Here is a 72,089-nt window from a genome sequence, read left to right on the forward strand (position 1 = left end):
GATTTCTCTTGGTAATATGACATTTTACCATGGAAAAGTTGAGCCACCCATGTTAAATGGGCATCCATCTCATACTTATCACAATACTCCTCCTTGGATGACCATTTAGGATTATGCCTCGTTAAAATTTTACTAAAAAAAAATTTAATGGGAAAAAACTTTAGTGAAGGAAAAAGAGTACAATATCTTTTGTGATGGAGACTGCTTCATTAAAAACCTTGTCAAGAAAAACACAATAGGGAGAAAAATCTGACCAAGGAAAAAAGAGTATAGTCTCCTCCTTTTGCCGACATTATTTTATATCTCAAAATCGGTGCATCCCAATCTGATGTACCAATCTTTCGAAGGAGGATTTTGGAAGTGACTTTGTAAATAAATATGCCAGATTATCGCTTGAGCAGATCTGTTGGATATCAATTGTTCCTTGATTTGGAAGGTAATGAGTGAAGAAGAATTTGGGAGAAATATGCTTTGTTCTATCACCTTTGATATATCCACCCTTAAGTTGAGCAATGCATGCTGTATTATCTTTAACAGTTGGAGCTATTTTATGATCAATCAGTCCACATGATGACCGAATATATTGGATCAAACTCTTGAGCCAAAAATACTCGCGACTTGCTTCATGTATCGCTAGTATTTCAGCATGATTAGAGGATGTTGCTGCTATCGTCTGTTTCATGGACCTCCATGATATAGCTGTATCACCATATGTGAATAGATATCCTGTTTGAGATCTCCCTTTATATGGATCAGACAAGAATCCTGCATCTGCATCTACATAGCCAACTAGTTGTGACTTGGATTCATATGGATAAAATAAACCCATATGAAATGTTCCAATAAGATGTCGAAAAATTTGTTTGACTCCATTCTAATATCTTCTGATTGGAGAAAGACTGTACGTCGCTAGTAAATTCACCACAAATCATATGTCAGGTCGTGTATTATTATCAAGATACATTAGTGCTCCAATGGCACTAAGATATGGTATTTCAGGACCAAGAATACCTTCATTTTCTTCTTTAGGACATAATTGATCCTTTTCCACATCCAAAGACCTTACGATCATTGAGATCATTGAGGTACTTAATGGATGTGACTTATCCATATAAAATCTCTTCAAGATCTTTTCTGTGTATGTTGTTTGATGAATAAAGATCTTTTTTTTTTGTATGTTCGATCTGTAGGCCGAGACAAAATTTAGTCTTTTAAAGATCTTTTATCTCAAACTATTCTTTTAGAACTTTTATAATTATTGGAATATCTTCAGGGGTTCCAATGATATTTAAATCATCAACGTACACAACAATTATAATGAATCTAGATGCAAATTTCTTTATGAAAACACATGGACAAATATCATCATTCTTGAATCCGTTTTTAGCCAGACACTCAGTAAGACGATTATACCACATTCATCCAGATTGTTTTAAACCATATAAAGAACTTTGCAATTTGACTGAGTATAATCCCTTCAGGAACTTTCATATAGATATCACAATCTAATGATCCGTATAAGTGATGAGCGGATAATTTATACGCTTTTTGGCATTGTTTTTAGTATGATTTCAGTATAATTTAGTTAGTTTTCATTATATTTTTATTAGTTTTTAATTAAAAATCACATTTCTGGACTTTACTATGAGTTTTTATGTTTTTCTATGATTTCAGATAATTTCTGGCTGATATTGAAGGACTTGAGCAAAAATCTGATTCAGGCTGAAAAAGGACTGCTGATGCTGTTGGATTCTGACCTCTCTGCACTCGGAATGGATTTTCTGGAGCTACAGAACTCCAAATGGTGTACTCTCAATTGCGTTGGAAAGTAGACATCCAGAGCTTTCCAGCAATATATAATAGTCCATACTTTGAATAAGGATTGACGATGTAAACTGGCGTTCAACGCCAGTTCCATGGTGCATTCTGGAGTCAAACGCCAGAAACAGGTTGCAAAGTGGAGTTCAACGCCAGAAACAGGCTACAAACTGGCGTTCAACTCCAAGAGAAGCCTCTACACGTGTAAAGCTCAATGCTCAGTCCAAGCACACACCAAGTGGGCCCCAGAAGTAGATTTCTACATCATTTACTTATTTCTGTAAACCCTAGTAACTAGTTTAGTATAAATAGGACTTTTTACTATTGTATTTACATCTTTAGTTTCATCTTTAGATCATGTTTGGGGGCTGGCCATTCGGCCATGTCTGAACCTTCATCACTTATGTATTTTCAACGGTAGAGTTTCTACACACCATAGATTAAGGTGTGGAGCTCTGCTGTTCCTCAAAGATTAATGCAAAGTACTACTGTTTTTCTATTCAATTCAACTTATTCCGCTTCTAAGATATTCATTCGCACTTCAATATGATGGATGTGATGATCGTGACAGTCATCATCATTCCCAACTTATGAACGCGTACCTGACAACCACTTCCGTTCTACCTTAGATTGAATGGGTATCTCTTGGATATCTAATATAGGGGACCGAGTCCGAGTTATTAGTGTCTTCGTGGTATAAGTTAGAACCCATGGATGGCCATTCCTGAGATCCGGAAAGTCTAAACCTTGTCTGTGGTATTCCGAGTAAGATCTGGGAAGGGATGGCTGTGACGAGCTTAAAACTCGCGAGTGCTGGGCGTAGTGACAGACGCAAAAGGATCAATGGATCCTATTCCAGTATGATCGAGAACCGACAGATGAATAACCGTGCCGTGACAGAGCATCTTGGACCATTTTCACTGAGAGGACGTGAAGTAGCCATTGACAACGGTGATGCCGAACATACAGCTTGCCATGGAAAGGAGTAGGATTGATTGGATGAAGACAGCAAGAAAGCAGAGATCAGAGGAACGAAAGCATCTCTATACGCTTATCTGAAATTCTCACCAATGAATTACATAAGTACCACTATCGTATTTTATATTTTGTTTATTTTCATCCACTATAATTTCTTAATACAATTTAATCCGCCTGACTGAGATTTATAAGGTGACCATAGCTTGCTTCAAGCCGACAATCTCCGTGGGATCGACCCTTACTCACGTAAGGTTTATTACTTGGACGACACAGTGCACTTGCTGGTTAGTTGTACGAAGTTGTGAAACAGATATAAGATCATGAACGTGCGTATTGAGTTATTAGCGCTGTTACCAAGGAATGAAATCATCACGATTTCGCACACCAAGTTTTTGGCGCCGTTGCCGGGGAATGGAATGATCACGATTTCGCACACCAAGTTTTTGGCGCCGTTGCCGGGGATTGTTCGAGTTTGGACAACTGACGGTTCATCTTGTTGCTCAGATTAGGTAACTTTATTTTAATTTTAACCTTTTGATTTTATTATTCTTATTTTCGAAAAAAATAAAAAAATTCTTCTTTTTCGTTTTTCCCAAATAATTTTCGAAAAATACAAAAAAATTTTACAAATCCATAAAATCAAAAATATTTTTGTGTTTCTTGTTTGAGTCTAGAGTCAATTTTTAAGTTTGGTGTCTTGCATGTGTTTCTTTTCTTTTCAAGAATTTTCGAAAATTCATCATATGTTCTTCATGATCTTCAAGTTGTTCCTGGCCAGTCTTCTTGTTTGATCTTCATATTTTCTTATTTTGTGTCTTTCCTAGTTTTTCATATGCATTTTTAATTTGTTAGTGTCTAATTATTGAAAATTTCTAAGTTTGGTGTCTTGCATGTTTTTCTTTTCTTAAAAATTTTCAAAAATAAGTCTTGATGTTCATCTTGATCTTCAAAGTGTTCTTGGTGTTCATCTTGACATTCATAGTGTTCTTGCATGCATCACATGTTTTGATCCAAAATTTTCATGCATTGTGTCAATTTTATGTTTTTCTCTCTCATCATAAAAAATTCAAAAAATAAAAAATATATCTTTCCCTTTTTCTTCTCATCAAATTTGAAAATTTGAGTTGACTTTTTCAAAAATTTTTAAAATTTAGTTGTTTCTTATGAGTCAAATCAAATTTTCAATTTGAAAATCCTATCTTTTTCAAAATCTTTTTCAAAAATCAAATCTTTTTCATTTTTTCTTATTTTCAAAAATTATAAAAATATTTTTCAAAAATCTTTTTCTTAATTCTATCTCATAATTTTCAAAAATATTACTAACAATTAATGTGATTGATTAAAAAATGTAAAGTTTGTTACTTGCCTAATAAGAAAAGTTCAATCTTTAAATTTTAAAATCAAATCTTTTTGTTTCTTGTTAGTCAAGTAATCAACTTTAATTTTCAAAATCAAATCTTTTTAAATTTCTTTTTCAAACCTTTTTCAAAATAATTTTCAATCATATCTTTTTCAAAATCAAATTTAAAATCTTTTTTTAACTTCTTTTCTAACTTCCTATCTTTTCAAAATTTGACTTTCAAATTTTTTTCAATCAATCTTATCTTTTTGTTTCAATCATATCTTTTTCAATTTTAATCATATCTTTTTCAAAAACAAATTTCAAATCTTTTCTAATCAATCATATCTTTTTGTTTTAATCATATCTTTTTCAAAACTACCTAACTAACTTTACCTCTCTAATTTTCGAAAATCCTCCCCTCTTTTTCAAAATTCCTTTTAATTAACTAATTGTTTTAAATTTTAATTTAATTTAATTTCAAACTTTAATTTTCGAAATTTAACTTTAAACTTTAATTTTTATTTTAATTAATTTTCGAAATTCTCTCACCTCTCATCTCCTTCTATTTATTTATTCATCTACTAACACTTCTCTTTCACCAAAAAATTCGAACACCATCTCCCTCTTTGTGTTCGAGTTTTTCCTCTTCTCTTCCTTACATTACATTCTTTTCTTCTTCTACTCACATAAAGGAACCTCTCTATTGTGGCAAAGAGGATCCCTATTATTTTCTGTTTTCTTCTTTTTCATATGAGCAGGAACAAGGATAAGAACATTCTTGTTGAAGCTAATCCTGAATCTAAAAGAACTCTGAAGAGGAAGCTAAGGGAAGCTAAAGCACAACTCTCTGGAGAAAATCTGACAAAAATTTTTGAAAAAGAAGAAGATATGGCAAAAAATAATAACAATGAAAGGAGGATGCTTGGTGACTTCATTGCACCTAATTCTAATTTACATGGAAGAAGCATCTCAATTCTTGCCATTGAAGCAAACAACTTTGAGCTGAAACCTCAATTAGTTTCTCTGATGCAGCAGAACTGCAAGTTTCATGGACTTCCATCTGAAGATCCTTTTCAGTTCTTAACTGAATTCTTGTAGATCTGTGATACTGTTAAGACCAATGGGGTTGATCCTGAGGTCTACAGGCTTATGCTTTTCCCGTTTGCTGTAAGAGACAGAGCTAGAGTGTGGTTGGACTCTTAACCCAAAGATAGCCTGAACTCTTGGGATAAGCTGGTCACGACTTTCTTAGCCAAGTTCTTTCCTCTTCAAAAGCTTAGTAAGCTTAGAGTGGATGTTCAAACCTTCAGACAGAAAGAAGGTGAATCCCTCTATGAAGCTTGGGAGAGATATAAGCAACTGACCAAAAAGTGTCCTTCTGACATGCTTTCAGAATGGACCATCCTGGATATATTCTATGATAGTCTGTCTGAATTAGCTAAGATGTTATTGGATACTTCTGCAGGTGGATCCATTCACCTAAAGAAAACGCCTGCAGAAGCTCAAGAACTCATTGACATGGTTGCTAATAACCAGTTCATGTACACTTCTGAGAGGAATCCTGTGAGTAATGGGACGCCTCAGAAGAAGGGAGTTCTTGAAATTGATACTCTGAATGCCATATTGGCTCAGAATAAAATATTGACTCAGCAAGTCAATATGATCTCTCAAAGTCTGAATGGATTGAAGGAATCATCCAACAGTACTAAAGAGGCATCTTATGAAGAAGAAGCTTATGATCCTGAGAACCCTGCAATAGTAGAGGTGAATTACATGGGTGAACCCTATGGAAACACCTATAATCCCTCATGGAGAAATCACCCAAATCTCTCATGGAAGGATCAACAAAAGCCTCAACAAGGCTTTAATAATGGTGGAAGAAACAGGTTTAGCAATAGCAAGCCCTTTCCATCATCCACTCAGCAAAAGACAGAGAGTTCTGAGCATAATCTATCTAGCTTGACAAATATAGTCTCTGATCTATCTAAGGCCACTCTAAGTTTCATGAATGAAACAAGGTCCTCCATTAGAAATTTGGAAGCACAAGTGGGCCAGCTGAGTAAAAGAGTCACTGAAACTCCTCCTAGTACTCTCCCAAGCAATACAGAAGAAAATCCAAAAGGAGAGTGCAAGGCCATTGAAATGACCATCATGGCCGAAACCACAAAAGAGGAGGAGGACGTGAATCCCAGTAAGAAAGACCTCCTGGGACGTCCAGAGATCAATAAAGAGTTTCCCTCTGAGGAACCAAAGGAATCTGAGGCTCATCTAGAGACCATAGAGATTCCATTGAACCTCCTTATGCCATTCATGAGCTCTGATGAGTATTCTTCTTCTGAAGAGAATGAAGATGTTACTGAAGAGCAAATTGCCAAGTACCTTGGTGCTATCATGAAGCTGAATGCTAAATTATTTGGTAATGAGACTTGGGAAGATGAACCTCCCTTGCTCACCAATGAACTGAGTGATCTGGATCAACTGAGATTGCCTCAGAAGAAATAGGATCCTGGAAAGTTCTTAATACCTTGTACCATAGGCACCATGACCTTTGAGAAGGCTCTATGTGACCTTGGGTCAGGGATAAACCTCATGCCCCTCTCTGTAATGGAGAAATTGGGAATCTTTGAGGTGCAAGCTGCCATAATCTCACTAGAGATGGCAGACAACTCAAGAAAACAGGCTTATAGACTAGTAGAGGACATGTTAGTAAAGGTTGAAGACCTTTACATCCCTGCTGATTTCATAATCCTAGACACTGGGAAGGAAGAGGATAAATCCATCATCCTTGGAAGACCCTTCCTAGCCACAGCAAGAGCTGTGATTGATGTGGACAGAGGAGAGTTGGTCCTTCAACTGAATGAGGACTACCTTGTGTTTAAAACTCAAGGTCCTCCTTCTGTAACCATGGAGAGGAAGCATGAAAAGCTTCTCTCAGTACAGAGTCAAACAAAGCCCCCACAATCAAACTCTAAGTTTGGTGTTGGGAGGTCTCAGCCAAACTCTAAGTTTGGTGTTGAATCCCCACATCCAAACTCTAAGTTTGGCGTTGGGAATCTATAAAATTAACCTGATCACCTGTGTGGCTCAGTGAGAGCCCACCAATAATAAGGAACACGTTAGCAGTTCCCCGACAACGGCGCCATTTTAACGTCGGGATTTTTGCCAGTAAAGAAGTTCATAAAAACAGTCGCGTTGTAGATATAGTCTCTAAATCGACAAAAATCCCTTCGTACAAACGTTTTGGGTGTCACAAGTAACAAACCCCTTTAAAAATTGTTAACCGAGTATTTAAACCTCGGGTCGTCTTCTCAAGGAACTGCGAGGAAGTATGTTCTTATTATTGGCTATAAAGGTTTTAATCGGGGTTTAGAAGGTGAGAAGCAAGTGATTTAAATGACAAGTAAAGTAGATGGCAATTAAAATAAATAAATATTGTAAAGTAACTTTTGGCAAGGTAAGAGAAATTGGAAGTCCAACTTAGTTATCTCTCTCAACAATAATGAAAGTTGAATCTAAATTCCACTTAGTTAACCTTTACTAAAGTAAAGGAAAGTCAAGGGACTAATTAGTTTGACCTTCAAATCCTATTTATTTCCTAAGAAAAAGTTGGGATTATTGAAGTTCAGTTCAATTAGCAAGATAACGATTATCAATTATGCTGAGTTGGTAACTGTTGGGTTACTGATTTCTTAACCAAGACCAAAAAGGGAAAAAGTAAATTGCTGGAATAAAATATCTTCAGATCGGAAACAATGATAACATAAATTAAAAAGAGCAATCATAAACTGAAAATACCTCAAATATCATTAATTCAAATAATAATCTGTAACATGGAATAATTTATAAATTCAATTATAAAAGTAATTAATCAACTCAAGTGCTGGAATAAATAAATAAAAGTGAAAAAAGAAAGCTTAAAACAAAGAAACATAAAACCTGGATCGAGAGTCACTCTTACAAACTAAGAGAAGTCCTAAATCCTAAGAGAGAGAGGAGAAGATCTCCCTCTCAAACTAAATCTAAAACATGAAGAGTAAAAATTGGCGAGCTCTCTTTTGAATGGATGCATTCCCACACTTTATAGCCTCTAGTCTGTGTGTTCTGTACCTGGATCTGGGCCAAAAGGGCTTCAGAAATCGCTGGGGGCGTATTCTGTAAATTCTGATACGTGGCCTCTGTCACGCGGTCGCGTCATCTGGAGTTTTTCTTGTGGCGCGGTCGCGTCGGTCACGCGTCCGCATCGAATGCGCTATGCTCAAGTCGCGCAGCCGCGTCAGTCATGCGGCCGCGTCGTTACTTCTTCGCTCCTGGCACGCAATCGCGTCGTCCATGCGATCGCATGGATGCCAGTTTCTTCAAAACTCCGTTTCGTACTTTCCTTCCATTTTAGTACGTTTTCTTTTCCATCCTTTAAGTCATTCTGTCTTAGAAAATCTGAAACTACTCAACACACTAATCACGACATCGAATGGAAGTAAGGGTAATTAAAATAATTAATTTTTAAAGCTTAGGAAACATGTTTTTCACATACATCACATAATAAGGAAGGGAAAGTAAAACCATGCAATTAATGTGAATAAGTGGGTGAAGGATTGAATAAATCATTCAAACTAAGCACAAAATAACTCATGAAATATGGGTTTATCAACCTCCCCACACTTAAATAATAGCATGTCCTCATGCTAAATCCAAGATAAAGAATAAGGTAAGGTTAAAGTGGTGGAATGTTATGCAATGCAACCTATTCTAAATGCATCTACCTAAATGAGTCATGCAATTCCAATTTATCTACTCATATATAAAGCTTACATGTAGTCAAATTAATTCACATTCTCAAGGAGTCATATATATATATATAGCCAACCCTTAAATAATAAAGCATTTTAGCAAATAAGATGGGAAACAAAAATATTGTACAAACTTGCAAAACAATTAGTAAATTAAGCACATATATATGTTGATGAGTTATTGAACCCTCACTGGATTTTGTGTTTACCCTCTAGTCACTCAGTGTTTATTGGGTTTATTCACTCTACTTTTCTTTTTATTCTTACTTTCTATAACTTTGTTCTTCATCTAACCAATCAACAATTATAGAGTACAGTCATACCAAAAGTCATGAGGTCTTTAATTAAGGTTGTAATGGGGCCAAGGTAAAGGTACGGATATATGTATAAGGTTAAGTGAGTTAATAAGTGAATCCTTAATTAGACTAAGATCTCACCTAACATACATATTTAGTAGAACAAGCTTCTTTACCAATTTTCCCATATTATCCCACTTGTTGTTACATACTCATGGTTCAATTTTATTTTTATCCCATGTGCATTGCTTTTATTTTGCATTGGGGAATTCTTTTGTATCCCCTTTTATTAAATGCTGAAAAATAACTTTTTTTTTGCACATGGTAATTGAATCACTTTGATTTCTCATGAGCATGCTTCCCAAATTTTTTTTTTCTTTTAACTTTTCTACCTTTTGTTTCTATCATCCATGTTCCCAATAGGTTCTCCACATTTTAATCTATTCATAATTTTCTATCTTAAGCTAACCAAGGATTCAACTTGAAATTTTATTTTGTTTTTCTACTTAAGGCTAGTAGTGTGGCTAAATAGTATAAAAAGGGGTTTTAAAGGCTCAAGGGGGCTAACAAGGGTGATGTGAAAGGTAGGTTATTTTGGGGTAAGTGAGCTAAAATCAAATGATGGCCTCAATCATTCTTTTGGTATGTATCTATATTCTATATTCTATATTCTATAATTGGACATATAGATTAAAGCAAAGTAAAGAACAACAGAATAAAAAGAAGCAAAACACACAGGAATGAAATTATGGTTTGAATACAACCATACAATTAAGCTCAAGACTCACAGGCTGTGTGTTCTCTAACTCAAGCATCATATATCATTCATATATGTTATGCAGGTTTAGTTAAAAATTTCCATTATTCTCAAAAAAAAATTATTTAGGGTAGCCTTTAAAGTTTTAATGTTCTTCCTTGATGAAATGTTGTCAACTTAACTATATGATGTAATGCTATATATACAAGGTTTATGGATTTAAATCTGTTATGTTCAATTTCCTAGCTTACTTCCTTTTTATATTTTTCAATTTAACTATGCTATCTTATGCTAAAAAGGGTAAACTATACTAATTAATCCACTAATAAGTCAGAATTGCAAACTAAACTAAATAACTAAAAATATGAACTAAAAATGCAAAATGTAGAAATAGAGTAAAAATACATAAAAGTAGCAATGTATAAGTACTCAGAAAATAACAGTAAAAAAGAAAAATACAGAAAAATATCCAAAATAAAAGAAAAAAGAGATGTAGTGGTTCACCAAAATAAAACGCCAGAGATGGCGACCTCCCCACACTTAAAATGAAGCATCGTCCCTGATGCTCAGTCAAGCCGGGTGTGAAGGGGTGTCATCACTGGTAGGGATGGTAGCTGGAGGCTCTGTGGTGATGGTGAGCTGAGCGTCTGGCTGCTGTAGAGGCGGTGCTGACTGGATCGGGATCTCCGGATCTGCAGCCTCGATCTGATGCGTAACCTCCTGATGTGGTGCAGTCTGCTCTGTGCCTGCCTGCTGATGGGTCTCCTCCTGGGGCTCATCCTCCTCCTCCTCTGAAGGCTCTGATGGTGTGTCGGGCTCGGAGGGGATGTCACCACCCTGTCGGATCATCAGCTTTAGATGCGAATAGCGTCGCTGGCTGCGACGCTCCAATCTCTCATACCGGCGCCGGTTACGGCGCTCCATCTGATCAAGCTGTCGGAATAGGCGATACACGAGGCGGTATACGGGCTCAGAGGCAGGTGGAGGTGCAGTGGTGGCAGCAGGGGCAGCCGTGGATGAAGAGGGTCCAGCAGACAGTGGGGCTGTCTCATCAGTAGCAGTGAAGGGTGGTGGTCTGTAGCCCAAAACTAGGAAGTTCCTGCTGTGAAGAATGATCTTCCTGCAGTCCGCCGCTGGTGGTCTCTCATCGGCATCCTCCCATGGCACGTCAGCTCGACGGCCTAGTTGTGTAACCAGATACGGAAAAGGGAGGGTGCCTCGGACGTGGACCCTGGCCATATAATGCCGGATAAAGCGTGGTAGATAAAGGTTCTTACCCTCCATCACACACCATAGGAGGGTAATCATAGCAGCTGGGATCTCCGTCTCATGAGTACTCGGCATCACATAGTTGCTCAAGATCTGGTGCCATAACCGAGCCTCATCATTTAAGTACGCCCTCTTGATCCCTCTAGGCATGGTGGTGTCCTGACCCATCTCCCAAGGAACCGTCGGGTCGAGAGCTATCCGTGCCTTCACAGCATCCCAATCAAACTGCATCAGGCGCATGTCCTCCTCAGCCTTTTGATAACCATCAGGCTGATCGGACTTGGCTGGGAGCTGGAGAATGTCCTCTATGGCCTCCTCAGTGACCAGAATCTGCTTTCCTCTCAGGTTCACTGCATCGAAGGTGGTGATGTAGTAGTTGCAGTAGAATTCCCTGACCCAAGATGCATTGACCTCTGTCAGTGCTCTCTCCAGAAAGAACCAGCCTCTTTGCTTGATTTGCTCAGTGGTGTACTGTTGGAGTGCTTCTGGAATCCTCAGAGTTCTCTCTAGGTATAGATTCCTGGAGTTTGCAAATGCCGGATACTTCAGCTCACAGTATCGGTTTGCAAATTTTATTGAATCATTTGCAGGGAGCAGCTGGTCAGCTTTTTTCTGCTGTGTAAAGTTCTTCTCCCGTCATGAGGAATCATGCATTAGGTCAATGATGGACTGGGAGGAATCTCCTCTCTTGCACTTGCCAGTAGCCTTGCCTTTTCCTTTCCTTTGTGGGGCAGACATCCTGAAAAATGGAAAACCAGGATATGGATAAAAATAGGGAAGCAAATAGGTAATTTAAACAAAAAAAACTCAAAGCGGCAAAGGAGAATGGGAAATAGGTAAATGAGTTAAGTAATGGCGTATTAAGGATTGTATAGTAGTTTAAAAGTTGAAAGGAAGAATTTACAATCCAAAATGTATCAGAATTCAAGTTAAATAGAAAAATTGTCATTATGCCATGGTTAGAAAGTTAGAGGAAAGTGAAAAATCAGAAAAGAGATTTTAAAAGGTTAATATGGTTAGAATTTGAAAAAGAAGTTAGTAAATAAAATTAGTGAGTCAGTAACATGCAGGTTAAAGTAAGTGGCATAAAGAAAATAGTCCATGTAACAAGGATTCACAATTATGACTAGAAATAACTCATAACCGAACAAGGAAAACAGGGTGATGTTGATTCAAATAGATATAAAGAAAGCAAGAATTGGAATCAGAATATCACAAATGCAGTTTATAAACCAGGAAATCAAAGAGGATAAGAAAGTCTGCCATAGCATTCATGAAACGGTTTGGTTAAGGCAGAGGACAACAGAGTTCAGATTGCCAAACCAAAACATGAATGAAAACAACAATAAAAAAAATTTGGGCAGCATTCTGGCTAAAATTGGATTATCCCAGAAAATAAACAGCAAACAAGGCAGTTCATATTAAATAAAAAACTTGCTGCAGTTACCTATAATTAATAGAAACATGAAAATTCAGAGTAACAAGCAGCAAATGCAGGAAATCACAGCATATGAATAAGGTCACAGGAACAGCAGAATTGCAGTTTTGATAAAACAGAAGCATGAACAGTGCAAGTAAACAGACCTAAATCCACTAACCACAGCCTAATCTACCTAACAACCTAAAATCCACTACAACATGCATATCTAGCTATCCTAAACATGAACATAAACGGAGAAAAAATAAGAAAAACTACGAACGGATAAAAGGGCTTGCGTGCTGCGGAACCTGGAAAGCGAAAGAAGTAGAACGGGGCAGAAAAGCGGCTGGGTGGTGACGGCGGCGGCGTCCAGCGCGGTGGCGGGCACGGCGGCGCAGAGGGGGGTGGCAGTGGCAATTCGGTTAGGGGAAAAAGGGAAAGTGATGGGGGTAGGGAAGGGGGGGTTGTGGTTGGATGGTGGCGGCGGTGTGTGGTGGCGCGAGGGGGGGAGGGGTGGCGGAGGGGGAGGGAGGAAGAAGAAAGAGGAAGAAAGAAGAGGGGGTTGGGTGCGGCTGGGGGCGGGCGGCGGCGGTGGTTTCCGGCGGTGGTTGGTGCAGCGGTAATGGTGGCTGGGTGGTGGTTTATGAGGGTTAGAGAGAGAGAGGGAGGGGAAGGAAGGGGGGTTCAGGGGGGCGGCGCGATAATAGGGTTCGCGTGATCTGGGAGGGTTATATTTTGAAATCCACGCGGCCGCGTGGGGCACGCGGTCACGTGGTGGGGGTGAAAATGGGGGTGACGCGATCAAGTAGGTCGCGCGATCGCGTGAGAGGGGTAGGAGAGGGGATGACGCGATCGCGTGGGTCGCGCGATCGCGTCGCTGGAATTTGTGCTAGACGCACGACTCCAGCGTCGTTTCGGCGCAACTCTCTGTCTCCTCCTAGTGTGTTGTGCAATCCATGCGACGCGATCGCGTCGCTCACGCGGTCGCGTGGGATTGTTTTTGTACAAGGGACGCGATCGCATGGGGCATGCGATCGCGTGGGCCAATTTGTGCAAAACGCACAAGGGCCGCACGATTCCAGCCTAACTTTCTGGACGTTGGATTTTGACACCGATCTCTAGGTCACGCGGCCGCGTGGGTGATGCGGTCGCGTGGATAGTGTTTTCGCAATATGACGCGATCGCATGAGGCATGCGGTCGCATCGTGCATCCCCTTTTTTTTATGTAAGATAAATGCAGAATGCAATGATTAATATGAATGCTATGCATGATTCCAGGTTCAATAAAGTAAAATGAAAAGAAAATAAAAATGAAAGCAATTAACAAGAATTAAATTGAAAAAGAAGCGACCATACCATGGTGGGTTGTCTCCCACCTAGCACTTTTAGTTAAAGTCCTTAAGTTGGACATTGGAGGAGCTTCCTGCTATGGCGGCTTATGTTTAAATTCGTCCAAAAATCTCCACCAGTGCTTGGAATGCCAATAGCCTCCGGGGTCCCAAACTAGGCATGTAAAGCTTCTGAATAGCTTCAAACAGATTGTTAGGCTCCCGGGGTGACGAATGTCAGAATAGATTTCAGGATCCCAAGCTTTGCTATTAAATCTGCCTCCGTCTTGATCTATATGTTTCCATCCGGGCGGTTTAAATTGTAGAATCTCACCATGGTGACCAAACGTTCTCCGCGATCCATGCAATTAAGCATGATACCAATCCGTGTACTTCGAGGTGAAGCGTGGAACCTTATTGAACCTTGTGTACCAGCTCTGAGTACGAGCCATTTCCCTCTTACTCTTAAAGCCGCAAAGAGCTCTAAGCTGGCCATCTGTTTTAAGCAAACCATATTCAAGTGAATAAGTAAAGTTATAGGTTAAGGATTGTACCCACTTGAAGCTTGTATTAGGTGGTAATGGCCTTGGGATAGGTGTTTCCGGTGGTTCTGTAAGTTCTACTCCCTTGTGCTCTTCTGTGAATTCCTCCACTTCCTTGCAAGGTTCTACAATTGTATCTGTATCCTGGTCAAAGTCTTCTATGTCTTCCTCATCACTTGAGTCATAGATTGGAGGTTGAGAGAAATCTACCTCCGCATCGTCTTCATATTCACTTGGGGAAGATTCTTCGACCTCAGAGAATTCACTTGCGGATGCCAGTTCATTACTAAGAGAATTTGACTTGTGACTATCATCATCAAGGGAATTTGTGTCCTGGGTTATTTCGTCTGATTCTTCATAAACAAGTTGCCTTGGAGATTGTACAATATCCTCCTTAGCATCAACTGTAGCGTCCTTGACGTAGTTCTCCTCAGTTCTGGATTCCCATGGAGGTTCAGCGTCTCCTAGATCTTCAACCAACTCTTCTTCTTGAACAATGACAGCTTCTTCTACTTGTTCTAGTACAAATTCATTCTCTGTCTTGTCCACTGGAGTTTCTGGTATCTCCTTCATGCTACGCTCTTCGTTAGACTGTTCACATGGGGTTGTGGCTGATCCTTGTGTATTTGAGCGTCTAGAAACCCATTGAATTACTACTTGCTCCAGTTGTCGAATGGTTATTTGAAGTTTATTTACTGTTTCCTTTAGGCAAACCTCTGCTTCTCGGGTTGCCGGATTTGGACATGATACATAGAAAAGTGGCGGTGATTGGGAGTGATTGGATTGGTACTGGGGTAAGGAAGGATCATATGGTGGCGAATGGTGAAGAGAAGCTTGTGAGTGTGGTGGTTCGAGGTTATGTTGAAAGGATGGTTTATATGCACGGGGTGGGGCTTGTTGGTAGTTACAAGGTTGTCCACCATATCTTTCAGCTGGGTATGCACGGTAGAATGGTCTTTGTCCAGGATATCTCGGAGGGTGTTGTTGCCTAAAGGATTGATTAGATCCTCTTGGATCCATCCATCCTTGATTGGTCTGACCTTGATGCATATTCCTGCTGTAACTTCTATTTCCTTCAACAAAGTTAGAACCAAACTCAAAGCGAGAGGGATGAGAATTCATGGTAGCAAATGAAAAATAAAAAGGAAAAACAGAAATAAATAAACAAGTAAAAGGAAAATATTTACAATAACCAATAATAAGGCACACGTTAGCAGTTCCCCGGCAACGGCGCCATTTTGACGTCGGGATTTTTGCCAGTAAAGAAGTTCATAAAAACAGTCGCGTTGTAGATATAGTCTCTAAACCGACAGAAATCCCTTCGTACAAACGTTTTGGGTGTCACGAGTAACAAACCCCTTTAAAAATTGTTAACCGAGTATTTAAACCTCGGGTCGTCTTCTCAAGGAACTGCGAGAAAGTATGTTCTTATTATTGGCTATAAAGGTTGTAATCGGGGTTTAGAAGGTGAGAAGCAAGTGATTTAAATGACAAGTAAAGTAGATGGCAATTAAAATAAATAAATACTGTAAAGCAACTTTTGGCAAGGTAAGAGAAATTGGAAATCCAACTTAGTTATCTCTCTCAACAATAATGAAAGTTGAATCTAAATTCCACTTAGTTAACCTTTACTAAAGTAAAGGAAAGTCAAGGGACTAATTAGTTTGACCTTCGAATCCTATTTATTTCCTAAGAAAAAGTTGGGATTATTGAAGTTCAGTTCAATTAGCAAGATAACAATTATCAATTATGATGAGTTGGTAACTGTTGGGTTACTGACTTCTTAACCAAGACCAAAAAGGGAAAAAGTAAATTGCTGGAATAAAATATCTTCAGATCGGAAACAATGATAACATAAATTAAAAAGAGCAACCATAAACTGAAAATACCTCAAATATCATTAATTCAAATAATAATCTGTAACATGGAATAATTCATAAATTCAATTATAAAAGTAATTAATCAACTCAAGTGCTGGAATAAATAAATAAAAGTGAAAAAGGGAAGCTTAAAACAAAGAAACATAAAACCTGGATCGAGAGTCACTCTTACAAACTAAGAGAATTCCTAAATCCTAAGAGAGAGAGAGGGGAGAAGATCTCCCTCTCAAACTAAATCTAAATCATGAAGAGTAAAAATTGGCGAGCTCTCTTTTGAATGGATGTATTCCCACACTTTATAGCCTCTAGTCTGTGTGTTCTGTACCTGGATCTGGGCCAAAAGGGCTTCAGAAATCGCTAGGGGCGTATTCTGTAAATTCTGATACGTGGCCTCTGTCACGCGTCCGCGTGGGTCATGCGGTCGCGTCATCTGGAGTTTTCCTTGTGGCGCGGTCGCGTCGGTCACGCGTCCGCATCGAATGCGCTATGCTCAAGTCTCGCGGCCGCGTCAGTCATGCGGCCGCGTCGCTACTTCTTTGCTCCTGGCACGCGATCGCGCCGTCCATGCGATCGCGTGGATGCCAGTTTCTTCAAAACTCCGTTTCGAACTTTCCTTCCATTTTTGTACATTTCCTTTTCCATCCTTTAAGTCATTCTGCCTTAGAAAATCTGAAACTACTCAACACACTAATCACGGCATCGAATGGAAGTAAGGGTAATTAAAATAATTAATTTTTAAAGCTTAGGAAACATGTTTTTCACATACATCACATAATAAGGAAGGGAAAGTAAAACCATGCAATTAATGTGAATAAGTGGGTGAAGGATTGAATAAATCATTCAAACTAAGCACAAAATAACTCATGAAATATGGGTTTATCAATGGCGTTTACATGCCTAATTGGAACAGGGATGATTAAAGTCCTTGGCCCCACTGGATCCGTGGACCCCACAGGATCTCCTCAGGATCTGTGGACCCCACAGGATCCCCACCTACTTCTTCTCTCCTCTTCACACCTTTTCATAACTCTCTTCCCCAAATACCCCTCACCAATCAACTCAATCACTCTTTCCCATCACCTCTTCACCACTCACATCCATCCTCTCTTCCCCAAAAACCCCACATACCTTTAAATTAAAAATAATTTCCCTCCCAAACCCAACCCTAAATGGCCGAACCTTAACCCCTCCCCACTCCTATATAAACCCCTCATTCCTTCTTCATTTTCACACAACACAACCCTCTCTTCTTCCCCTTTGCCGAATCCACCTTCTCCCTCCATCTCCTCTATTTTTCTTCTTCTTCTACTTCTTTCTCTTTTCTTTTGCTCGAGGACGAGCAACCGTTTTAAGTTTGGTGTGGTAAAAGCATTGCTTTTTGTTTTTCCATAACCATTTATGGCACCTAAGGCCAGAGAAACCTCTAGAAAGAGGAAAGGGAAGGCAATTGCTTCCACCTCTGAGTCATGGGAGATGGAGAGATTCATCTCTAAGGTTCATCAAGACAACTTCTATGAAGTTGTGGTCAAGAAAAAAGTGACCCCTGAGGTTCCTTTCAAACTCAAAAAGAATGAGTATCCGGAGATCCGACTTGAAATCCAAAGAAGAGGTTGGGAAGTTCTAACCAACCCCATTCAACAAGTCGGGATCTTAATGGTTCAAGAGTTCTATGCAAACGCATGGGTTACTAGGAACCATGATCAAAGTGTGAACCTGAACCCAAAGAATTGGCTCAGCATGGTTTGGGAGAAATACTTAGATTTCAGTTCGGAAAATGTAAGGCTGGCGTTCAACTTGCCAATGATGGAAGAAAACGCACGCCCCTACACTAGAAGAGTCAACTTTGATCAAAGGTTGGACCAAGTCCTCATGGACATATGTGTGGAAGGAGCTCAATGGAAAATTGACTCAAGGGGCAAGCCGGTTCAACTAAGAAGGCTTGACCTCAAACCAGTGGCTAGAGGATGGTTGGAGTTCATTCAACGCTCAATCATTCCTACTAGCAACCGGTCTGAAGTTACTATAGACAGGGCCATCATGATCCATAGTATCATGATTGGGGAGGAAGTGGAAGTTCATGAGATTATACCTCAAGAACTCTACAAGGTGGCTGACAAGTCCTTCACTTTGGCAAGGTTAGCCTTTCCTCACCTCATTTGTCACCTCTGCAATTCTGCTGGAATTGACATAGAGGGGGACATCCTCATTGAAGAGGATAAGCACATCACTAAGAGAAAGATGGAGCAAACAAGAGAGCATGGACCTCAACATGAGCATGAGGAAATTCCTCACCATGAAATCCCTGGGATGCCTCAAGGGATGCACTTTCCTCCACAATACTATTGGGAACAAATCAACACTTCCCTAGGAGAATTAAGTTCCAACATGGGACAACTAAGGATGGAGCACCAAGAACACTCCATCATCCTCCATGAAATTAGAGAAGATCAAAGAGCTATGAGGGAGGAGCAAGAAAGACAAGGAAGAGACATAGAGGAGCTCAAAAGCACCATTGGTTCTTCAAGAAGAGGAAGACGCCACCCTCACTAAGGTGGACTCATTCCTTAATCTCCTTGTTTATTTTCTGTTTTTAGTTTTATGCTTTATGTTTGTCTATGTTTGTGTCTTATTACATGATCATTAGTAGTTAAGTGTCTATGCCCTAAAGTTATGAATGTCCTATGAATCCATCACCTCTCTTAAATAAAAAATATTTTAATTACAAAAGAACAAGAAGTACATGGTTTCGAATTCATCCTTGAAACTAATTTAATTATTTTGATGTGGTGACAATACTTTTTGTTTTCTGAATGAATGCTTGAACAGTGCATATGTCTTTTGAAGTTGTTGTTTAAGAATGTTAAATATGTTGGCTCTTGAAAGAATGATGAACAGGAGAAATGTTATTTGATAATATGAAAAATCATAAAAATGATTCTTGAAGCAAGAAAAAGCAGTGAATACAGAAAGCTTGCGGAAAAAAAAATGGCGAAAAAAATTCGTGAAAGAAAAAGAAAAGCAAGCAGAAAAAGCCAAAAGCTCTTAAAACCAAGAGGCAAGAGCAAAAAGCCAGTAGCCCTTAAAACCAAAAGGCAAGGGTAATAAAAAGGATCCAAGGCTTTGAGCATCAGTGGATAGGAGGGCCTAAAGGAATAAAATCCTGGCTTAAGCGGCTAAACCAAGCTGTACCTAACCATGTGCTTGTGGCGTGAAGGTGTCAAGTAAAAACTTGAGACTGAGCGGTTAAAGTCAAGGTCCAAAGCAAAAGAAGAGTGTGCTTAAGAACCCTGGACACCTCTAATTGGGGACTTTAGCAAAGCTGAGTCATAATCTGAAAAGGTTCACCCAGTTATGTGTCTGTGGCATTTATGTATCCGGTGGTAATACTGAAAAACAAAGTGCTTAGGGCCACGGCCAAGACTCATAAAGTAGCTGTGTTCAAGAATCAACATACTGAACTAGGAGAATCAATAACACTATCTGAATTCTGAGTTCCTATAGATGCCAATCATTCTGAACCTCAATGGATAAAGTGAGATGCCAAAACTATTCAAGAGGCAAAAAGCTACTAAGTCCCGCTCATCTGATTGGAGCTATGTTTCATTGATATTTTGGAATTTATAGTATATTCTCTTCTTTTTATCCTATTTGATTTTCAGTTGCTTGGGGACAAGCAACAATTTAAGTTTGGTGTTGTGATGAGCGGATAATTTATACGCTTTTTGGCATTATTTTTAGTATGATTTCAGTATAATTTAGTTAGTTTTCATTATATTTTTATTAGTTTTTAATTAAAAATCACATTTCTGGACTTTACTATGAGTTTTTGTGTTTTTCTGTGATTTCAGGTAATTTCTGGCTGAAATTGAAGGACTTGAGCAAAAATCTTATTCAGGCTGAAAAAGGACTGCTGATGCTGTTGGATTCTGACCTCTCTGCACTCGGAATGAATTTTCTGGAGCTACAGAACTCCAAATAGCACGCTCTCAATTGCGTTGGAAAGTAGACATCCAAGGCTTTCCAGCAATATATAATACTCCATACTTTGAATAAGGATTGACGATGTAAACTAGCGTTCAACGCCAGTTCCATGCTGCATTCTGGAGTCAAACGCCAGAAACAGGTTGCAAAGTGGGGTTCAATGCCAGAAACAGGCTACAAACTGGCGTTCAACTCCAAGAGAAGCCTCTACACGTGTAAATCTCAATGCTCAGCCCAAGCACACACCAAGTGGGCCCCAAAAGTGGATTTCTACATCATTTACTTATTTCTGTAAACCCTAGTAACTAGTTTAGTATAAATAGGACTTTTTACTATTGTATTTACATCTTTAGTTTCATCTTTAGATCACGTTTGGGGGCTGGCCATTCGGCCATGCCTAAACCTTCATCACTTATGTATTTTCAACGGTAGAGTTTCTACACACCAAAGATTAAGGTGTGGAGCTCTGCTGTTCCTCAAAGATTAATGCAAAGTACTACTATTTTTCTATTCAATTCAACTTATTCCGCTTCTAAGATATTCATTCGCACTTCAATATGATGGATGTGATGATCGTGACAGTCATCATCATTCCCAACTTATGAACGCGTGCCTGACAACCACTTCCGTTCTACCTTAGATTGAATGAGTATCTCTTGGATATCTAATATAGGGGACCGAGTCCGAGTTATTAGTGTCTTCGTGGTATAAGTTAGAACCCATGGATGGCCATTCCTGAGATCCGGAAAGTCTAAACCTTGTCTGTGGTATTCTGAGTAGGATCTGGGAAGGGATGGCTGTGACGAGCTTAAAACTCGCGAGTGCTGGGCGTAGTGACAGACGCAAAAGGATCAATGGATCCTATTCCAGTATGATCGAGAACCGACAGATGAATAGCCGTGCCGTGACAGAGCATCTTGGACCATTTTCACTGAGAGAACGGGAAGTAGCCATTGACAACGGTGATGCCGAACATACAGCTTGCCATGGAAAGGAGTAGGATTGATTGGATGAAGACAGTAGGAAAGCAGAGATCAGAGGAACGAAAGCATCTCTATACGCTTATTTGAAATTCTCACCAATGAATTACATAAGTACCACTATCCTATTTTATATTTTATTTATTTTCATCCACTATAATTTCTTAATACAATTTAATCCGCCTGACTGAGATTTACAAGGTGACCATAGCTTGCTTCAAGGTGACAATCTCCGTGGGATCGACCCTTACTCACGTAAGGTTTATTACTTGGACGACCCAGTGCACTTGCTGGTTAGTTGTACGAAGTTGTGAAACAGATATAAGATCATGAACGTGCATATTGAGTTTTTAGCGCCGTTAACAAGGAATGGAATGATCACGATTTCGCACACCAAGTTTTTGGCGCCGTTGCCGGGGAATGGAATGATCACGATTTCGCACACCAATAAGTAGGTTGTTATCATATCCATTAAATACATATGTAGTTTATGGTATGCAGATAAACTGACCAAATAACGCAATATTATTGCATCCACTATAGAGGAATATATTTCTTCATAATCTATACCGGGATATTGTGAAAAACTTGATAACGGAAAATCTGTATCGCTATAAATCCCCTTCGACAAGTTTACCGAATTGTCGTCAAGTACTCACAGTAGAGTGAGGTCGAATCCCACAGGGATGGATTGGTTGAGCAACTTTAACCAGAGGAGTGTTCTAGTTGAACTAAACAGAATTGAGTTGAGATTTGCAGAAATTAAATGGTTGGAAACGTGAATAGCAAGAAATGTAAATGGCAGAATGTAAATGGCAGAAAGTAAATTGCAGAAAAGTAAATTTGCAGAAAACTAAATGGGAATGGGGGGATTGAACATCAAAGTAAATAACATTATATAGAGAATGGTAAGATCAGAAATGGGAAAATCATTGTGTTCAGGAGATGTTGCACTCTCCAAATCAAGTTTATTCTCAACTCTTACTCAATCCATGCAACTCATTGATCTCTTGGCAATCTTAGGTGATTGAATCCCAATTCCTTGGCAATTCAATCTCTCTAAGCTTGAACAATTACCCAATTCCTTGATCTAATTGCTCAAGAAAAGAGATGAAGTATGATCACTGATTATACCACATGTTCTTCTAGATCAAAGCATCGGTAGGATTATATGTCACTATATCCATTCAACCCCCAATCCAGTCCAACATGAGAAAGCGTTTCTAGCATGATTTCTTCATTCTTCTTTCAAGAAAACCAAAGAGAATGGAAAGAAGGAGAACAATAAGAACTATAATTGATCCATTGAATTATAACAGAGCTCCCTAACCCAATGAAGATGGGTTTAGTTGTTCATAGCTCTGAGAATGGAAAATGGAAATGTAAATTGCATTGCAAGTAAAACTGAATTACAGAGAAAAGTAAAATTGGGGTGTTTATAATCCTGGATCCCCCAGGTCCCAATTCTCCTTTTCTAGTTTAAAACTACCTCTATATATACTACTTCTCTGATCTTCAGTTAAGTCTGCAAGTCTTTGGATGTAGGCCCTTGAGCTTAGTTGAAGCAGTTACAATCTCAGTGGGCTTTGCTCAGCTTGCTGGAAAAGTTTGACTTGGGTGGCTTTCACGTTAGTTAGGCCATTAGTGTGGTTAACGTTAAGTATAAATTCCTGGTTCAAAGACGTTAGTGACACTAACTTGGTCACTAACGTCCCCAACCCCTTTGAGTCACGTTAACCTCACCGTTAGTGGAACTAATGTGGCCACTAACGTAGCCTTTCCTAACCCTTGATCACGTTAATGGTGTTAACTTCACCATTAACGTCCAAGACACCCTTTCTTCCACGTTAATGGCCCACGTTAGTGGTATTAACATGGCCATTAACGTGGGCAAACCTTGGCTTCGAACATGTTAGTGGTGCTAACTTCACCACTAATGTTGCAAACTCCCCCTTTATCCATGTTAGTGCCCACTTTAGTGGCACTAACATGGGATTCCTTGGCCATTCCTCACGTTAGTGGTGTTAACTTCACCACTAACGTCTTGAGCTCTTCCTTCTTCCACATTAGTTCCCACGTTAGTGGCACTAACGTGGGTTTATTTGGCCTTCGAACACGTTACTGGTGCTAACTTCACCACTAACGTTGCAAGCTGTCCTTTCTTCCACATTAATGGCCACGTTAGTGGCACTAACGTGGCTCTTCTCTGCTTCTTCTTACCTGAAATCAATCAAACAAATTGCATTAAAGCCTTGCTCTAATCATGAGATAATGCATTACTCATTACATCATCAGTCCTTGCCTTATTCTCATGAAAATGTTTAGAATTCACAATGTTTAATTGAATCAAGATATGAATGCATACTCAACCAAATACTTGCTTATTGCCTAAGAAATTGCATAAAACTATCCTAAAACAAACTAAAAATGGCTTGTGAAACTAGCCAAGATGCCCTGGCATCACAACACCAAACTTAAATCTTGCTAGTCCTTAAGCAAGTGATGAAATCATAAGAAGAATGAATGAGAATATAAGAGATACAAGTCCTTATTCAGAGAATTCAAATCCTTGGTTCATGGGGTTTCATGCATGACAACTTAGGTTCATGTTCTTGCTGGTTTCTAGGTTGTCACATGCTCTTGAATTCTCACTCTATTGCCTTCAATAAGACTCTTATTCTTGGTCCTTAACTTAGCTCTGTTTTTGTTTTCTTTCTTCCTTAGAGCTTATTGCTTTCTTCAGCTAAGTGTTTTGTGTTGAGACAACTCTTTAGGATAAGCTTTCAGCCAACACTTCCGAACCAGTTGGTTCAAGGTGCTAGGTGTTAAAACACCCCTAAGGACTTAATCACTCAAGTCTCTCCTCAGCACATACACACCACAGGCACATGGCTTATTATTTCATTCCTGAGACCTTGGTGTCCAGCACCACTTTAGGTTACTAAATATTTTGTAACTAGGTTGCTTTTGATGGTGGACTTTCAGTTGACAATCCCGGGTTAGTTAACCTAAGTTATCAAGTGATGAAGCACTCCTCAGAACTTACTCATCCAAGCATATCCTTGTACAAAAATACCACAGACACATGCCTCAAGGTTCATGCTATTGGTGCCTAGCTTTATTTCTTTCTCTTTTCAGTTTCTTTTTCTTTCTAGGATCTTATTGATTATCTAAGTCTCATAGAATGCACTTCAAGCTCACAATTCAAGAGATATCTTAGCCTTGTATCTTATTGATGAACCAACTTAACTAGCAAACACCACCACAAACACTAGGACTTTATTCTACAACATTAGACTTCACTCTTGTTTTTCAAAACATTTTCTTATAATTTCTTTTATTGAACTCAAGGACACAGCACACAATTTAAAGAATGATGTAGTGGCCTAAACAACTAAGCTAGCAAGCAAAAAAGATAACTAAGAAACTAAATGCAGAATTGAAATTCAAAAGCTACTTATGGAAGCATGTTCTATTTCATACATAATTTTCCTTATTCAAAACTAAAGAAAGAAACTCCACCCTGTTTCACTCTTTGATGTGCTTTTCTTTTTGTCCTCTTGTTTCTGGGTTTTGTCGGCCAGTTGAAGGGTTATGTTTGTGGATTTCAACTCATTGATTTGCAGCTTCCTCATGAGAGATAGGGGCATTAAATTTATGCTCGCTCCAAAATCACAAAACCCTCTGTCAATCATTGTATCCCCTACAGCACAAGGGATGTGGAAACTCCTTGGGTCCTTCTTCTTTGCAGGTAAATCTTTTTGGATAAGGACACTGCACTCTTTAGTCATCACTACTATCTGCCACCCTTCAAGGGATTCTTCTTGGTTAGCAACTCCTTCATGCATTTTATATATGAAGGCATCTGTTGGAGGGCTTCAATGAAGGGAATGTTGATATGAAGAGACTTAAATGTGTCTAGAAACCTAGAATACCTCTTCTCTTTCTCACCACCCCTGAGCCTTTGAGGGAATGATGCTTTTGGCACATATGGCTTCAAGGTTTCCTCCTCCATTGGATCCTTCCCTTGTGCAGGGCTAATGCCTTGTTCTATCTCTTTCACTTTCTCCTTTGGAAATCCTTGGTTGTGCTCTGTTGGCATGCTGGTTTCTTCCTCTAAGGTCTCTTTATTTCTTAGAGTGACTGCCTTACATTCTTCCCATCTCACATTCTTTGTTTCTCCTCTTGGATTCTTCTCAGTATCACTTGGGAAGCTATCTGTGGACTTAGAAATTTGATGAGAAAGAAATCCTACTTGGGATTCAAGCTTCTTGATGGTATCTCCCTGGTTCTTCATATTAGACCTTACTTCATCCTTGAATGCTTTGTTGTCTTGAAACTCCTTGCAAAGATTTTCAAGCAAGGCTTCAATCCGGGAGATTCTATTCTCAGATGGTGATGGTAGGTTAGAATTTGGAGGTTGAGGATGGCTATTTTGTGCTTGATATGGAGGCTAAAAAAAGTTGTTGTGTGGAGGTTGATATGGTCTTTGGTTGAAGTGTTGGTAAGTGGAGTTGTTGTAATGGTTGAAGTTTTGGGGCATATGATCTTAGGTTTAGTTTTCCTGGTTTCCCCACCCAAAGTTTGGGTGGTTCTTCCAACTAGGATTATAGGTTTTGGAGTGTGGATCATAGGGTTGTCTTGATGAGTTTCCAACATAATTGGCTTGTCTCCAATCACCTCCTTCCTCTGCATTCACCCTTCTTGAGTTGGTAGTTGAGTATTGACTGCTGCAATTTGGTTCCTCTCCATCTGCTTGGTGAGGTCTGCCAATTACTTGGTAATCAACTTGTTTTGAGTTAGCAATGCATCCATGTGACTCAACTCCATCACTCCTCTATTGGTGCTCTGATCTGAGGCATAGAAGTACTCGTTATTAGCTACTGTTTCAATGATATCTATGGCCTTTTCTATGGTCTTTTTAGTATTGAGAGAGCCTCTTGAAGAGTGGTCCAGGGCCTTCTTTGCTTCTCTAGAAAGACCTTCATAGAAAATGTGCAGCTGCACCCATTCGTTGAACATATCAGGGGGACATCTCCTTATTAGCTCTTTGTATCTCTCCCACGCTTCATACAAAGTTTCTCCATCCAACTGCCTGAAGGTTTGCACCTCTATTCTCAACTTGATTATCCTTTGTGGAGGGTAAAACTTTGTTAGAAACTTGTTGACAACATCCTCCCAGGTGGTAAGACTCTCCTTAGGAAATGACTCAAGCCACTTAGATGCTTTGTCCCTAAGAGAAAATGGAAACAAAAGCAATCTATATGTGTCAGGATGAACACCATTGGCCTTCACAGTATCACATATTCTCAAGAATGTGGTTAGATGTTGGTTGGGGTCTTCTTAGCCACTTCCTCCAAATGAGCAATTGTTTTGAACCAGGGTGATGAGTTGTAGTTTTAGCTCAAAGTTGTTGGCATGAATAGTTGGTTTTAGGATGCTACTTCCACAATTCCCTGGGTTTGGGTTGATGAAAGAGTCTAGAACTCTTCTCTCTTGCCCAACATGGTTACCAGCACCCTCTCTAACATGATTGTGTACTTCCTCCTCCATAGTAACATCTAGATCTTCTTCCAACTCTTCCTCACCGACTATTCCTTTACCTCTTGCTTCCCTCCTTAGTCTAAGGAAGGTCCTCTCAGGTTCACTATCAAAAGAAGTTGAAGCTCCTCCTCTTCTACCTGTCATACATACAGCAAAACAAACAAGCAAAAGGCAAGTGAAGGAATCACTCTTGTTAAGACTTATGGCTAGAGTGATTGGTGCAATTTGTCAAACAGTTAGTGGATTAGTGTGCAGGAATGTAAATAAACAACGAAAACAAGTGAAACCTCTAAGAATGAAAGTAAACAAACTGAAATAAAGACTAATCAACAGAAGAAAAGAAAAGTGTTCAATCTAGTTATCCTCTGATTTAATCATTGTCAATGCAAAATCAATCACTGGCAACGGCGCCATAAACTTGATAACGGAAAATCTGTATTGCTACAAATTCCCTTCGGCAAGTATAAACTCACAGTAGAGTGAGGTCGAATCCCATAGGGATTGATTGGTTGAGCAACTTTAACCAGAGGAGTGTTCTAGTTGAACTAAACAGAATTGAGTTGAGATCTGTAGAAATTAAATGGAGGGAAACGTAAATAGCAAGAAATGTAAATGACGGAAGGTAAATGACGGAATGTAAATAGCAGAAAGTAAATTGCAAAAAAGTAAATGGGAATGGGGTGATTGAACATCAAAGTAAATAACAGAATATAGAGAATGGTAAGATCAGAAATGGAAAAATCATTGGGTTCAGGAGATGTTGCACTCTCCGGATCAAGTTCATTCTCATCTCTTCCTCAATCCATGCAACTCATTGATCTCTTAGCAATCTTAGGTGATTGAATCCCAATTTCTTGGCAATTCAATCTCTCTAAACTTGAACAATTGCCCAATTCCTTGATCTAATTGCTCATGGAAAGAGATGAAGTACGATCACTGATTATACCACATGTTCTTCTAGATCAAAGCATCGGTAAGATTATATGTCACTATATCCATCCAACCCCCAATCCAGTCCAACATGAGAAAGAGTTTCTAGCATGATTTCCTCATTCCTCTTCCAAGGTTCAGAGGAAATTCAAGTATGAGCAATTTCTCTTCCGAGACAATTGCTCAATTGGATGAAGAGCGAAAGCTTTCAAGCAAATAAAAGAGAATATAAAGAGGAAGAAGAATAAGAATTATAATTGATTCATTGAATTACAACAGAGTTCCCTAACCCAATGAAGAGGGGTTTAGTTGTTCATAGCTCTGGAAATAAAAAATAGAAATGTAAATTGCATTGCAAGTAAAACTGATTTACAGAGAAAAGTGAATTTGGGTATTTACAATCCTGGATCCCCCAGGTCCTAATTCCCCTTTTTCTAGTTTAAAACTACCCTTATATATACTACTTTTCTAATCTTCAGTTAAGTCTACAAGTCTCTGGATGTGAGCCCTTGAGCTCAGTTGAAGTTACAATTTCAGTGGGCTTTGCTCAGCTTGCTAGAAGAGTTTGAGTTGGGTGGCTTTCACGTTAGTCAGGTCGTTAGTGTGGTTAACGTTAAGTATAAATTCCTGGTTCGAAGACGTTAGTGACACTAACTTGGTCACTAACGTCCCCAACACCTTTGAGTCACATTAACCCCACCGTTAGTGGCACTAACGTGGCTACTAACGTAGCCTTTCCTAACCCTTGATCACGTTAATGGTGTTAACTTCACCATTAACGTCCAAGACACCCTTTCCTCCACGTTAATGGCCCATGTTAGTGGCATCAACGTGGCCATTAACGTGGGCAAACCTTGACTTCGAACACGTTAGTGGTGCTAACTTCACCACTAACGTTGCAAACTCCCCCTTTATCCATGTTAGTGCCCACGTTAGTGGCCACTAACATGGGCTTCCTTGGCCATTCCTTACGTTAATGGTGTTAACTTCACCACTAATATCTTGAGCTCTTCCTTCTTCCTCATTAGTGGCACTAACCTGGGCTTATTTGGCCTTCGAACACGTTAGTGGTGCTAACTTCACCACTAACGTTGCAAGCTATCCTTTCTTCCACATTAATGGCACTAACGTGGCCACTAACGTGGCCACTAACGTGGCTCTTCTCTGCTTCTCCTTACCTGAAATTAATCAAACAAATTACATCAAAGCCTTGCTCTAATCATGAGATAATGCATTACTTATTACATCCATCAATCCTTGCCTTATTCTCATGAAAATGTTTAGAATTCACAATGCATAATCAACCAAATACTTGCTTATTGCCTAAGAAATTGCATAAAACTATCCTAAAACAAACTAAAAATGACTTGTGAAACTAGCCAAGATGCCCCGGTATCAAAACTTTGTGCCATTTGTTTCGACGTGAATTTGTTTCGGTGGCCATTAGTCCGACTGGAATTTCAATTCGAATTGGAGCATTTTTAGCTGGTATATAGGATTTAGTTATCCTTTTCGTATCAGAAAATGCATCAGGCAATTCATTTGCTATTTTTTACAAATGTATAATCTTTTGAACTTCTAGTTCATATTGCCCTGATCGTGGATCTAAATACATCAAGGATGATATATTCCAATTAAGTTCTTTTTCAGAAAGCTTATTCTCTCTCCTTAATGTTAGAAATTTTGATTCATTAAAATGACAATCTGCAAATCGGGCTTTAAATATATCTCCAATTTGTATCTCAAGATGCATCCTATAGATGGAGAATCATATCTAACATATATCCCTAATTTTCTTTGGGGTCCCATTTTGGTGCGAGAAGGTGGTGCAATGGGAACATATATCGTACACCCGAATATTCTTAAATGAGAAATATTTAGCTGTTGGCCAAAAGCTAATTGCATAAGAGATAACTGATGGTAACTTGTTGGTGTCAAATGAATAAGTGTTACGGCATATAAAATAGCATGTTTTCAAGCCGAGGTTGGGAGATTTGTTCTTATAAGTAAGGGGTCTAGCAATTAATTGAAGACATTTAATAAGTAATTCTGCTAACCCATTTTGTGTGTGAACATGAGCTGTTGGATGTTCAATGCTTATTCCATTAGCCATACAATAAGTATCAAAGGCTTGAGAAGTAAATTCACCAGCATTATCAAGACGAATTATTTTGATTGGATTTTCTGAAAACTGTGCTTTTACTTGAATAATTTGAGCAAGTAATCTCACAAATGCCAGGTTGCGAGAAGACAATAAGTACACATGTGACCATCTTGAAGATGCGTCTATTAGGTCTATAAAATATCTAAAAGATCCACATGGTGCATAAATAGGTCCACATATATCGCCATGAATCCTTTTTAGAAATTCGGGAGACTCAAATCCAATCTTTACTACTGATGGCCTTAAAATTAGCTTTCCTTGAGAACATGCAGCACAACAAAATTCACTAAATTTAAGAATCTTCTGGTTCTTTAGTGAATATCCATGAAAATTTTCAATAATTTTTCGCATTATAGTTGTTTCCGGATGACCCAATTGGTCATGCCAAATTATAAAGTCATTTGGGCTAATAAACTTCTGGTTTACAATAGCATGTGATTCAATTGCACTAATTTTAGTATAATATAACCCATATGAAAGTGGGGGTAACTTTTCTAATATAACCTTTTTATTTGAATTATGAGTTGTGATATATAAGTACTCATGATTTTCCTCATTCATTGCTTCAATATGATATCCATTTCGGCAAATATCTTTAAAACTTAATAAGTTCCTTAGAGACTTAGTAGACAATAGTGTATTATTTATTATGAATTTTATTCTTCTGAAAAATAAAATTATAGCTCTTTTGGAGCCTTCTATCACATTGTCTGAGCCAATAATAGTATTAACATATTCTTCTTTTGGCACAAGATGAGTAAAATATATATTACTTTTGAGAATAGTATACGAACTTACACTATCTGCAAGGCAAATATTTTCATTATATATTCTTGTCATTTTTTTCAAAGACAAATAATAATAATAAAATGAGTAAAAGTATATGTGCATTAAAATTATATTTCTAATTGAAATTATTTTCTAAACAACATTTAAGTAATTTTGAAATTCATAAACATAAACATTAATATTTTATTAAATATTATTTATATACATTATACTTAAAATTTAAATTCATAGAAAATAAAAATTAACAAAAAATTTTTTATATTATTTATTTACATAAATATTTAATAAATTCTTATATTAAATTTTTTTTATCATTGATCAAATGATCAATATTTTCTTCGAAATTTTAAAAAAAATCAGGTACTTATCACAACAAACATCACCACTGAAAAACTACTTTTGCCCGCAACATGTTTAGGGAAAATTATGAATACAGTCCCTTTCAACATTTCAACATTAGTGATGATAGCACAACCAAGTTACAATGGGACACTTGTGTGGCGGCTTCATAACATATTAAGAATTTAATTTGTAAAAATAATTTTCATAAGCACTCAATAACGATCATATTTTATACTATTTACTTATAAATCATAGTCCTTGTCATTTGAACCTTCGAAGAACAAGCTAAGCTTTGCACCCGTTTCCTTTGAACATTATTAACGACAAACATGAGATAGACACTTCCGTTTTTAATCATTTTTTATTATTCTAAAAATCCTTGAGATGAATAAGTATTTTTGTAAAAAAAATATTTAATTATTTTGTAATATAATTTATTAAAAATTTATTTGTCATATATATTAAACTTTTTTATTAAAACAACCGAAGAATTAAAATATTTATTTGTCTCACAGAAGTAATTTTAAAATATTTAAAATAATAAAAATTTATTAAGAATAAAAAAATTTTTAGAATCAATTTTATTATTGATTATTATTTTAATTTATCAATCATCATCCTCCAATCAAATTTACATTTGGAGTAGCAATTAAACAGTGTAATTAGATAATATACATAAATTGAACCTATTTTTGTTTTACATGTAAAATAATAAAGTCAATAGCAGTACATGTAAGAATAATCGCAATAATATAACTAATTTAATAAAATAATCCTACTTAGAGATCCGAATCCTTGACAAAGAGGGATGTGTAATTTTTTTTATTCTAGAAGGACGTGTAGTTTATTGATTTATTCATAAATCAATCGGTGACATCAACAGGTACAACTTTACAAGCGCCATTTGAAGAGATTTGGTTCTTCTAAGAATAGAACTATTTGCTTGGTTTGTACTAGGAGGAAGGGTCAACACGAAGGAACGGCTGAGTAGATTTGGCATTATTAATCATCATGACAATATTTGTGTTTTGTGTAAAAAGGACATAGAATATGTACATCATTTATTTTTTGTTTGTGAGTTTACGTGACAGGTGTGGTGTGCTTGGTTGACGTTTACTGATAGAGCATGGGTCATCCCGGAAACCGTTAAGGAGTTCTTTGAAAGTTGGACTGGAGTAACAGGTGGCAAGTCTGAGCAAAAGAAATGGCTGGTAGGATTTTGTGCCGTTGTTTGGAATATCTGGTTGGAGCGGAATAGCAGAGTCTTCCAGAGAGTAGAGACAAGTGTTGAAGGAGTGAAGATTCTGTCCTTCTTAAGTTACAAAGAATGGTGTGGAGTTGATCCGTTTGGTTGTTGATGGCAATGCCGGAGATGACAACGGAATTCAACTTTTTATTCATGTTTATGTTTTGTCATTTTGTTCCTTCTGCTCCACCTTATTGTGTTGAGCTACCTATGTTCAAAAAAAAAAATTCAATAAGCGTTGCAACGACTTATATATGGGTTATGTTAAGTAATCAATAATTTTCTTGAACAATATGAATAATTATTAATTAAATTAAAATATATTACATCTTTAAATTATTCACCTAAATTTTAATATTAGAATAATCATCTGCACACTTAGTGAAATGAACATCCAATATATTCATTGTTCACATTGTTTGTATCAATATTTCAATTTGGAGAGCAATATGACTCCTCTAAAAAAGAATGAGTTTGACTCGAAAATTATTTAGCGTTTATGTCGAAGTGTACGAGATGCTTGAATTGTGACAAATAATAAAAAATTACAATAAAACAGATAAATCTTTAAAATTAAAATTGAAAGAAAGCAAAATGCTTAAAGAACAAAAGTAAAAAGAAAATATATAAAGCAAATAATGAAAAGAAACGAAAAAAATAAATAAATAAAATAAAAGCAAATAAAAGTGGACTTCTAAGGGTGTGTTTGTGAAACACGTTGGAGAGGATAAAAGTGCGTTTCAATGCTTTGAACGCTGTTCTTTGATGTTTGGCCATTTTTCTTCTTTGAACGCCAACTGCATCCCAAAAACTCGTTCACTAGAAGCAAGAAATTATAACTTCTGCGTTTACTCAACGTACGTTTAAGTTTGTTGCTAGTTATTATTGGTTTTTCCATAATTTTTTTTAAATAAATACTGAGAATATTAAAACAATTATTCTAATTTTTGTGCACTGTTTACTATTTTAATTTTTTATAATATGTATTATTGTTCCAATTAGAAATGATAAATTAAATAAAAAATTAATTATAAATAATAATAAAAATAAAATTATTAAAAGAGAATACTAAAATATGTTATTTTAAATATTTTTTAATTTAATAAATAAATAATAATTTTATTATAAAAAAATACTTAAAAAGTTGTCAATTTTTATGTTATTTTTAATTTTATAAATAAATATTAATTTTATTATAATAATAAAAAATTATAATATACTAAAATAGAGTACTATAAAAAAATATTATATAAAAAATACTAAAAAAATATAAAAAAAGATTAAATATACTTAAAAAATAATATTATAATTTAATATTATAATTTTTTTAGTAATTAATTAATTATTTATTTAGAAGTGATTTTAACTAATATTATCCAAACAATATTTATTTTATCAAAATCAATTTTAATAAAAATTACCAAACATAAATCATGTTAGCACAAACTCACTTCTACCTAAAATCAATTTACAAAATCACTTCTATTCAAACTCCAGTTTGCCCAACATAAATCCAAACACACACTAACACTTACTTGCACTTGTGCTCCATGATCTTCTGTTGCATCGCTGGGATTGGAAATTTGGCGAGACTTATATGTGATGATATGGTGTTTTCGATTGGAACATGGTCTTCTGTTGCATCGCTTGGATTGGAAATTTGGCGAGACTTATATGTAATGATATGGTGTTTTCGATTGAAGTTTCAGAACTCTTATGAATTTTTCTTATCAATCTTACTTCCTCCTTTTTTTTCACCCATGATCTTGCCATGATCATGAAACATCTTGACTCCCAAGTTTTGACACTCACGTCTTCTTTAGTCTTTAAGTCACACGTTTTTTTAGCTTACTTCTCAAATCTTGTACTTATATTCTCCACTCAACTTGAAAATCGAGTAGCAAGTGTTACTGTCAATAACTACCTTTCGACTTCGACGTTTTTTACATCATCTTTCTTCAACTTCAGTTTATATGTCTCTATTTCTGTAGTTAAAACATTGTTTTTGTAATCAAAATTATTGGCAGTCGAAACACTCTTTTCAAAAAAATTAATTTTTTATACTCACATACATAAAATACAATAATTTATTTAATGACAAAATTTTTTATGTGCACGTACCATTTTTATAATCAACGATGGAGTCATACAATGTGGCACATGATTTTATCACGTGCCAGACTCGTCGTTAAATCCATATATAGTTAATGGTTAAAATTCGAAGTTTTTAGACAATAATTTATATTTTATACTTTTAATATAAGGTCAGATACAATAAAATCGTTTTACTTAGGTGGTCTATTAAATTATAACACTAGCAGCAGAAACCTAGAACTAGAAGGAATAAACTAGGGATGTTAACGGGGCAGGGGTGCCTCCATGCTCTCCATCCTCGCTTTCAGATTTGTTCTCCATTTTTATTTTCGTTCTCTGCCGTGAGAGAATATTGCTCCTCATTCCTATTTTTCACAGGACCCCATCATTCTTTGTGGGGATCCCGTTCCCCATCTATCTAATAATTTTAACTAATTATTAATTTTCATATGAATAGAGTTGGAAGTATCTATCTTATACAAAAACAGTAAGATTTTATACAAAAAGTCTAAATGACAAGATGATGACTTTTTTCGAAATGACGCAGTAGGAGAACGCAACAGCAAGTCAGAGAAAAGAGCAATGGACGAGGTGGGAGACGCGGCAACAGAGAAAAAAATGGACACGATGACAAAGTTACGGAAAGGGAAGCCGCAAATAAAGAGCACGATGCGGTGAAAGTGATGGCACTGTGAGGTGTGACGATGCAGTGAGAAGGAATAGTGGCAAAAAAGTGGCTGCAGACTGCAAAGAAGTTGGATGGAGAATGAACAGCGTTAGAAATCTCTGAATTGAAGAAGGGTTATGCAAATGAGGACTAGAAATTTTGGGTTCTATATATATATATATGTGTGTGTGAAATGACTAAAAAACATATATGAAAAATAAACTATTAAAGATAATTCAGTAAATTTATAAATTTCGGGGATTAGTGAGAATGGGACTGAGATTTCCACTCGAATTTCTGCACCTACTTCAAAAGAATTTTATCCTGCATTTCTATCCCTGTAAATAAAATTTTTTACAGTCAAATCTCCATTTGAATTGAAATAATTTTTGCAGAAATTCCGGGGAGAGTTTTGCCATCCACAGAATAAACATTTCATCATTACCGTCACTTAGCTTTAAATAAGGATGATTAGTGGATTTGTGAGTCGACAAAGTATCCAATCCTCCATCCATAAAATTTGATACGTGTGTCTCCTTTAAGTTTTAATCTATGACGAATGCATAATTAACTTGTTATCTATATCTATCTATATACATAGAAAATTTTTAATTTTTATAATTATGTATATTACTATAGTTATTAAATTTAACTAATTCAATATCAATCAATTGAAGTGTGTAAGCTCTTAGAAATAATTCTAATTATTGTAAGAGAATCAAATATCGTATTTTAAAGATATAAAACATGCTTACATATAAGCCTTAATTACTAAAATATGATTGATTTTATGTTTTTATATTATATATAAAATATATACATCTATATATATACCTATTTGTAGTCAATGAGTTATAGTTTAAATGGCATAATCTTCTCATACTCAATTAAGAAATTGTAGATTCGAGTCTCCTATCTTTAATATATATATATATATATATATATATATATATATATATATATATATATATATATATATATATATATATATATATATTAAAATATTTTAAAATAAAGAAATCAATTTTAATACACTGACAAAAAAATTATATATATATATATATACTCTCTTGGTTTGTGGTTTGCAACAATAAAGAGATACTAACATGGAGGTGGCCAAGTTTCTAGGCTTGCCAGCACTTTTGTTTCTCTTGGTCCTTTGTTTTCATCTGATAAGAAAATTTGCGAAACTGGGAAAGAAGCCAAACCTTCATCTTCCCCCTGGAAGCTTAGGATGGCCGATGGTCGGAGAAACCTTTGAGTTTATGCGGGAAGCTAAGAAGGGAAACATGTCAAGGTTCACACTAGAGAGAATGGAGAAATATGACTCCAGGGTGTTCAAGACTTCATTTCTTGGAGATCCAATGGCTGTGTTTTGCGGCATGGCCGGGAACAAGTTCTTGTTCAGCAATGAGAACAAACAAGTCCAACTATGGTGGCCCTCTTCAATAAGGAAGCTGTTAAGGACATCTCTGGTTACTAAGATTGGTGAAGATGCAAAGTTGACTAGAAAGTTGCTATTGAGCTTTCTTAGTGGAGAAGCACTCAGGAATTTCGTGCCCAAAATGGATAGCATTGCTCGGAGCCATTTAAACACACATTGGAAAGGTAAGAAAATGCAACCACTACTACTCTTTTTTATTGAAACAAGTAATTTAAGTTCATATTTATAATGTTGAAGGAAAGGAGCAGGTGATTGTGTATTCCACAACACAGCTATACACATATTCATTGGCTTGTTGCTTATTTTTGAGCATTGAAGACCCTGCCCATGTATCAAAGTTTTCATCCAAGTTTGAAGAGCTTGTGAAAGGCATGCTTGGCTTCCCCGTCAACTTGCCCGGAACAAAATTCCATCAAGCCATGAAAGCCGCAGATGAAATAAGGAAAGAGATTAAAATGCTTGTAAGGCAAAGGAAAGTGGATTTGGAAGAGAAGGCGTCTCCATCACCTAGCCAAGACCTTTTGTCACATTTGCTTGTCACACCTGATGCCAGTGGAAGATTCATGCCCCAAGAGGAGATCATTGACATCATGCTACAGCTGCTTTTTGCGGGCCATGACACTTCTCGGTCGGCCTTATCGTCTATCATGAAGTATCTTGGCGAAATGCCTCAAGTTTATGAACAGGTTTTGGAAGGTAAGGTTTGCAGCATAATCCTTGAACATGTTCCAATTTTATATAGCCCTTTGCTGAGAAGTTTTTGTTTTGGAGACAGAACAACTTGACATAAGCCGAGGGAAAGGGACAGGGGAGTTGTTGCAATGGGATGATGTTCAGAAAATGAAGTATTCTTGGAATGTTGCATCTGAAGTCATGAGGCTATCACCACCTGTTGCTGGTGCTTACAGAGAAGCAACAGGGGATTTTACCTTTGCTGGCTATACCATTCCTAAGGGATGGAAGGTGAAGCTTTTCTAAACTCACAGCATCCTTGTCATTTACATTTTCTAATTCATCATAGCAATTTCTTCTTTTCTGACAGTTGAACTGGACCACTTTCTCGACACACATGGATCCGGCACACTTTCCGAATCCCAAAGTTTTTGATGCATCGAGGTTTGAAGGGGAAGGTCCTGCACCCTATTCATATGTTCCATTTGGAGGAGGGCCTAGAATGTGTTTGGGACTAGAGTTTGCAAGGCTAGAGATACTTGTGTTCATGCATCACATTGTGAAACAATTCAAGTGGGATTTGATGAATCCAAATGAGAAGTTTAAGTATGATCCCTTGCTTGAGCCAGAAAATGGACTTCCAATTCGGCTTCACCCTCGCCCTCTCTAACCAAGTTGTCATCTGTTTTGTCAAAACTTATTTGGATCTCTCTGTATTCAGCAAATACTCTATTTTTCATAATGCTATTGTTTAAGTTTATGGCAATATCTTTTGTTGCATGATGTATACAATGGCAATTACTATGGCGGCTTTTGTTAAGTTAGGGTCCACAATTTAATTTTTTTATTATATAACAACCAGCTGGACAATAATTTATATTAATATCCTGCTATTTGTTTAAATTCTACTACCACTAACCAGTGACAGAATTCAAAAATAAATGAGATATAATAGTAACAGTAAGATAACTTGCCTCTTCAAGTGTTCATTTCTCATTTTATATATATATGGCTCCTCTTGCCTATAGCTGAGAACAACATAAACTCATCCATTGATTATGGAGGTGGTCAAATTTCTAGCATTCCCAGCAGCTGAACTCTTGTTCCTTTGTCTACATTTCATCACGAAAATTGTCAAACTTAGAAAGCATCCAAATCTGCATGTTCCTCCTGGAAGCCTAGGATGGCCTGTTGTTGGAGAAACCTTCAGCTATTTGCGAGCTAAGGGCAGAAACACGGTGCGATTCGTTACAGAAAGAATGGGAAAGTATGACTCAAGGGTGTTCAAGACTTCATTTCTTGGAGATCCTATGGCTGTGCTTTGCGGCCTGGCAGGGAACAAGTTCTTGTTTGCAATGAGAACAAAGATGTCCAAGGATGGATTCCATCCTCGGTAGAACAAGTTCTTGTTAAGGTCGTCTGTGGTTAACAAGGTTGGTGAAGATGCAAAGATGGCTAGAAAGTTGCTCTTGAGCTTTCTTAGTGGAGAAGCACTCAGGAATTTCGTGCCAAAAATGGATACCATTGCTCAGCTCCACATAAACACTCATTGGCAAGGTAAGAAAAATGTCCCTGAAACAAAATGATGGCTAATTAAAGTACAATTGTGTTTACACTTTCTATTGTTTACAATTTTGATGGAAAGGAGCAGGTGGTTGTGTATTCCACAGTGCAGCTATACACATATGCATTGGCTGCTTGCTTATTTTTAAGTGAAGAAGATTCTATCCATGTGTCAAAGTTTTCATCAATGCTTGATGAATTTGTGAAAGGCTTGCTTGGTTTCCCCATCAACTTGCCCGGAACAAATTTCGTCGATCCATGAAAGCTGCAGATGAAATAAGGGAAGAAATTAAAACGCTTATGAGGCAAAGGAGAGCTGATTTGGAGGAAAAAAGGCATCACCTACCCAAGATCTTCTGTCACATTTGCTTGTCACACCTGATGCCAGTGGAAGATTCATGACTGAAACCGAGATTATTGACAACCTGCTGCAGCTGCTTTTCTCTGGCCACAACACTACTAGATCGGTTATATCGTCTATCATGAAGTATCTTGGCGACCTGCCTGAAGTATATGAACAGGTTTTGAAAGGTTTACAACAAAATCCTTCAACATTTTACATTTTTTCTACTGCTATTCCTGATAAACCTTCTTGTCCAGAATTTAGATCAAAACAAATGTTGTTTTGTTTTGTCTTCATGCCAGAACAACTCGAAATTAGCAGAGGGAAAGGGACAGGGGAATTGTTACAATGGGAGGATGCTCAGAAAATGAAATACTCTTGGAATGTTGCATCTGAGGTCATGAGGCTATCCCCACCAGTGAATACTAATTTCAAAGAAGCAATAAGGGATTTTAACTATGCTGGCTATACCATTCCTAAAGGGTGGAAGGTATGTTATTTTAAAAAGGTTTGCTAAACTTTCATCACTCTTCATTCTGGGGTTGTACTTTGGATGTTTACAAGAATGTTGCACATCATGACATCATGAATTTTAAACCGAGCATCATGTTTTCCGACAGCTGCGTTGGGCCACGTGTTCAACACACATGGATCCAGAATACTTCCCGAATCCGGAAGCTTTTGATGCATCAAGGTTTGAAGGGGAAGGTCCTACAGCCTATTCATATGTTCCATTTGGGAGAGGGCCTAGAATGTGTCTGGGAATAGAGCTTGCAAGGTTGGAGATACCTGTGTTCATGCATCACATTGTGGAACGGTTCAAGTGGGATTTGGTGAATCCTGATGAGAAGTTTAAGTATGATCCCTTGCTTGAGCCAGTAAAAGGACTTCCGGTTCGGCTACACCCTCGCCATGTCTAGCCGAGCACCTTATTGGTTGTCACCTGACTGTTTGGATATATGTGTACTTGGCATTCACTCTATGCTTCAATAATGCTATTGTTTAGAGTTTAGGGTTTAGGAATTAGCTTCTACAATATCAATAACAAAAGATATTTGGATGAAAAACAGAATTATTAATAGGAATGAAACCTTGTCACACAAGAAATAAAAGCAATAACAATTGAAGTTATTGATTGCAGAGAAGGACAATTTTATTGATCACAAATTTCTTACACATTGGCCTGATTATAACAGTATATAATACAATGTATCCAAGCTATGGGGAAAAAATTGACTTGCAGAAGAAAAGAGAGAGACCTGTAGTTTACTATGAAGTTATACACGGCAAATAAAAATGTGAAAGATATCATATTGCTCTTAAAGCAACATCTTAGTCAGCTCCACTATATGCTTTGCTCCAAATACCGAATCCATCATTTTGTAATGGCAAGAATTTAAGACACTTGGTTATTTCTTACCAAAGCCGAAAAGAGATTTAATGGCATTGATGGCATTCTCATTGATAAACGATTCATCAAATCTTTTCACGAGTGGATCGAACTCCTCCGATGCTCTTACATTGGCCAGGTCAGGATCATTTCTGATTCTCTGTTGAAACAGCAACAATGTTAGACAGCTCAGCTATTGCACGAAGAACTTTATCACATAACTTACAATAGGTTGATCACCTTGAAGTCTTCAAATCCAGCATTCAATGCTTCTTCAAGTGAAGAAAGTGCAGCTTGAATCTGTTAGAAAAAAGTCAATACCTACTATTATGCATATAAATATAAATTTAATAACAAAGAAAGAAGAGTATTAACCTGGGAATAAATGCACTAAACAAGCATAATCAAAGATCAAATTGTATGTTTCAAGTAGTGCAAGGCAATGCATATAATTTGTAATGTGAACAAACATGTACCTGGTTTAGCTTAGAGTAACAACAAGCTACATTATAACTTGCTACTGCTGCTTCTTCGGGTTCTGGTTTAGACCCCAAAACAGACTCGAATTTCTCCAGCGCTTCCTCATATTTGCCGTTCCTTCAACATTTAATCCAACAATAGAGTGCGTAAAAAGAATATCGACCAGAATATTCATCACTTTATCATATGTCCTTAATTCAGATACAATAAGAAAAGAAAGAAAGACTAGTAAACTAGACAAACCAAAGGGGTTATTATAAAGAACATGATTTTTGAGCAGCCATGTCTTACTTGTATAGCAGTAATCCTTCTCTCAAATCATTTTCTCTGCGCGCTTTCTGTTCCTTTTTCCTCATGTAGTTTTGCATCTGAAATTTTGACAAGTTTGATGAATGACTGTAGTTGTACTTGAAAAACCCCCATGGAAGTAAAGTAGATATCTATCTATAGAAGAGAAAAGATCTTGCACACTAAAAAAGTTTGAAAATTGAAGAGTAAGGTTTTCCAATTTTCCAAATTTAACAACATGACATTATACATACTTGAATTTCCCTGACTCTGTTACTGATTACACCAGAGTTCCTCTCAGCTCTGATAATCTCCTTCTCAGTTAATTCACCACCATAATCAATCTTTCCTGATGAATAGAGTAGCCCCAGGTCAGGGATCAGCTGGCAAAGTTTACAAGTAACTATTGGACACGGTGAAACAAACATGTGTACATAAAGAACTAACCATATCTCTTCTGCATTTTCATAAGCAACGGGCCAATTCTTTGGCGAATTGTGTACATTGTCCTTCCATACTCCGCGGCTGGCCAAATTTCAGTCCCAAAAACTGCACTGCAAATATTGAGCTTTTTCGTCACATATCAACCAACCAATCAAATGTAGAGTTGATGAGTTTTCAAAAGAATTTCCAACTTGGTAATAATGTAAGGGTTAATCTTAGGGGGGATTGGTTAAGGATTCAAAGACACAAGGTTTGTCTTGAAATTTTTCTCCTTTTGGAATCCTAATCCTTAATTTCAAATGCAATACCAAAATCCACAACCACAAGTATAAGAACTTAAAGCATATAAGATAAAAGTTGCAACCGAATTCAAATCAGAGAAGAAAGAACAAACCTGGTGGCAATAACTTTATCACCAACAGTGAAGACACCAGCCCTATCAGCAGCTCCACCTGGTGCAATAGCATCAATGTAAGTGCCACCATCTCTTCCCTTTGCAAATTTGATTCCATATGGCTGCTCCAGCTCTACTTCATACTCCTCATATTTCTCCTCCTCTTCGTCTTCTTGTTCTCCTTCTCCTTCACTCTTGGCTGATGATGCTTCTGACCCAACCTCAGATGATGCCTTAGCCACAAAAAGGAAGGGCTTTGACAAAAGGGGGTTTGAGGAAAAGCAAGAAACACCTGAGAAAGAGGGGTTTCTGGAAGAAAGGAACTTGGGTTTGGTGTAAAGAACTTGGTGGGTGGTTCTTGGCAATGTGAGTGAAGAGTAAAGAGAAGACGAAGACAAAGACATAGTTATTGTTTTATGGTTTAAGAAGATAATGAAGAAAGTGTGTTACCTTGTTAAAGGAAAGTTGGCATAGCATAGCATGCATCATGGGACACAGAGACATTAGGATGAGAGGTTGTGAATGTAAGTGAGATTGCACAGAGTGGTTCTAAACTCACCACCATCCATCCATTCAGTTCACTAGTGTGCTGCCACGTGTATCTTAGTATGAGTTCTTAGAGACATGGAAGCCAAGTAATCAATAAGGAATAATAATAATTCTTTTTTTTAATTCTTGAAATTCCTTTTTTGTTCTTGGATGTTCTTGAGTGATAAATAACTAATAACTATTTTAACAAGAGTTCTATTTTACAAAGAAAAGTTTTCAAGTTTTCAGAAAAGGAAAGTCTTTATTCATTAGATAAATTGTTGATATTAAATATCAAACATGTATTATATTATTATTGTTTTAAAAATCATATTTATTTCAATTCAGTATTCATATACAAAATTAACTATTTTTATTAAGAAAAATGAGCTTATTATAATAGCAAGGAATTAAGCTACGGAAGTCACAGAATATCCTGTTTGCAACTCAACAATCAGAAATCAAATTATTTTCATTAATAATAATAATAATAATAATAAGAATAATAATAATAATAATAATAATAATAATAATAATAAAACAAAACAAGAGAGTTAAAGAAAAGCTGTTATAAAACCATCCAGGCATCCACTGATGATGAAAAATTCTTGTTGAGCTGCTATAACTTGTTTTATAGAAACTGATTATTTTATTTCATTCAGGAATCCAATTTCCGCAGTAGCACCTTCATGAACATTAGATACAGCAATTCAATTGCAGATGGCAAACATGTTAAAAAAAGAAGTGAGAGAAAAAGAAATGCCTATATATTTCTTGTTAATAAACACAAATAGTTAAGGCAAAACCTCTCCCTATGAACATTAGATGGAAAACCTGAAACAACCTAAAAAACAATTCATTCAGTGATTCTGCATTTTTCCTTTTCTTAAATCAGCTTCAGCAACTTCACTAATTATGGTCAATGTTTTTTGGATAGGGATCTCATTGTGTGCCTGCAAAGGCTCCAATGAGTCCACAATATCTCGCATTAGCGGCCGAGCCTTTGGATTGCGGTTCAAGCAATGGTAAGCAAGCATTGCAGCCTTGTGAACACCTTTTATTGGATAGTCACCTTCAAGCCTTGGATCTATGATGTTTAGAAGTTTTTTCTTCTCCTTCAGCAGAGGAAGAGCCCAATCTGCAAGGTTCTGTTCTCTTGCTGGCCTTAACTTGTCTAGCGATTTTCTTCCCGTCAGAAGTTCCAGAAGAACAACGCCAAAGCTGTAAACATCACTTCTGGGGGTCAAATGACCTGCACAATCGATCACATCATATTATTTTTCAGCGTTTAATTATGATGCACTAACATATTCTTCTGCCATAACGATGGATCATGAAATTTTGACACTAGGGGCAAAATATAAGTAACATAATAATAAAATATAATGTATACATAAAAATCAGCTATCAAATTATCCATTAACCATTATATATTTGTATATAAATACATGTGTTTAATTCATTTTCAATGCATACTTTGTATTTCAATATATATTTTATACTGATGGTTATTTTTTATGTACATATAATATAATTATTGTTATAATTATATTTTGTTATTGTAAAATATGATTAGTTTTCAAAATATCTAATTTACAAATTAAAACACTAAAATAGTAATTTAAATAATAACATACAATTTAGAATTCTACTTTTAGGTTTTATATCTTGAAAATATTGAGAATTTTTTTTCTTAACAATACAATCAAATGTCTCTCTTTTTATATATATTAATAAACAATTATTTAAAAATTCACTTCTCGTACAATTAGAAGCCAACTCTTATTGATATTCATAGTTGAAAAAGTTCTTTCAATTAATACAGTTGCTACAAGAAAAACTAAAGCTAATTTCAAAAGAAGATAAATAATACTCTTTCGAGTCGATTTGTAAGAAAGGACAACAATCTGATTTAAATTGAGAATTGATCATTCTAATGGATATTTAATATAATTTTTAAATTGACTATTAAGTATCAAAAGTTGAGTTAAAAATTATTGTGCGGTCAAATTCAATAATTTAATAGAGACAAATAAATATTATTATCATATATACAACTCAAAAAAAAATTTAAATTTCAGTGAGGGCAACTAATGTACATAGATCCATCCCTATGTTCTGGTAGGTGAAATTCAATGATAATAGCTGATGTGACAGTTTTTTATTGGATTTTTTTACTACTTCAATCAAATTGTATTTTCATACTTTACCTGTCATTATGTACTCCGGTGCAGCATAGCCATATGTTCCCATTATGCGAGTCGAAACATGGGATTCGTCTCCAACTGGCCCATCTTTAGCAAGGCCAAAGTCAGAAAGTTTTGCATTATAGTCCTGTTTACGGCACATGCGAAATAAGAAAAGGGGAAAATAATTAAAAGATGGTTAGTTTCATTTGATGTACACTATCGTTTATACAAGAATTTCAGGCTTGTGACTAGTTTGTTTTGATCTTGTGATGCGTGTTGTTTATGTTTAAGTGCATTTTTGGTTAAGCAGAACAAAAAGAATAGATGAAACAAGCACAAATCATAGTACAAACGAAAACGAAATAAAATTCTATGCATGAATCCTCCACTAAATCATGTTACTTGAAAGGTAGGTATACCGTATACATCAATTGTTTTGTCAAATTGAGAAACAAGACATTAATGATCAATGAAAAGAGAATTTGCTAAGCTGGATATAGATACATTCTGTTTTAACAAGCATGTGATGACCACACTTGCCAATAAATGGTTAAATAGTAAAATACTTATTGCTCCAATTTCAGCATATTTTCACTGTAAATAGAAAGTTCACAAATAAAATGGTATATTTAACATAAATCTATATTACTGACCAGGTCCAATAAAATATTTGATGTTTTGAAATCACGATAGATGACAGGTTTCTCTGCCTCGTGAAGAAATGCAAGTCCCTTTGCAGCTCCAAATGCAATATTCATTCTTATGGACCATGGCAATGGAAGCAATATTTCTGAAATATATATGAGAAACTAATTGATTAGATATATAATAAAAATAAATAAATAGTTGAGTAAAATCATTGGTCTGAATTACATTCTTAGATGTCAAATATTGCAGAACAGAACTTAGCTTTTACAAACATCAACAACAAAGAATAAAGAACACAAAATTTCAATGTAGAAAGAAATACTAACTGGAGAACAAATTGTTTTCGACACTTCCACGGGCCATAAACTCATAAATTAGCACCCTATGTTCATCTTCACAGCAGTATCCAATTAATTTGACTAGATTCGGATGTGATAGCTGCCCCAAAAATATGACTTCTGCCTAGAAAGCAAGCAACCAACCTCAAATCAGTGTCACAGCAAACTAAGTTATATCCAGATAAGTTGATCCGCAGATGTGACCAATAAGCGACATTGAGACATCAAAGACGATGAAGGGAGTCGATATAAACAATGTAAGAGAATGGTTATAAAAGAGTACTACTAACCAACCATTCTCTGTGGCCTTGATGACTGTTATCACCATCATGAACCTTAACAGCCACAGGAAGAGTAGGAAGACCCTGCCTTAACTCCTCAGAGATGAACCCTTTATATACACTTCCAAATCCGCCACCCCCCAACACACGATCCGGCCTAAAATTTGCAGTTATTATCTTTAGCTCATCATAACTGAATACAATCAATGGATTCGCAGCTGAATCACGGCGTAATAGTAGGTTTTCCACTTCCTCAGGATTTGTTGGTAACCTACTATTATCATTCCTTTGTTTCATTGCCTGGTTTTCCTCTCTTGTTGAATCTATATCAAAAATCACAACAAAATAATGTACCCGAATTAAATTGTGCCAAACACAACATATTATCCACATGAGTAATGCTACACATCCAAGTCTTTTTATGAACCAAGTCCAATCAAGTTAAACAATAAGACTTGGAATAATGCTAGTCATAATTGATTTTTGTTATGTTAAATCAACTTGGTTGGTCTTAGTTAATAAAAAGACTTAGATATGTAGCATTATTCTATTCACATTTACAAATATTGCAACAATCACCATATTATTCAAATGCTATATGAAACAATCACCATCACAACAACATTTATCATTAAAATAACAAATACTGCAGCTTTATTATGTAACATAAACTAGGGAGCGTAGACAAACTAATTTGTATTTCATATTCCACCATTAAGAGACAGAGAAGACAAACACAGAGAAAAAGACAATTCAAAAGCAAGGGAATAAATAATTATTGAGAAAGCAAAGAATAATTTTTTAGATTTTTAAAACCAACCACCAAATTTTCGATGAAGATAATACTTAACGCACTAAACTTTTGAGGTTTTCCACTATGATGATATCATCCAATTAAGAGCTACAAATTGAACCGACCTACTTTTGAAGCAGACAAAGGGAAAGGTGATGAGGACTCATTCACAAAAAAGAATTTACACCCCAAGTTATTACTTTTTGTAAAGAGATACATATAACTCAGATATGCATATTCTTGTTTCCTCTTTCTTTTCTTCTTCTAATGATTTGCATAATCTTTACTTGCCTACAAGTAAGACTTTATATATGAATCTAACACTGTATTAAAGTAAGTTTCTTTCTTTCTTTTTCTTTAACAATAAACTGAAAGCCACAACAGTATCATCATCATCATCATCATCATCAGATATATGATAATAAAAATAGAAGAAACATATAAGAGAAGGAAGAAAAAGGATTATGATGTGATCAAATAGAGTTGGCTCCAATAGAAAAATAAAGGCAAGTTTTGTTATTGGATACGAACCTGGCTTTGCATTAGAAGAGACTCTATAATCTGAAGATTCCAACCTACACAAGCAATTCCCCATAGTACTACTATACAAAGCAGTTTTGCACCAACTACTATCCTTCACCTTCACCTTCACCAGCACCCCATCTACAAAAATGGAAAGAAGACAGAAACTTTTCTAGTGTATATACGAAAAGATTCTGCCTTTTCTTTCACACGTAGATTTCAGACCAAGGAAGAGGCAGAGACAAGAGCAACAAAAGCAAACAAGGCCAAAGGGAAAGGAAGGAAAAACATGGGCAAGAGTTGTTTTATGACATGGATTGATTCATTCAAATGATGGTAGTGGGAATGCGAATGGGGACATGTTTGGTTTTGTGTTTTGGTGATGGAGAAGAAAAAGAAAGAAAGAAAAGGGGGAGGAAGAGTGGGATATAATTCAGTAAAAGCAATGATGGTTTATGAGTTAGTGAGTGTGATGAGGTGGTTGTTGTCTATGGAGGAAGATAGCATGGCATGGCCCACACACCCACACACCCACACAAGGAAACTCTCTATGCTTCTTCTTCCTCTGTTTATTTTTGTGCCTTCTTTCCTTTGTGCACTTTCTTCTTAGTGCGCTTATTACATGGATACCCTCCATATTTTATGTTTATGTTTAATTTCAGAAGAATTCTACTAGGAAACCAACTTGGACTATAATCAATTATAGTCAATTAGTTAAAAAGTATATTAGTTATATAAAAAGAATAAAACAAATTTTTATTATTTCTATTTTTTAAAATTTCAAAATTAAAAATAAAAAAATTAATTGAATTAGCTTATGTTACCGTTAATTTTTTTAAAATTCTTTATTTCAAAATTATAATTATAAGAATTTAATTTTGAATAAAAAATTAGACAAATAGTTAATTATAAATTCTCACTTCATTAAAAATATCTAATTTTAACTTTATTATTAAAGTTATTTAAATAAACAAATCTAGTTATATAATTATATAAAACTCTATAAGTTATTAATATATCAAAATTAAATTTTAATTATAATTATACAATAAAAATTTAATTTTTATATACAAACAAAATATAATTTATATAAAAATTAATTTATATATTATCATATCCACAAAAAATAATTACTTTTAAGTTTATTATTTAAAGAAATGTTTAAATATTTGAATTTATAAAATAAGATTACTAATTGAGAAATGATAGTATCTTTTTCATTTTTTATAACGTCATTTTATATATAATTTTTTAATTATATATTTGTAGAAATTTGTAAAAAAAATGACATTATTAAAATTATTCTGCTAAAGATTTTTGTTATACTTCCATATATATATATATATATTTAATCTTAATTCTCTAATTCTCTTCTTATTCTTCCAAATTCTTTTTTTATCTGAATCCATTCCTTATAACTTTCTCTCCTTCTTTCACTTTTTATTTTTCTTATCTTTCTCTCATTCTATTATTATCACACCCTCATTCGTATCATGAATTCAAAAGGAAGATGAAATCCACATCCGAACCTAAAGAGCATAGAAGAAGAGGAGAAATTAGTGTTTGCATTAGAGGAAGATTTTTTTAAAGAACTGGAGACATGTACTAAGAGTCTATTTGGTCACGTGTTTGCTGATAAGGTCTTTTCAATATGAACTATTGGCAATGCATTGAAGGCTATCTGGAGGAGACCAGATGGATTAGATCAGTGAAATTATGATCAAACCAATTCCAATTCTTCTTTGAGAATAAGTTAGATGTACTCAGAATTGAGAAGGGATCTCCATGACTTTTTAAGGATTATATTTTGCATGTTCGGAGATAGACAGATGTTGACTCTCAGGACTATGAGGGAATTAGTTCTTTTTCTATTCAATTATGGGGGATTCTAGAAAATTCAAGACAGTTGAGGTTGGTCATAAATTGGATGAGAAAATTGGTGAGATTATTGATATTGGCTTTTTTTCTGTCAGAAAAAAAATCCAAAATCCTTAAATCTAGCTGATCAATGGTGATAAAAAGTGAAGAACTCGATTCAGATGGTTACTCCAGGAGGTAAAGTGCTGAAAATTAGATTGAGATATGAGTGTATTGGGATCTTCTGCACCTATTGTTCTCACCTTAGACATGATTTAAAGAACTGCCAAATCTTCATGTCAGACTCTACTTCAGGTGATATTAAAGTGGAAAGCATTGGCGACTGGGTTAAGACTGATCAGGTAGGGAAAAGAATTGACAATGACAGTAGTATAATGCAAGCAATTTTAGCAATCAACAATCTAAGCCTTCACAACTAAGGAAAAGCCTGCTCCTTCTTGGTTGATTGAGAGCTTCTCTAAGTAAGTTGAATATGAAGGATGAAAGGAATGAAGTCCCAAGGAGTACAGACTCTCCCAGCCAAGTTTCAAAGTTAGCTTAGTAGTTAATGAAAAAATTTGGTTCTCCTATTATGTTAGAAGATATTACAGGCTCCATGAATGAAATCCAGGAAGATAATCAGATGATAATAGAAGAAGTTAGCAGCAAAAACTGAATCTAAAACAGATGGCAAGACAGAATCATAATTCACTTAACCAATTGGGTGGGACAAAGCGAAGAGTCTCTGATAAAGAATATGAGCTTGTGGCCAAGAAAATATGTGTTTAACAAGAGCTAATTGCTAATCAGAAGGTGGAGGGTGCCAGCCGATCAATGGCAATCCAAGACCCATGAGAGTGTTATCGTAGAATTGTCGGAGTTTGAGGAGATCCCTGACAGTTCACAACCTTAAAGGGATTGTTCAATCCCACTCCCCCGAGTTGGTTTTTCTTTGCGAAACAAAAAACCAATCTCGACAGGTGAAAAGAAAAGTAAGGGCTTGTGACTACTCTAATTGGCAAATTGTTAATCCTTTTGGTAGTGCGGGTAGACTTGCGTTGACATGGAAGGATAATTTTGTTATTCAGATTATCAGTTGTTCTGAGTTCTACATTGTTGTCTTGATAAAAGATGTCCCTTTTAACATTGAATAAAACTTTGTAGGCATTTATTTAAATTGCGATGAGAATATTCGGCTATCCCAATTTCAAGAAATCTCTTTGGTGCTCTCCCAACTCCAAGGTAAATTGGTTATTGTTGGTGATTTCAATTCCATTATTTATCCAGGTGAGAAACTTGGTGGTAATCCTAAATCTCATTCTTCTATTTCTGCCTTTAATTACTTTATTGGAGATAACTCATTGATTAATTTGGGAATGGTGGGTAGACCATTTACTTGGAGTAACAGACGCAGAAAAGGTGAACTAATCCCGAAATGCTTGACATAGTGCTTGTTGATGAATCTTAGTCCTAATTATACTCTCAACCCACGACCTTTTGACTATCAGAGATAGGTTTTGATCATGCCCCCTCCATTTGGAAACTAACTACCAATCGGAGAGATGAAAAAGGAGATTCAAATTTCAATCCTACTGGTGTGGTGAAGAAACAAATTCGTAACTTCATCAGTGAGGTTTGGAACTCAGATATAGAAGGTTCAACAATGTTCAGATTATTTCAGAAGCTTAAATTGGTTAGATACGAATTGGTTCTCTGGTAAAAGAACATATTTAGTAATTCTAAAAAGGAGATTGTAGAAGTTACTGCACTTCTAGAACAAAAATGAACATCAGGAATCATGGGAGATATTGAATTACTTGAGCTTGAACAACGGCTTAAAAAGGTATATTTGTACGAGAAACTTTATTGAAAAGACAAATCTAGAATTAAATGGCTAAAAGAAGGAGAACCAAATATAAATTTCTTCCATCGAAAAATTTAAATCTAGAATCAGAAGAAATAAGATATGGCAACAACCAATACTGATATTGCTAAGGTGGATGAGGGCTACTTTAAGAGTATTTTCACATCTTCCAATCAGGCGGATTCTGGGTCTTTTTCATAGACTTTTAGCCTAAGATTACAGCTAACATGAACTGTAGGCTCAAAATACCTGTTTCTATAGATAATGTGAAAAGAGCTACTTTTAGTATCCACCCTTGGAGTGCACTGGAAGAGGATGGTATAACGGCTAAATTCTTCCAATTCTACTGGAATATAGTGGGAGAATATGTGTTTCGAACTATGAGGAGTTTCTTTGATGGGGGTAGAATTTTGAAAATTTTTAACCATACCAATATCTGTCTAGTGCCAAAGATCCCAAATGTGAGCAATATGACTCAGATAAAACCCATTAGTTTGTCCTCTGTTGTCTACAAAATCATTTCGAAGGTGCTGGTCTACAGACTCCAAGAGTATATGAACAAGGTAATTAGCCCTACTCAGAGTGCATTCTTAAAATGTAGACTTATTTCTAATAACATTCTTATAGCACACAAATATATGCACTACCTTAAACAAAAGAAACAAGGCTTAGAATACGAAATAACACTCAAGCTTGATATGAGTAAAGCCTACGACAGGGTGGAGTGATATTTTCTATAGTTTATTATGGAGAAGTTGGGCTTCGAATTGAGATTCATTGACTGAATTCGTGAATTGATGATAATCGTTTCTTACTTTATTTGTGTGGAAGGTTAACCCTATGATTTTTTTAAACTAAATAGAGGCATCCGTTAAGGTGATCCTCTATCCCCTTTTCTTTTCTTATTATGTGTAGAAAGTCTTTCCTTTTTGCTACATAAAGTAGAGCAAAACAATCTCATTCGGGGAATTTAGATAAACAGAAAATGTCCAACTATAAATCACTTGCTATTCGATGATGATTCCATTTTATTCGGTAAAGCCTCGAAAATAGTTATGCCTTTATTCTAGAATTATTGGAATCTTATGATAGCTTTAGTAGGCAAAGAGTTAATCTTAATAAATTGGCCTATTTTTTAGTAAAACAGTCCAATGCCAATTAGAGCTTTCCTAGCAGCCCAGCTGAATATTTCTCACATAGGTGCATAGGATAAATATTTGAGTCTACCTTTCCTTGTCAACCGCTCAAAGAAAGCCACCTTCAACTCAATCAAAAATAAGGTTTTCAAAAGGACACAAGGATAGAAAAGGTGCTTGTTATCTAATGGAGGAAGATAGGTATTACTCTGAGCAGTTGGTAAAGCCATACCAATCTATACCTTGTCATGTTTTAAACTTTCGGACAACTTGCTAAATGAAATTCGTAATATTCTAACCCAGTTTTGGTGAAGGCAGCAAGGTTTTGAAAGGCGAATGCTATAGATTAGCTAGGATAAGATGACTAAGGCTAAGAAAGAAGGCAGGCATAGTTTCAAAGATCTCAAGACTCAAAACCTGGCTCTTTTGGGTAAATAGTACTGGAAAATCGTGACTCAACCTAACTCTCTTCTTTCTAGAATACTTAAAGGTAAATACTTCAGATTTAATTCTATCCTTATAGCAGAAGTAGAAACCTTACCTTCTGGGAGTTGGCAAAATATTCTTAAAGAGAGGCAAGTTGTAGAGAAAGGCATTAGTTGTAAATTAAGTTTTGGTGATATATGAATCTTTAGTGAACTATGGCTCACTCCTCCTTACCCCCTTCATTGTTCCATATCCGCGACACTATTATTAGATAGTTACCATCTGTTATGGGTGAAAGACCTGTTTTTGTCAAATAAATAGTGGAATCCTCTCCATAACCCCAGTAGAAGGTGAAGACATAATTCAATGGGTGATAAACAGAGCAAAAACATATGATGATGTATTAGGGTACATGATTGCTTACCAAATTTACCATACTTTCATTGAATTTTGTTCGAACTTCATGCAATAGAAGCCAGTTTGGAGCCATTTATGGAAGTTGAAAATTCCTCACAAGATTTTGCTCTTTGCGTGGAAAATCATCCATGGTAAGCTTCATGTTCTGCTTCTCATCTGCTAGCGATTTTCATCTACTCTGACAACTTGTCCAATCTGCAAGTCAATACCATAATCACTCATGCACTGTCTATTTTTCTGTGGAAATGCTAATCTAGTGTGGAAGAAGAGTCCTTTACCTTACCTCATTCCATACCCTAGATTTTCTTTGTTCTTCGATTGGTGGAGAAATTCGGTGTTACAAACTAGACTTCAGGGAACAAGCTCTCACAGAACTCGATTGGATTTTATTATAACTTGGAATATTTGGAAGGAGAGGTGACGGCGAGTCTTCGAGCATATCCAGGAGCCTCCGGAGAAAGTACTAGCAATATCGCTTAAGTTAAACCAAGAGCTATTTATTTTGCCTTATGCATAATGCCCTAAGATTTCTTTTCCTATTTACTTTTTTATGTTTTTTTTTCTTATAATTTCACCTGTTCGTGAATATTTGGAAATCTTCTTTTTCTATTTTTCTTGTCCTAACTTTTTGACATTGTATTTATTTCTCTATTGAATAAGATACCACTATTATCTTTGAAAAAAATGACATTATTATTATAAAATAAGAGTGAAAATATTCATAATATTTTATTTATTAAATTATAATAGCAAATGTTACAAAAAATATTTTATATTCTAATTAATAACTTGGTCCTTAAAACTTGGCAGCTGAGCCGAATCACTTTTTGGACCAAGACGCTTCCTTTCGGTTATGTTGAGAGAAGTTGGGAGGAGCTAATTTTCTTTCAAAAAAAAAGTTTCAATTAGCATCTAAGAAATAATAAAAGATATCTTGGAAGATATCTTGAAGATTTCTAAGACAAGAGATTTTCAATCTCTCAGGTTTCAAAGAGCAAAAGGAACTTGGAAGATATTTTGGAGCCTTCAACACCAATAATAGGAGGAGCATAGATAATTTTAAAGAAATCTTGGGAAGAGTTCATAACAAGCTTATAGGGTGGAAGGCTAAATATTTGTTTTTGGCAGGGAGACTTATGCTAACTAAAACCATACTAAATCCAGTATTGAACTACAATATGCAACATGAGAGGATACCCAAAGAAATATGTTTGGAGGTGGAAAAGACTTAAAGAAGTTTTATTTAGGGAGATGAACCTAATCAAAGATGAGTGTACCTGATTGGATGGAAAATCCTCTATCAATCGAAACACCTGGGGTCTCGAATTCAGGAAATTTCAACCATAAATGATTCGCTTATGTTCAAGATCATATGGCAAGCAATGAAAAATCCAGAAGCTCTTTGGGTGAAAGTGTTATCACATAAATACTGTAATGGGAGAAGATTGAACAACAATGCACTCAAGTTTGTGGAAGGAGCTTAAAAAGATATGGCCTATTTTCTAAGAGCATTATGTTCACTATGTTAGCAATGACTTATCCATTTATTTCTGGAGACATCAATGGGTGGAAAGAGAAGATGTTTTAATAGAAAAGGCTATTAATCCTGCCAGTGTGGATTTGGACAGCTTTGTGTGGGAATGGACATCTACAAATATTGAGTGAGATTTAGAAAAGCTCAGACTCCATCTGTCGCATGACAGTGTTGAAAAGATCTGTGACATGAGCCCTCCAAAGGTAGAAAATGAGGATGACAAGTTTGGTTGGAAGCTTTCAATTGATGGAAATTTTACAGTCAACATAACATACAAAGTCTCTCAAATTGGCCAGAAAAAGAAAAAACTATTTGGACAACGCTATGGAGTTGGAAGGGACCTCAGTGAGAAAAAGTTTTCGTCTGAACAGCTATGCATAACAGAGTCATGACAAATTATAGAAAGACAAAATTATTTGGAAGAAATGGGGAATGTCAATTATGTAAGGGGGTCAAGAATATCTAATGCACGCTTTAAGAGATTGTCCTAAAGTTTCTACCATATGGATAAAACTCATTAAAATAACAGAAATTTCAAGATTTTTCCATTTCAATTGGGAAAGCTGGATTGAAGTCAATTTCAGGAAACAAATGGGTAATAATCAGAATTTTGAGTGGAGGGACATCTTCATTCTAACTACCTAGAGACTATGATATTGGCGCAACAGATAAATTCACAAACAAAACTACAAGAGTCCCCCAACCCACAAACAGAAATCATCAAACAAGTGACTGAAATTAAAGCTATGGAGAGGTCTTACAGGTTAGTCGCCAAGGAAGGAGAATAGAGAAGCTTGTCAATTGGAAGTCACTGCCAGAGGGATGGGTGAAGTTAAACTCAGACAGAAGTGGACGTAGCAGTCTCTTGAGAAACAATAAAGGGCGATGGATCGCTGGTTTTTCGCATCAAACTGGAGAAGCGACGGCGTTCACTGCAGAACTATGGGGAGTGGTAAAGGGATTAGAGCTTACATGGACGATGGGCTTTAGGAAAGTGGTTGTGGAAGTAGATGCTGTGGCGGTGGTTCAGAGACTCAACGTAGGAAAGAAATTGGCCTCCCATCTTGTAATTAGAAAAGTGAATGAGTGGAAAAGGAAGGATTGGAGTATATTTTTTGTACAAATTTATAGGGAAGGCAATAGATGTTCTGATTGCCTAGCAAAAAAGAGTTTAAGTTTAGATGATGATTTTGTGTTTTGGGATTTACCTTCCCCGAAACTAGTTAGTATCCTCAGTGATGATGAAAGAGGGGCCGCCTTACCCCGTCTAGTTTGTATCTAGGTCTTTGTTTTCTAAGTTCTTTAACCCTGTTTCAATACCAAAAAAAAAATATATTGTAGATATATAATATAAAGATCAAATTCCTCTAAAATGTAGAGATTGATAAATTAACAAAAAATATTTTAATCATTTTAAATTAAATAGTGAGATTCGTAATAATAAAAATGATAAATTTAAAAATAATTAAAATATTATTTTATTATTTTATTAACCTTCTCGACCAAGTGATTTTTTAACATAGTCCAACGAAGTTCTATTTATTGTATGTGCGCGCTTCTTCAACATCGTCTTCGTCGTCATCCTAGTTATTCTTCTTCTTCTTGCTTCTTCCTTAAAAACATTGTCGACATCTTCTTCTTCTTCTTTTCTTGTTTGATTCCTTCTCGTCCTTATTTTTCATCATCATCATCATCATCATCATCATCATCATCATCATCTTCTCTTGGTACACAATAAAAAAATATTTGTGGTTGCATTATGGATTTAGCATCCTTCTTGGTGCACGAAATTGTGATGTCCAGGCTCAAACAATCCCCGGCAATGTGAGCAACTTGGTGCTCTGATCTCAATACATAATTGTCACAACTTCGATACAACTAACCAGCAAGTGCACTGGGTCGTCCAAGTAATACCTTACGTGAGTAAGGGTCGAATCCCACGGAGATTGTTGGTATGAAGCAAGCTATGGTCACCTTGCAAATCTCAGTCAGGCGGATATAAAATAATCATGGAGTTTTCGAATAATAAATAATAGAATAGGGATAGAGATACTTATGTAAATCATTGGTAGGAATTTCAGATAAGCGAATGGAGATGCTTTTCGTTCCTCTGAACCTCTGCTTTCCTGCTATCTTCATCCAATCAGTCTTACTCCTTTCCATGGCTGGCTTTATGCAAGGGCATCACCGTTGTCAGTGGCTACATCCCCTCCTCTCAGTGAATAATATGCTCACGCACCCTGTCACGGCACGGCTATTCATCTGTCGGTTCCCGATCATGCTGGAATAGGATTCACCCTCCTTTTGCGTCTGTCACTAACGCCCAGCACTCGCGAGTTTGAAGCTCGTCACAGTCATTCAATCATTGAATCCTACTCAGAATACCACAGACAAGGTTTAGACCTTCCGGATTCTCTTGAATGCCGCCATCATTCTAGCTTATGCCACGAAGATTCTGGTTAGGAGATCTAAGAGATACTCATTCTAGCTTATCTCATGTAGAACAGAAGTGTTTGTCAGGCACGCGTTCATAAGGGAGAAGGATGATGAGCGTCACACATAATCATCACCTTCATCACGTTCTTGGGTGCGAATGGATATCTTAGAAGAGAAATAAGAAGAATTGAATAGAAAACAGTAGTACTTTGCATTAATCTTTGAGGAACAGCAGAGCTCCACACCTTAATCTATGGAGTGTAGAAACTCTACCGTATGAAAATACATAAGTGAAGGTCCAGGCATGGCTGAGATGGCCAGCCCCCTTGATCTAAGAACAATGCGTTCAAAGATGATCCTAAGATCCTAAGATGATCAAAAGATGGTCAAAAAGACGCCTAATACAATAGTAAGAGGTCCTATTTATAATAAACTAGTCACTAGGGTTTACATGAGTAAGTAATTGATGCATAAATCTACTTCCGGGGCCCACTTGGTGTGTGTTTGGGCTGAGCCTGAGTGTTGCACGTGCAGAGGCCATTTGTGGAGTTGAACGCCAGTTTCTGTGCCAGTTTGGGCGTTCAACTCTGGTTTTGGATCCTTTTCTGGCGCTGGACGCCAGATTTGGACAGAAGGCTGGCGTTGAACGCCAGTTTACGTCGTCAATTCTTGGCCAAAGTATGGACTATTATATATTGCTGGAAAGCCCTGGATGTCTAATTTCCAACACAATTGGAAGCGCGCCATTTCGAGTTCTTTAGCTCCAGAAAATCCACTTTGAGTGCAGGGAGGTCAGAATCCAACAGCATCAGCAGTCCTTTTTCAACCTCTGAATCTGATTTTTGCTCAAGTCCCTCAATTTCAGCCAGAAAATACCTGAAATCACAGAAAAACACACAAACTCATAGTAAAGTCCAGAAATGTGAATTTAACATAAAAACTAATGAAAACATCCCTAAAAGTGATTAGATCCTACTAAAAACATACTAAAAACAATGCCAAAAAGCGTATAAATTATCCGCTCATCACAACACCAAACTTAAATTGTTGCTTGTCCCCAAGCAACTGAAAATCAAATAGGATAAAAAGAAGAGAATATACTACAAATTCCAAACTATCAATGAAACATAGCTTCAATCATATGAGCGGGACTTATAGCTTTTTGCCTCTTGAATAGTTTTGGCATCTCACTTTATCCATTGAGGTTCAGAATGATTGGCATCTATAGGAACTTCAGATTTTGAATAGTGTTATTGACTCTCCTAGTTCAGTATGATGATTCTTGAACACAGCTTCTTTATGAGTCTTGGCTGTGGCCCTAAGCACTTTGTTTTCCAGTATTACCACCGGATACATAAATGCCACAGACACATAATTGGGTGAACCTTTTCAGATTGTGACTCAGCTTTGCTAAAGTCCCCAATTAGAGGTGTCCAGGGTTCTTAAGCACACTCTTTATTTTTGCTTTGGACCTTGACTTTAACCGCTCAGTCTCAAGTTTTCACTTGACACCTACACGCCACAAGCACATAGTTAGGGACAGCTTGGTTTAGCCGCTTAGACCAGGATTTTATTCCTTTAGGCCCTCCTATCCACTGATGCTCAAAGCCTTGGGATCCTTTTTATTTGCCCTTGCCTTTTGGTTTTAAGGGTTATTGGCTTTTTCTGCTTGCTTTTTCTTTTTCTTTCTATTTTTTTTCTATTTTTTGTTCGCCTATTTTTTTTTTTCTGCAAGCTTTGTTCTTTGCTGCTTTTTCTTGCTTCAAGAATCATTTTTATGATTTTTCAGATTATCAAATAACATGTCTCCTAGTCATCATTCTTTCAAGAGCCAACATATTTAACATTCTTAAACAACAACTTCAAAAGACTTATGCACTGTTCAAGCATACATTCAGAAAACAAGAAGCATTGTCACCACATCAATGTAATTAAGCTAAGTTCAAGGATAAATTCGAAACTCATGTACTTCTTGTTCTTTTGAATTAAAACATTTTTTCATTTAAGAGAGGTGATGGATTCATAGGACATTCATATCTTTAAGACAAAGTTACTAACTACTAATGATCATGTAATGAAGGCACAAACATAGATAAGCACATAATACAGAAAACGAAAAACAGAGAAAGCAAGAACAAGGAATGAATCCACCTTAGTGATGGTGGCGTTTCCTTCTTGAGGAACCAATGATGTTCTTGAGCTCTTCTATGTTTCTTCCTTGTCTTTGTTGCTCCTCCCTCATTGCTTTTTGATCTTCTCTTATTTCATGAAGCATGATCGAGTGCTCTTGATGTTCCACCCTTAGTTGTCCCATATTGGAACTCAATTCTCCTAGGGAGGTGTTGATTTACTCCCAATAGTTTTGTGGAGGAAAGTGCATTTGAGGCATTTCCGGAATCTCATGGTGATGAGCTTCATACGCCTCTTGAGCTCCATGAATGGGCTCTCTTGCTTGCTCCATCTTTTTCTTAGTGATGGGCTTGTCCTCTTTGATGAGGATATCTCCCTCTATGTCAATCCCCGCTGAATTGCATAGGTGGCAAATGAGGTGAGGAAAGGCTAACCTTGCCATGGTGGAGGACTTGTCAGCCACCTTGTAGAGTTCTTGAGGTATAATCTCATGAACTTCCACCTCTTCTCCAATCATGATGCTATGGATCATGATGGCCCGGTCTATAGTAACTTCAGACCGGTTGCTAGTGGGAATGATTGAGCATTGAATAAACTCCAACCATCCTCTAGCTATAGGCTTGAGGTCCAATCTTCTTAGTTGAACCGGCTTGCCTTTGGAGTCAATCTTCCATTGAGCTCCTTCTACACATATGTCCATAAGGACTTGGTCCGACCTTTGATCAAAGTTGACTCTCCTTGTGTAGGGGCGTGCGTTCTCTTCCATGTATGGCAAGTTGAACTCCAACCTCACATTCTCCAGACTAAAATCTAAGTATTTCCCCCGAACCATTGTAACATAGTTCTTTGGATCCGGGTTCTTACTTTGATCATGGTTCTTGGTGATCCATGCATTGGCATAGAACTCTTGAACCATTAGGATGCCGACTTGTTGGATGGAACAAACTTCCCAACCTCTTCTTTGAATTTCATGTCGGATCTCCGGATACTCATTTCTTTTGAGTTTAAAAGGGACCTCAGGGATCACCTTCTTCTTGGCCACAACATCATAGAAGTGGTCTTGATGGGTTTTGGAGATGAACCTTTCCATCTCCCATGACTCGGATGTGAAAGCTTTTGTCTTCCCTTTCCCTCTTCTAGAGGATTCTCCGGTCTTAGGTGCCATCAATGGTAATGGAAAAACAAAAAAGCTATGCTTTTACCACACCAAACTTAGAATATTGCTCGCCCTCGAGCAATAAACAAAAGAATAGAAGAAGAAGAAGAAGAAATATGGAGAGGGAGAGGGAGATGTGGTTTCGGCCAAGGAGAGTGTAGAGGGGTGTGTTGTGTGAATTTGGTGAAGAATGGAGGTCTTGATATAGGGAATGGAGGGGGGGTTAAGGTTCGGCCATATGGGTGGGTTTGGGTGGGAAATTGGTTTTGAATTTTGAAGGTAGGTGGAGTTTATGAGGTAGGTTTATTGGGAAGAGTGGGTGGATGTGAGTGGTGAAGGTTTAGTGGGGAAGAGAGCTTGAGGTGATTGGTGAGGGGTTTCTAGGGAAGAGTGTTTATGGGGTTGTGTGAAAGAGAGTGGTGAGAAGAAGTGAGTGGAGGTAGGTGGAGATCCTGTGGGGTCCACAGATCCTGAGTGGATCCTGTGGGGTCCACAGATCCTGAGGTGTTCAAGGCATTTACATCCCTGCACCATTAGGCATGTAAAAATGCCTTTGTACCCAACTCTGGGCGTTTAGCGCCAGGTTGGTGGCCATTTTGGGCGTTCAACGCCCATTTGTGTGCCATTTCTGGCGTTGAACGCCAAAACCATGCCTGTTCTGGCGTTCAGCGCCCAGAAGCTGCCTATTTTGGGCGTTCAGCGCCAGAACCATGCTCTGTTCTGGCGCTGAACGCCAGACAGATGCTCCTCCAGGGTGTGATTTTTCTTCTGCTGTTTTTGATTCCGTTTTCAATTTTTCTATTTATTTTGTGACTCCACATGATCATGAACCTAAGAAAACATGAAAAACAATGAAAATAAAAGTTAGATAAACATTGGGTTGCCTCCCAACAAGCGCTTCTTTAATGTCAATAGCTTGACAGTGGGCTCTCATGGAGCCTTACAGATGTGCAGAGTTTTGTTGAGACTCTCCAACACCAAACTTAGAGTTTGGATATGGGAGTTCAACACCAAACTTAGAGTTTGGTTGTGGCCTCCCAACACCAAACTTAGAGTTTGACTGTGGGGGCTCTGGTTGACTCTGCTTTGAGAGAAGCTTTTCAAGCTTCCTCTCCATGGTTGCAGAGGGAGATCCTTGAGTTTTGAATACAAGGGAGTTCTCATTCCATTGAAGGACTATTTCATCTCTGTCAACATCAATCACAGCTCTTGCTGTGGCCAGGAAAGGTCTTCCTAGGATGATGGATTCATCCTCTTCCTTTCCAGTATCCAGGACTATGAAATCAGTAGGTATGTAAAGGCCCTCAACCTTTACTAATACATCTTCTACTTGTCCATAAGCCTGTCTTCTTGAGCTGTCTGCCATCTCTAGTGAGATTTTAGCAGCTTGCACCCCATAGATTCCCAGTTTCTCTATTACAGAGAGGGGCATGAGGTTTATACCTGAACCAAGGTCACACAGAGCTTTAAAGATCATGGTGCCTATGGTACAAGGTAATATGAACTTTCCAGGATCCTGTCTCTTCTGAGGCAATGTCAGTTGATCCAGATCACTTAGTTCATTGATGAACAAGGGAGGTTCAACTTCCCAAGTATCAATGCCAAATAATTTGGCATTCAGCTTCATGATTGCACCAAGAAACTTGGCAGTTTGCTCTTCGGTAACATCCTCATTCTCTTCAGAAGAGGAATACTCATCAGAGCTCATGAAGGGTATAAGGAGGTTCAATGGAATCTCTATGGTCTCTAGATGAGTCTCAGATTCCTTTGGTTCCTCAGAGGAAAGCTCCTTATTGATCACTGGACGTCCTAGGAGGTCTTCCTCCTTGGGATTCACGTCCTCTCCTCTCCTCACAGGTTCGGCCATGGCGCTTATGTCAATGGCCTTGCACTCTCCTTTTGGATTCTCTTCTGTATTGCTTGGGAGAGTACTAGGAGGGATTTCAGTGATCCTTTTACTCAGCTGGCCCACTTGTGCTTCCAGATTTCTAATGGAAGACCTTGTTTCATTCATGAAACTTACAGTGGCCTTAGATAGATCAGAGACTAGATTTGCTAAATTAGAAGCATTTTGTTCAGAGTTCTCTGTCTGTTGCTGAGTTGATAATGGAAAAGGTTTGCCATTGCTAAACCTGTTTCTTCCACCATTATTAAAGCCTTGTTGAGGCTTTTGATCCTTCCATGAGAAATTTGGATGATTTCTCCATGTTGAGTTATAGGTGTTTCCATAAGGTTCACCTAAGTAATTTACCTCTGCTATTGCAGGGTTCTCAGGATCATAGGCTTCTTCTTCAGGAGAAGCCTCTTGAGTACTGTTGGATGCAGCTTGCATTCCATGCAGACTCTGAGAGATCATATTGACTTGCTGAGTCAATATTTTGTTCTGAGCCAATATGGCATTCAGAGTATCAACTTCAAGAACTCCCTTCTTCATAGGCGTCCCATTACTCACAGGATTCCTCTCAGAAGTGTACATGAACTGGTTATTAACAACCATGTCAATGAGTTCTTGAGCTTCTGCAGGCATTTTCTTTAGGTGAATGGATCCACCTGCAGAAGTGTCCAGTGACATCTTTGATAGCTCAGATAAACCATCATAGAATATATCCAGGATGGTCCATTCTGAAAGCATGTCAGAAGGACACTTTTTGGTCAACTGTTTGTATCTTTCCCAAGCTTCATAGAGGGATTCACCTTCTTTCTGTCTAAAGGTTTGAACATCAGCTCTAAGCTTGCTCAGCTTTTGAGGAGGAAAGTACTTGGCTAAGAAAGCCGTGACCAGCTTATCCCAAGAGTTCAGGCTGTCTTTGGGTTGAGAATCCAACCATAATCTAGCTCTGTCTCTTACAGCAAAAGGGAAAAGCATGAGCCCGTAGACTTCAGGATCTACTCCATTAGTCTTAACAGTATCACATATCTGTAAGAATTCAGTTAAGAACTGAAAAGGATCTTCAGATGGAAGTCCATGAAACTTGCAGTTCTGCTGCATCAGAGAAACTAATTGAGGTTTCAGCTCAAAATTGTTTGCTCCAATGGCAGGAATGGAGATGCTTCTTCCATGTAAATTGGAATTAGGTGCAGTGAAGTCACCAAGCATCTTCCTTATATTATTATTATTTTCGGCTGCCATTTCCTTTTCCTGTTCGAAAATTTCTGAAAGGTTATCTCTGGATTGTTGTATTTTAGCTTCTCTTAATTTTTTTCTTCAGAGTCCTTTCAGGTTCTGGATCTGCTTTAACAAGAATGTTCTTGTCCTTGCTCCTGCTCATATGACAAAGAAGAAGGCACAGAAAAATAATAATAATAATGGAGATCCTTTATATCACAGTATAGGGATCCCTGTGTGAGTAGAAGAAGAGGGGGAGATAAAGGATGTGATGTAAAGGAAGAAACACAACTGTACGGATGGAAGAGATGTGAGATGAGATGTTAGGATATGAATGAATAAATAGAATAGGATGGGGGAGGGATAATTTTCGAAAATTATTTTGAAAAAGAGTTAGTGATTTTTGAAAAATGGTTTTTTTTTTTTTTGAAAAATGTTAGTAATTTTCGAAAATTTTTGAAATCAAAAATAAAAAATAAAAATAATTAGTTAATTAAAAAGAAATTTTTGAAAAAGAGGGAAGATATTTTCGAAAATTAGAGAGAGAGAGTTAGTTAGGTAGTTTTGAAAAAGTTAAGAAACACACAAAAAGTTAGTTAGTTAGTTGAAACAAATTTTGAAAAGATAAGAAGTTAGGAAGTTAGAAAGGATATTTTGAAAAGATTTTTTTTGAAAAAGATAAGATAAGAAGATATTTTTGAAAAGATATGATAGGAATTAGTTTTTGAAAAAGATTTGATTTTTTAAAATCACAATTAATGACTTGATTCATAAGAAATCACAAGATATGATTCTAGAACTCAAAATTTGAATCTTTCTCAACAAGCAAGTAACAAACTTCAAATTTTTGAATCAAAACATTAATTGGTGATGTTATTTTCGAAAATTTGATATAAAAATAAGAAAAATATTTTTGAAAAATATTTTTGAAATTTTCGAAAATAACTAATAATTTTGAAAAAGATTTGATTTTTGAAAAAGATTTTGAAAAAGATAAGATTTTCAAATTGAAAATTTGATTTGACTCATAAGAAACAACTTGATTTTAAAAATTTTTGAAAAAGTCAACTCAATTTTTCGAATTTGATGAGAGAAAAAGGGAAAGATATTTTTTTGATTTTTGAATTTTTATGATGCAAGAGAAAAAACACTAAAAGGATGCAATGCATGAAATTTTTAGATCAAAACAATGAATGCATGCATGAATGCTATGAATGTCAAGATGAACACCAAGAACACTATGAAGATCATGATGAACATTAAGAACATATTTTTGAAAAATTTTTAATGCAAAGAAAACATGCAAGACACCAAACTTAGAATTCTTTAATGCTTAGACACTAAGAATTCAAGAATGCATATGATAAACATGAAAAGACACAAAACAAAAAATCATCAAGATCAAACAAGAAGACTTACCAAGAACAACTTGAAGATCATGAAGAACACTATGAATGCATGATATTTTCGAAAAATGCAGGATGCATATGCAAGTGACACCAAACTTATGATATGACTCAAGACTCAAACAAGAAACACAAAAATATTTTTGATTTTTATGATTTTCTAATTTTTTTGGATTTTTTTTTTCGAAAATTATATGAAAAAGAAAAAATAAGGATTCCAAAATTTTTAACATGAATTCCAGGAATCTTGCTTTCTTAGTCTAAATCTTCAGTCCAGGAATTAGACATGGCTCACTAGCCAGCCAAGCTTTCAATGAAAGTTCCGGTCCAAAACACTAGACATGGCCAATGGCCAGCCAAGCTTCAGCAGGTGATCATGGATCAGCAGCGGGTGGATGAGCAACAACTAAATTGCTCTTGATAACAAATTGCAAGCCTCAGTCCAAATGAATTTAGACATGGCTTTACAGCCAGCCAGGCTTCAACATGCTTCATGAAACACTAGAATTCATTCTTCAAAATTTTGAATAAATTTTTGAAAACATTTTTATTATTTATTTATTTTTTTTTGAAAATATTTTTGAAAGATTTTTGAAAAGAAAACGAAAATAAAGTTACCTAATCTGAGCAACAAGATGAACCGTCAGTTGTCCAAACTCGAACAATCCCCGGCAACGGCGCCAAAAACTTGGTGCACGAAATTGTGATGTCCAAGCTCAAACAATCCCCGGCAACGTGAGCAACTTGGTGCTCTGATCTCAATACATAATTGTCACAACTTCGATACAACTAACCAGCAAGTGCACTGGGTCGTCCAAGTAATACCTTACGTGAGTAAGGGTCGAATCCCACGGAGATTGTTGGTATGAAGCAAGCTATGGTCACCTTGCAAATCTCAGTCAGGCGGATATAAAATAATCATGGAGTTTTCGAATAATAAATAATAGAATAGGGATAGAGATACTTATGTAAATCATTGGTAGGAATTTCAGATAAGCGAATGGAGATGCTTTTCGTTCCTCTGAACCTCTGCTTTCCTGCTATCTTCATCCAATCAGTCTTACTCCTTTCCATGGCTGGCTTTATGCAAGGGCATCACCGTTGTCAGTGGCTACATCCCCTCCTCTCAGTGAATAATATGCTCACGCACCCTGTCACGGCACGGCTATTCATCTGTCGGTTCCCGATCATGCTGGAATAGGATTCACCCTCCTTTTGCGTCTGTCACTAACGCCCAGCACTCGCGAGTTTGAAGCTCGTCACAGTCATTCAATCATTGAATCCTACTCAGAATACCACAGACAAGGTTTAGACCTTCCGGATTCTCTTGAATGCCGCCATCATTCTAGCTTATGCCACGAAGATTCTGGTTAGGAGATCTAAGAGATACTCATTCTAGCTTATCTCATGTAGAACAGAAGTGTTTGTCAGGCACGCGTTCATAAGGGAGAAGGATGATGAGCGTCACACATAATCATCACCTTCATCACGTTCTTGGGTGCGAATGGATATCTTAGAAGAGAAATAAGAAGAATTGAATAGAAAACAGTAGTACTTTGCATTAATCTTTGAGGAACAGCAGAGCTCCACACCTTAATCTATGGAGTGTAGAAACTCTACCGTATGAAAATACATAAGTGAAGGTCCAGGCATGGCTGAGATGGCCAGCCCCCTTGATCTAAGAACAATGCGTTCAAAGATGATCCTAAGATCCTAAGATGATCAAAAGATGGTCAAAAAGACGCCTAATACAATAGTAAGAGGTCCTATTTATAATAAACTAGTCACTAGGGTTTACATGAGTAAGTAATTGATGCATAAATCTACTTCCGGGGCCCACTTGGTGTGTGTTTGGGCTGAGCCTGAGTGTTGCACGTGCAGAGGCCATTTGTGGAGTTGAACGCCAGTTTCTGTGCCAGTTTGGGCGTTCAACTCTGGTTTTGGATCCTTTTCTGGCGCTGGACGCCAGATTTGGACAGAAGGCTGGCGTTGAACGCCAGTTTACGTCGTCAATTCTTGGCCAAAGTATGGACTATTATATATTGCTGGAAAGCCCTGGATGTCTAATTTCCAACACAATTGGAAGCGCGCCATTTCGAGTTCTGTAGCTCCAGAAAATCCACTTTGAGTGCAGGGAGGTCAGAATCCAACAGCATCAGCAGTCCTTTTTCAACCTCTGAATCTGATTTTTGCTCAAGTCCCTCAATTTCAGCCAGAAAATACCTGAAATCACAGAAAAACACACAAACTCATAGTAAAGTCCAGAAATGTGAATTTAACATAAAAACTAATGAAAACATCCCTAAAAGTGATTAGATCCTACTAAAAACATACTAAAAACAATGCCAAATTCCTCATGCAATAGAAGCCAGTTTGGAGCCATTTATGGAAGTTGAAAATTCCTCACAAGATTTTGCTCTTTGCGTGGAAAATCATCCATGGTAAGCTTCATGTTCTGCTTCTCATCTGCTAGCGATTTTCATCTACTCTGACAACTTGTCCAATCTGCAAGTCAATACCATAATCACTCATGCACTGTCTATTTTTCTGTGGAAATGCTAATCTAGTGTGGAAGAAGAGTCCTTTACCTTACCTCATTCCATACCCTAGATTTTCTTTGTTCTTCGATTGGTGGAGAAATTCGGTGTTACAAACTAGACTTCAGGGAACAAGCTCTCACAGAACTCGATTGGATTTTATTATAACTTGGAATATTTGGAAGGAGAGGTGACGGCGAGTCTTCGAGCATATCCAGGAGCCTCCGGAGAAAGTACTAGCAATATCGCTTAAGTTAAACCAAGAGCTATTTATTTTGCCTTATGCATAATGCCCTAAGATTTCTTTTCCTATTTACTTTTTTATGTTTTTTTTTTCTTATAATTTCACCTGTTCGTGAATATTTGGAAATCTTCTTTTTCTATTTTTCTTGTCCTAACTTTTTGACATTGTATTTATTTCTCTATTGAATAAGATACCACTATTATCTTTGAAAAAAATGACATTATTATTATAAAATAAGAGTGAAAATATTCATAATATTTTATTTATTAAATTATAATAGCAAATGTTACAAAAAATATTTTATATTCTAATTAATAACTTGGTCCTTAAAACTTGGCAGCTGAGCCGAATCACTTTTTGGACCAAGACGCTTCCTTTCGGTTATGTTGAGAGAAGTTGGGAGGAGCTAATTTTCTTTCAAAAAAAAAGTTTCAATTAGCATCTAAGAAATAATAAAAGATATCTTGGAAGATATCTTGAAGATTTCTAAGACAAGAGATTTTCAATCTCTCAGGTTTCAAAGAGCAAAAGGAACTTGGAAGATATTTTGGAGCCTTCAACACCAATAATAGGAGGAGCATAGATAATTTTAAAGAAATCTTGGGAAGAGTTCATAACAAGCTTATAGGGTGGAAGGCTAAATATTTGTTTTTGGCAGGGAGACTTATGCTAACTAAAACCATACTAAATCCAGTATTGAACTACAATATGCAACATGAGAGGATACCCAAAGAAATATGTTTGGAGGTGGAAAAGACTTAAAGAAGTTTTATTTAGGGAGATGAACCTAATCAAAGATGAGTGTACCTGATTGGATGGAAAATCCTCTATCAATCGAAACACCTGGGGTCTCGAATTCAGGAAATTTCAACCATAAATGATTCGCTTATGTTCAAGATCATATGGCAAGCAATGAAAAATCCAGAAGCTCTTTGGGTGAAAGTGTTATCACATAAATACTGTAATGGGAGAAGATTGAACAACAATGCACTCAAGTTTGTGGAAGGAGCTTAAAAAGATATGGCCTATTTTCTAAGAGCATTATGTTCACTATGTTAGCAATGACTTATCCATTTATTTCTGGAGACATCAATGGGTGGAAAGAGAAGATGTTTTAATAGAAAAGGCTATTAATCCTGCCAGTGTGGATTTGGACAGCTTTGTGTGGGAATGGACATCTACAAATATTGAGTGAGATTTAGAAAAGCTCAGACTCCATCTGTCGCATGACAGTGTTGAAAAGATCTGTGACATGAGCCCTCCAAAGGTAGAAAATGAGGATGACAAGTTTGGTTGGAAGCTTTCAATTGATGGAAATTTTACAGTCAACATAACATACAAAGTCTCTCAAATTGGCCAGAAAAAGAAAAAACTATTTGGACAACGCTATGGAGTTGGAAGGGACCTCAGTGAGAAAAAGTTTTCGTCTGAACAGCTATGCATAACAGAGTCATGACAAATTATAGAAAGACAAAATTATTTGGAAGAAATGGGGAATGTCAATTATGTAAGGGGGTCAAGAATATCTAATGCACGCTTTAAGAGATTGTCCTAAAGTTTCTACCATATGGATAAAACTCATTAAAATAACAGAAATTTCAAGATTTTTCCATTTCAATTGGGAAAGCTGGATTGAAGTCAATTTCAGGAAACAAATGGGTAATAATCAGAATTTTGAGTGGAGGGACATCTTCATTCTAACTACCTAGAGACTATGATATTGGCGCAACAGATAAATTCACAAACAAAACTACAAGAGTCCCCCAACCCACAAACAGAAATCATCAAACAAGTGACTGAAATTAAAGCTATGGAGAGGTCTTACAGGTTAGTCGCCAAGGAAGGAGAATAGAGAAGCTTGTCAATTGGAAGTCACTGCCAGAGGGATGGGTGAAGTTAAACTCAGACAGAAGTGGACGTAGCAGTCTCTTGAGAAACAATAAAGGGCGATGGATCGCTGGTTTTTCGCATCAAACTGGAGAAGCGACGGCGTTCACTGCAGAACTATGGGGAGTGGTAAAGGGATTAGAGCTTACATGGACGATGGGCTTTAGGAAAGTGGTTGTGGAAGTAGATGCTGTGGCGGTGGTTCAGAGACTCAACGTAGGAAAGAAATTGGCCTCCCATCTTGTAATTAGAAAAGTGAATGAGTGGAAAAGGAAGGATTGGAGTATATTTTTTGTACAAATTTATAGGGAAGGCAATAGATGTTCTGATTGCCTAGCAAAAAAGAGTTTAAGTTTAGATGATGATTTTGTGTTTTGGGATTTACCTTCCCCGAAACTAGTTAGTATCCTCAGTGATGATGAAAGAGGGGCCGCCTTACCCCGTCTAGTTTGTATCTAGGTCTTTGTTTTCTAAGTTCTTTAACCCTGTTTCAATACCAAAAAAAAAATATATTGTAGATATATAATATAAAGATCAAATTCCTCTAAAATGTAGAGATTGATAAATTAACAAAAAATATTTTAATCATTTTAAATTAAATAGTGAGATTCGTAATAATAAAAATGATAAATTTAAAAATAATTAAAATATTATTTTATTATTTTATTAACCTTCTCGACCAAGTGATTTTTTAACATAGTCCAACGAAGTTCTATTTATTGTATGTGCGCGCTTCTTCAACATCGTCTTCGTCGTCATCCTAGTTATTCTTCTTCTTCTTGCTTCTTCCTTAAAAACATTGTCGACATCTTCTTCTTCTTCTTTTCTTGTTTGATTCCTTCTCGTCCTTATTTTTCATCATCATCATCATCATCATCATCATCATCATCATCATCTTCTCTTGGTACACAATAAAAAAATATTTGTGGTTGCATTATGGATTTAGCATCCTTCTTGGTGCACGAAATTGTGATGTCCAGGCTCAAACAATCCCCGGCAATGTGAGCAACTTGGTGCTCTGATCTCAATACATAATTGTCACAACTTCGATACAACTAACCAGCAAGTGCACTGGGTCGTCCAAGTAATACCTTACGTGAGTAAGGGTCGAATCCCACGGAGATTGTTGGTATGAAGCAAGCTATGGTCACCTTGCAAATCTCAGTCAGGCGGATATAAAATAATCATGGAGTTTTCGAATAATAAATAATAGAATAGGGATAGAGATACTTATGTAAATCATTGGTAGGAATTTCAGATAAGCGAATGGAGATGCTTTTCGTTCCTCTGAACCTCTGCTTTCCTGCTATCTTCATCCAATCAGTCTTACTCCTTTCCATGGCTGGCTTTATGCAAGGGCATCACCGTTGTCAGTGGCTACATCCCCTCCTCTCAGTGAATAATATGCTCACGCACCCTGTCACGGCACGGCTATTCATCTGTCGGTTCCCGATCATGCTGGAATAGGATTCACCCTCCTTTTGCGTCTGTCACTAACGCCCAGCACTCGCGAGTTTGAAGCTCGTCACAGTCATTCAATCATTGAATCCTACTCAGAATACCACAGACAAGGTTTAGACCTTCCGGATTCTCTTGAATGCCGCCATCATTCTAGCTTATGCCACGAAGATTCTGGTTAGGAGATCTAAGAGATACTCATTCTAGCTTATCTCATGTAGAACAGAAGTGTTTGTCAGGCACGCGTTCATAAGGGAGAAGGATGATGAGCGTCACACATAATCATCACCTTCATCACGTTCTTGGGTGCGAATGGATATCTTAGAAGAGAAATAAGAAGAATTGAATAGAAAACAGTAGTACTTTGCATTAATCTTTGAGGAACAGCAGAGCTCCACACCTTAATCTATGGAGTGTAGAAACTCTACCGTATGAAAATACATAAGTGAAGGTCCAGGCATGGCCGAGATGGCCAGCCCCCTTGATCTAAGAACAATGCGTTCAATGATGATCCTAAGATCCTAAGATGATCAAAAGATGGTCAAAAAGACGCCTAATACAATAGTAAGAGGTCCTATTTATAATAAACTAGTCACTAGGGTTTACATGAGTAAGTAATTGATGTATAAATCTACTTCCGGGGCCCACTTGGTGTGTGTTTGGGCTGAGCCTGAGTGTTGCACGTGCAGAGGCCATTTGTGGAGTTGAACGCCAGTTTCTGTGCCAGTTTGGGCGTTCAACTATGGTTTTGGATCCTTTTCTGGCGCTGGACGCCAGATTTGGACAGAAGGCTGGCGTTGAACGCCAGTTTACGTCGTCAATTCTTGGCCAAAGTATGGATTATTATACATTGCTGGAAAGCCCTGGATGTCTACTTTCCAACGCAATTGGAAGCGCGCCATTTCGAGTTCTGTAGCTCCAGAAAATCCACTTTGAGTGCAGGGAGGTCAGAATCCAACAGCATCAGCAGTCCTTTTTCAACCTCTGAATCTGATTTTTGCTCAAGTCCCTCAATTTCAGCCAG

The 72,089-nt window shown here is 36.8% G+C and overlaps 3 protein-coding genes, 2 non-coding genes and 1 pseudogene across 5 annotated transcripts; 3 read left to right on the plus strand and 3 right to left on the minus strand.

Annotated features, from left to right (window-relative positions):
- Positions 1-5,419: 5,419 nt before the first annotated feature.
- On the minus strand, positions 5,420-5,527 carry LOC112739059 (small nucleolar RNA R71). Its single transcript, XR_003169999.1, has one exon. It is a non-coding gene; the product is annotated as a small nucleolar RNA R71 (small nucleolar RNA).
- Positions 5,528-36,231: 30,704 nt separating this feature from the next.
- On the plus strand, positions 36,232-38,090 carry LOC112733330 (beta-amyrin 28-monooxygenase). Its single transcript, XM_025782256.3, has 4 exons — positions 36,232-36,762; positions 36,836-37,294; positions 37,374-37,561; positions 37,641-38,090. The coding sequence occupies exons 1-4, from the start codon at positions 36,261-36,263 to the stop codon at positions 37,938-37,940; spliced, it is 1,449 nt and encodes a 482-aa protein (XP_025638041.1). The 5' UTR covers positions 36,232-36,260; the 3' UTR covers positions 37,941-38,090.
- Positions 38,091-38,230: 140 nt separating this feature from the next.
- LOC112733333 (beta-amyrin 28-monooxygenase-like) lies at positions 38,231-40,316 on the plus strand (annotated as a pseudogene).
- Positions 40,312-42,813, minus strand: LOC112733332 (protein MET1, chloroplastic). Its single transcript, XM_025782259.2, has 7 exons — positions 42,173-42,813; positions 41,782-41,888; positions 41,589-41,683; positions 41,338-41,414; positions 41,043-41,163; positions 40,807-40,866; positions 40,312-40,726 (listed from the first exon to the last, which is right to left on the minus strand). Exons 1-7 carry the CDS (start codon positions 42,574-42,576, stop codon positions 40,586-40,588), a joined length of 1,005 nt encoding a protein of 334 aa, XP_025638044.1. The 5' UTR covers positions 42,577-42,813; the 3' UTR covers positions 40,312-40,585.
- A 513-nt stretch (positions 42,814-43,326) lies between these two features.
- On the minus strand, positions 43,327-48,084 carry LOC112733331 (probable serine/threonine-protein kinase PBL16). The gene is made up of 6 exons (XM_025782257.3): positions 47,481-48,084; positions 46,166-46,479; positions 45,864-45,999; positions 45,543-45,679; positions 44,911-45,034; positions 43,327-43,952 (listed from the first exon to the last, which is right to left on the minus strand). Exons 1-6 carry the CDS (start codon positions 47,542-47,544, stop codon positions 43,561-43,563), a joined length of 1,167 nt encoding a protein of 388 aa, XP_025638042.1. The 5' UTR covers positions 47,545-48,084; the 3' UTR covers positions 43,327-43,560.
- Positions 48,085-63,053: 14,969 nt separating this feature from the next.
- On the plus strand, positions 63,054-63,161 carry LOC112738525 (small nucleolar RNA R71). The gene has a single exon (XR_003169482.1). It is a non-coding gene; the product is annotated as a small nucleolar RNA R71 (small nucleolar RNA).
- Positions 63,162-72,089: the final 8,928 nt, after the last annotated feature.

The sequence above is a fragment of the Arachis hypogaea genome, chromosome 13 (genome assembly GCF_003086295.3).
Source record: "Arachis hypogaea cultivar Tifrunner chromosome 13, arahy.Tifrunner.gnm2.J5K5, whole genome shotgun sequence".
Lineage (NCBI taxonomy): Eukaryota > Viridiplantae > Streptophyta > Magnoliopsida > Fabales > Fabaceae > Arachis > Arachis hypogaea.

What these genes read in the sequence shown, in the direction of transcription:
- LOC112733330 (XM_025782256.3), top strand. Translation starts at nt 36,261, where the DNA reads ATGGAGGTGGCCAAGTTTCTAGGCTTGCCAGCACTTTTGTTTCTCTTG. An exon ending in TTATGAACAGGTTTTGGAAG is followed by an intron (nt 37,295 to 37,373) that starts GTAAGGTTTGCA and finishes TTTTGGAGACAG; the next exon opens with AACAACTTGACATAAGCCGA. An exon ending in CCATTCCTAAGGGATGGAAG is followed by an intron (nt 37,562 to 37,640) that starts GTGAAGCTTTTC and finishes CTTTTCTGACAG; the next exon opens with TTGAACTGGACCACTTTCTC.
- LOC112733332 (XM_025782259.2), bottom strand. Translation starts at nt 42,576, where the DNA reads ATGTCTTTGTCTTCGTCTTCTCTTTACTCTTCACTCACATTGCCAAGA. An exon ending in GTTACTCTAAGCTAAACCAG is followed by an intron (nt 40,867 to 41,042) that starts GTACATGTTTGT and finishes TTTTTCTAACAG; the next exon opens with ATTCAAGCTGCACTTTCTTC. An exon ending in CTGGATTTGAAGACTTCAAG is followed by an intron (nt 40,727 to 40,806) that starts GTGATCAACCTA and finishes CTGTTTCAACAG; the next exon opens with AGAATCAGAAATGATCCTGA.
- LOC112733331 (XM_025782257.3), bottom strand. Translation starts at nt 47,544, where the DNA reads ATGGGGAATTGCTTGTGTAGGTTGGAATCTTCAGATTATAGAGTCTCT. An exon ending in AAGGCCACAGAGAATGGTTG is followed by an intron (nt 46,000 to 46,165) that starts GTTAGTAGTACT and finishes CTTGCTTTCTAG; the next exon opens with GCAGAAGTCATATTTTTGGG. An exon ending in CGAAAACAATTTGTTCTCCA is followed by an intron (nt 45,680 to 45,863) that starts GTTAGTATTTCT and finishes TATATATTTCAG; the next exon opens with AAATATTGCTTCCATTGCCA.